Genomic DNA, 72,089 nt, shown 5'->3' with positions numbered 1-72,089 from the left:
CTGGGAACAATGTGCCTGGCGTTAAGTCTAGGAGTTCTTTGACATAAAGAAGTGTATTCTTGCTCTTATTTAAAATCATTCCTTGCACAAAACACTATTATTTAAACTAAAGGTGGTGCAAAAAATGGTTGTAGGAACCAATAAAATAGTCCTTAGTGCCCGGGGTGGCTTTGCTCCGGTGGAGCCTTGGCTGCGGGAGGGGAAGAGAGAGACAGAGAGGAAGGAGAGGGAGAGGGGTGGAGAAATAGATGGGCGCTTCTTCTGTGTGCTCTGACTGGGAATCGAACCTGGGAATCCTGCACATCAGGCCAATGCTCTACCACTGAGCCAACCGGCCAGGGCCTAGGAATGCCCTTGTTGATCAAGCTACCCAAAAGAAAATTATTTGGAGCAACCATGACAGACCGAGCAATTCAGTCTCATACTATTCATCACCAGAACGCTGCAGCCTGGTGTAAACAGTTTCAACTTTCTCGGGAAGCAGCACGGCAGATTGGGAAATCCTCTCCAAGGGGTCCTATACTGCCCCCTCATTTGGAGTTAACCCTCAGGGACCCCTACCAGGACAACTTTGGCAGATGGATGTTACTCATATACCTTCATTTGGCAAACAGTCGTATGTCCATGTTACAGTGGTTACATATTCCGGATTTATAGTAACCTCTGTCAGAACATGAGAGGCTGCTAAACATGTTATAGCTCATTGTCTGTATGCACTGTTCTATTATTGGATTTCCTAAACTGGCTAAACTGAAAATGCTCCTGTATATGGAGCAAAAGCATTTACTGTATTTTGTAATGCTTACAATCTTTAAAGTTAAGGTATTATTAAAGTGTACCCAGCAAATATTTTAAAGTCAATTTAAAAAAAAAATTTTTTTTAAAGGGGGTAGTCATATCCTGGAACTCCTACGGGTCTACCATATCATGCTTTTTACTTAAAAAAAAATTTACATTTTTTTTTTTTTTGTATTTTTCTGAAGCTGGAAACGGGGAGAGACAGTCAGACAGACTCCCGCATGCGCCCGACCGGGATCCACCCGGCACGCCCACCAGGGGCAATGCTCTGCCCACCAGGGGGCGATGCTCTGCCCTTCCGGGGCATCACTCTGTCATGACCAGAGCCACTCTAGTGCCTGGGGCAGAGGCCAAGGAGCCATCCTCAGCGCCCGGGCCATCTTTGCTCCAATGGAGCCTCGGCTGTGGGAGGGGAAGAGAGAGACAGAGAGGAAGGAGAGGGGGAGGGGTGGAGAAGCAGATGGGCACTTCTCCTTTGTGCCCTGGCTGGGAATCGAACCCGGGACCTCTGCACGCCAGGCCGACGCTCTACCACTGAGCCAACCGGCTAGGGCCTTTACATTTCTTTTGAATGCTGATGAACAGGAGACACCAAATCTTTTTGCCTGCAAACTACTACCTTCTTTATCAGACCCAGCTAATAACACTGTTTTGTCTCTTTCCAAATAGCTCCAGATATATGGAAAAGATTTATATAGGTGGATGGGGATCCTTAAACCCCTCAGTGAGATCTTCTGAGCATGGCTTTTAAGATACCTAGAGGCAGAAAAAGCCCAATAGAGATCAGGGGAACTACCAGCTTTTAGGATACACCCTTAAAGGCTCCAATGCCCCAAAGGGGTCTCATAGGATGCCATCTGGGTCCTGCTTCAATAGTGGAAAGGAAGGTCATTGAGCTAAAGCCTGCCAGACTTACATGCCTCTGCTGTGAGGAAACAGGGACACTGGAAGGTAGGCTTCCCCCTCGCTCCTCTAAGGGAAGGTTCAGTCTCTTCTAGCCCTGCTCCAGCCACCTATGACCTAACCTTGCCCAGAAAGCTGGGGTTTGCCACTGAAGGCTGAAGGTGCCCAGAGCCGTCGGCCCCATCTACGACACTGTGGACGAGCCTAGGGTATTTCCTCCAAGAAGCAGGTAAACTGATCTCATTTGCACAAGGACCACTTAACTATGTTTTGCCTGAATAGTCAGGTTTTTTATTCTTCCCTCAAAGATCTCTGTTGTGGGTGTTGATAGTCCTATTTTCTGCTGCTTCGTTTAATATATAGTGTTTCCTTTATTCCTCCTACCTCAATGCCCCACTCATATTTCAGGCTGGGACCTACTCCTAATTTAGAGCTCTCTTTCCCCCTTTTGCCAACTTCTATTATGAATCTGCCTTTGCCACTCAGCTTAGTGTATCCCAAGGTTCTCTTTACCATGCCACAGTCGCAGAGCTCCAGGGAAAAGCAACCTGGCCTCAACTCTCCAGGCAGAGGAGAACAGAAGCTCCATATCCACACATGCTGCAGATGGCTTTTCCAGTCTACCTGAATCATTACCAGCTAGAAGCAGCGGTCATTGGGACTTGGACATGAGCTGCAAAGTATAGAATGGTGACAACAATTCCAGTGCCATGCGGACTTTTCCTGGATGTGGACTTTTCCTGGATGCGGACTTTTCCTGGATGTGGACTTTTCCTGGACTCCTGCTCCCTGTGACAGCTCCTAACAGACTGAACTGTGGTTGGGTTGCATTTTTCAGGGATTTGGCATGGTGATGGGGCCAACTTGAACTTGGTGAACATGTTAAGGACACTACTCTTTTATGGATTCTTGCTGCATTGGCCAAGAGTTTGCTTAAAGGCTTTAATCACTGTAAAAAAAATAGAGGACTAGATAAAGAGGATGAGGCACATATACACCATGGTATACTATTCAGCTAGAAGAAATGATGACATCGGATCACTTACAACAAAATGGTGGAATCTTTATAGCATTATACGGAGTGAGATAAATAAATCAGAAAAAAACAAGAACTGCAGGATTCCATACATTGGTGGGACATAAAAACGAGACTAAGAGACATGGACAAGAGTGTGGGGTTACGGGGGCTGGGGGCAGGGAAGGAGGGAGAGGGGGAGAGGAAGGGGTACAAAGAAAACTAGATAGAAGGTGACAGAGGACAATCTCTCTTTGGGTGATGGGTATGCAACAGAACTAAATGACAAGATAACCTGGAAAAAAAATAGTCCTAAAGGGTAGCAAAATATGTCACCCCCAAATATGCCACTTTAGCGTGAGGATTATTTTGAGTTGAAAGCAATTGAAAAGAATCAGACACATGAAAGCTCTCTATCCCTCCCCCATTTGCCTAAAAGTAGGACATAAATTTGTAAAGGTGTCCGCCCCTCCCATCTCCACCAAGCAGGACATACATAAATTGCCAGGGACAACTCTAGACCCTTGTGGGGAAATCAGCCGTGTTAGGCTTGCTTGCTGGTTGTCCAGCTGCAAGCACTTTGCATGATTAGTGTGTGAGCATGTGTGTCTCCATGAAAAGCTATGGGTGCGCCCGTGGTGGTGCAGTGGATAAAGTGTCAACCTGGAATGCTGAGGTCGCCGGTTCGATGAAGCCTTGGGCTTTCCTTGTCAAGGCTTCTTGCTCACCCCCACTTCCCTCTCTTTCCTCTCTCTAAAATCAGTAAGTAAAAAATCTTTAAAAGGAAAGAAGGAAATAAAAGCTGTGAGTGCTTTGCCTCAGAGGCGATTCTCCCAGGTCACTCTTCCGCTACCACCAGGGACATTTTCCTGATTCCTTCAGCCACCACTTTGAGGGGCAGTTTTCCTGATCCCTTGCCCTTCACTGTGAAAAGCAGTTTTCTTTTGCTTATTTGCTCGCCCATCTCGGCGAGCCTCCCATAAACAGGAATGGCCCAATGCTTTCCGGCTCCGCAGTTCCTCTACCCTCTGCCCGAATTCCATGTGATCCTGCCTGACCTCGACCGCCGGCCTTACAATCCTCATCAGCCCAGAGGCAGCACTAGCAGAATCTACTCTGGTTAGCACTTATGACTCAGTAGTTTCTCCATATATTTGCCTTCCCATAATTGGCCACTCCTTAGAAGCACAAAGTCTTTTCCCCTTGTTTTGTTTCTTCTTTTAAAACGTAATGTTCCTTAGTTGAGATGCTATATAATCCTAATTTTTAACTACACCTTTGAGTTATTGATCTCTGAATACTCCATGTGTATGCACAATGTACATGTGAATAAACATATTTATTTTTTTCTTGTTAATGTATCTTTTGACAGTCGAATGTACAGGGCCCCAGCCAGAAAACCTAAAATGGTTAAGAGATTTCTTTCTTTTTACCTCCCCTGTGGTACCAGCCAATCTCTAAGACTTCATTTTGGCACTTTGATTTCCATCATTTGGTTCAACCGATTATTTACTGAGCACTGTGTGCTGTACCCAGTGCTGGCACTGAAGGCGCGGAATCCTGATCCCTTTGCAAAGGGTTGCAAGGCGGAGAACTCAGACAAGCAAGTGATTTTTCCAGAAAGTATTTGTTTGAGTCTTGTTGAAGATTTGACAGTGTTGTTAATAGGAGGATTCTGTGCCATCCAACTCCACTTAAGCCCTTAGCTAAACCATTAAACAGTCCTATTCATGCTGCAGCTGCAGGATTTCTGAGGTCATGCAGTGGGCGCTGGGAATGCAAACGAGGGCTCAGTCTTGGCTTCTGACACCCTGTGAGCTTTGAGGAAGAACAGAAGGCATTTGTTAGGAGACAGCCACAAAGACACCACAGGAGAAGGGATTGAATGCCCCCATGGGATTCCAGGCCAAATGCAAAAAAACTGGGGTAAGCTCTGCCACCACAGCTTGTATGACCTCAGTTGCTCACTGCCCGTGGAGGCAGCTGATGGCCCAGTGACAGAAGCAGGGTCCCAAGCAGAGTGGGGGTGGCAGTGGAGCTGGTACTCTATAACCTATACAGGTGAGGAGTGTTAGGCCCAGCCAGGTGAAGGAAGCAAAGGCTTTGTATAGGAAAGAGAGGTTAAAGGCATCTTTTGCTAGGTCCTTGGATCATTCCTCCCTAGATGTACCCAAGAGAAAAACAGAGAAGAAAGAACATGAGTAGAGGGGCAGAATTACCTTACAAAGCCCATAGAAAGTGGCAAACAAAGCAGATGCTTTCTAGATCATTTTTTCAGGATTTCAGTTCTCCCAGGACTTAGGTAGTGTTCATTTGCACCTGTAGTTTGATTCTGCTACCATTGCCAGTGATACTGCTTACGTTACTCAGACAACTCCCCCTTATACCCTGGAGATTAGCACTTTTACATAGTATAGGCTGACGTAGTCTAAGTATATTGTGCAAGATTATTCAGCCTCAGCACTATTTACATTTTGGACCACATAATGCTTTGTTGTGGGGTGGCTGTCCTGTGTGTTGTAATATGTTTAGTAACATCCTTGGCCTCTACCCACTAGAGACTAATAGCACCCTAGTCATGCTGCTGAAAATATCTTCAGGCATTGCACAGGTTACCTGAGGCAAAATTGCCTTCAGTTGAAGACCATGGGTATAAAGGATAGATGGAAGAAGGTAGTGATACAAAATCTTTAAAGGAAACAGAAAAGAGATTGACAATTTTTCTCACAATTAGCAGTTTCTATACAGGAAGGAAGCCTCAAATAACCATTGGCTTGGGTAGGATTTTAACCTTCAACATAAAATAAAAAATCTATGTAATGCTAAAAAAGCAAGCCATGTTTATAGTCAGTCAGTTCAGTCCCCCATTAACCTGTCTATTAAATTACATTCAGTAAACATCATCTCCGCTTTGACTACATTCTTAATCATGTCTATGTGCTCACACATTATCAGAATTATTGATTAAACAGTAATGCTCCAAGCTACTGCTTCTCGGGGAGAGTTAATAGTGTTACACAGGAGGTATCAAGGAGAAGAAACAGAATAGAGAAGTTAGTTTCAGTAAGACTCTGAGATGAAAATGACTTTTCCAATGTCCAAAAGGTTCAAATACTTCTTTTATTGTAACAGTGCGCCAAAGAATGGCTGATCCGTGGAAAAAACATAGCTGCCAAAGTGAACTCAGGAAGAACTCAGGAGATGAGAGGTCTATAGCAACAAGCAGCCATCTTAACAAGAAGAGAAGCAAACAGGTTGCATACCCTGAAAGAGCAGAAAGTAAAATTCTTACAGAAGAAGGAGATGAATGATTGGTCTTTTGAACAACCTGAAAATTTTCATAAGCAAAATATGAGCATAAAATGTAAACTCTATAAGGGCAGGGATGTTTTTTTCTCTTTTGTTTACATTTTTATCTAGGCCTATATCCCCAGGGCCCAGAACAGGGCTCAGAGCTGGTGGGTGCTCAATAAATATTTATTTAAATGAATTCTTTAATTATTAATAATGAACCTGATACAAGAAGCATAAATCCCATTGCTGTATAGACTACTGCATTCACAGAGAGGAATCCCATTGCTGTATAGACTACTGCATTCACAGAGAGATCTAGACTGGACTAGTATTAAGATTATTCTGTCAAAATGCTCCAAGACTAGTGTGCATATTCCAAATGACTCGGGAGATACCTTGAAGAGGCTCAAAATGACCAAATTTTAAAAACTGGGAAAAAATGATGATTCAGGATTATAATACACTGAATGAAAATTAATCCATAAATCCCTACTTATAATTTAATGATGATGATACTCAAGAGGGAAAAAAGGGATGGGAGTATGGGGGTTGGCAAGGTGCGAAGAAAGCATCTTTTCTTTATAGAAGAATGCCAGGTAACAAATGTAAAAGGAATGATTGAATAAGAAAAATATGCATTTTCATACATCAGTATAATCACTGGTTCAGATAGAAATCATAAATGTTTCTAAAACCACTGTGTGAGGCCCTGGCCGGTTGGCTCAGTGGTAGAGCGTCGGTCTGGCGTGCAAAAGTCCCGGGTTTGATTCCTGGCCAGGGCACACAGAAGAAGCGCCCATCTGCTTCTCCACCCCTCCCCCTCTCCTTCCTCTCTGTCTCTCTCTTCCCCTCCCGCAGCCGAGGCTCCATTGAAGCAAGGATGGCCCGGGCGCTGAGGATGGCTCCTTGGCCTCTGCCCCAGGCGCTAGAGTGGCTCTGGTCGCAACAGAGCGACACCACGGAGGGGCAGAGCGTCGCCCCCTGGTGGGCGTGCCGGGTGGATCCCAGTCGAGCGCATGCGGGAGTCTGTCTGACTGTGTCTCCCTGTTTCTAGCTTCAGAAAAGTACAAAAAATAAAAATAAAAAAAATAAAAAAATAAAACCACTGTGTGAAATGTTCTTAGGAATTAGCTTATTCAAACAGTCTTAAACATCACCCCACCTATTGCTTATTAGCCACAAAAGAGAAAGGTAACTTTACAATGGAGAGGTCTGTTGGATTCTTTCTTTTTTTTTTTAAATGTTTTTTAAATGTATAGAGAGCAAGGGAGATGGAGACAGAGAGAAAGGAACATCTGTTACTGTATATGCCCTGACCTGAGATAGAACCCGCAGCCTCTGTGCTGATTCAGGATGATTCTCTAACCAAGCAAGTTATCTGGCTAGGACATGGTGGACTCTAATCTAATGAAATGACCAAATTTAGTACAAGCAACAATGGAATGTGAGGCTTTAGGTCATGTAGCGTTACTATTGATATATGAGTTATCTAAGGTTGCATAATAAATATTCCAAAAACTTGATGGCTTGGAACAACAGTAACTATTCATTATTTCTCATATTTCTGTAAGGAATACAGAAAAGTTTTGGCTAGGAAGTCCTACCTCAGTGTCTCTCACGTGGTTGCAATAATATGTCAGCTGGAGATATGGCCATCTGAAGGCTTGATGGAATTATCATATTCCAAAATGCTACGTGGCTGGCCATTTGGTATTGAAGAGTTGGTTCTTCTCCACCTGGGCCTCTGCACAGGGCTGCTTGAGCATGCTCATGACATCACAGTTGGCTTCCCCTAGAGCTGGGGAATTCAAAGTTCAAGGTAGAAGCCACAATGCCTTTCTAACCAAGGTCAGGAAATCACATAGCATCAACCCACAGTATTCTATTGGTCACAGGGACCAGACCTGATTCAGTATGGGTGGTATTACACAAAGACATGTCCACCAGGAGGTAAGAATTACTGGGGGCTATTTAGAGGGTGGCTTTCATAATAATTTATCCTGTGTTTTTGCAAAAAGTTTTAAACTCAATCCAATCATGAGGAAATAAACAACAAATTCAAAATGTGGAACATGCTACAAGACCATTATCTCAAACATTTTTTAATGTCATAAAATATATTTTTATAGAATGGGAATGTTCTCAACCCTGGCAGGGTGGGTCAGTGTATAAAGCATCTTACTGGTGCACTGAGGTCATGGGTTTGATCCTCAGTCAGGGTATGTAGAAGAAACAACCAATGAGAACACAACTAAAAATGGAACAACTAAGTGAAACAATGAGTTGATACTCCTCTCATTCTCTCTCTCTCTTTCTTCTTTCCCTACTCTTTCCCTCCCCTCTTTCTTCCACTTTCTCTATCTCTCAAGTCAATGGAAAATTTGTTTATTAAAAATGAAAAAAAAGTGGGATTGTTCTCAATTAAAAGACACCAAAGAGAAAGGAAACCAAATTTAATATGTGATCTTTTATTTGATTCTGAAATGAGGGGGGGCTATAAAGGATATTTGGAGGACAATTGTGATAATATGAATATAGACTATTTTAGGCAATATTATTGTATAAATATGTTTACAGAACTTAGTACAACAATGTTTATAGTAAGCAAAAACTCAAAACAGCCCAAGCGATACAGATAAAAACCTGCTTGCTCTAGTTAGATAATATTGTATAATAGTAATAACCAATAAAAAGGAAAAAACTACTGATAAACTCTACAATAGGGAAGACTATTTTAGAAATTCTATGAGAGAAAAAAAGCTAAATGAAAATATCCATAACGTATGACTCAATTTATGTGAGGTTCTAGAAGAGGCAAAATGGCTCTGTGACAGAGTTCAGATCAGTGGCTGCTTTTGGGAGTGAAGAAGATTGGGAAGGAGCATGAGAGAATTCTCTGGGGTGATGGAAATGTCCTTTATCTTGATAGGAGCCTGTCTTGGTAGGGGCATGGATGTATGCATTTGTCAAAACCAGTTGAAATGTATGCTTATAATCTGAGTATTTCTCTCTATCTAAATGTTTCAATAAAATTTTATTTTAAAATTATATCAAGTCCTAGCCATATGCTCAGTTGGTTGGAGCATCATCTTGAAGTACGTACACAAGTTGCTGGTTCGATTGTCAGTCAGGGAATATACAGGAACAATTTGATGTTCCTGTCTCTCTGTCTCTCTCTCCCTGCTTCTCTCTTAAAAAAATTATATCAATGTTAAATTCTGTGTATATAATAATGATATTGTGGTTAGAAGAAATACTCTAAAATGTTTGTGGGTGAAGGATTATGATGCTTGCCACTTATTTTCAGTGGTTCTGGGGGAAATGAAATACATAGAAATCACACAGATGCATCAATATTTAACAAGTGCCAATACCAGTGAAGGATGTATAGCAGTTCATTGCACTCTTTTATAAACTTTTCTCTAGGCCTGATCATTTTCAAAATAAAAAGTCACAATAATACTAACAAATGGTTCACTTCGCTATCATTTCCTCAATAAAAGGAATGAAAACCGAAACTGACTACCATGGCAGATCCTTTCTAGTTTGCTGTGATTAGAAATATCCAGTCCTTCTATAAACTTTTAATCATGGAATGTTCTATTTATCCTTTTGAGGAGGCAAAAAATATATATTTAGAAATCATAGTCTGAGAAGAACTTTGGTTCAAGGTAGTAGGAGACATGGGATGCCTCCAAAAACTTTCTGGGCAACTACCTGAATTTCCCCAGTTCCCTAAAACATTTACTGGACATACAAATTGCTTTGACTTACCTAAACATTTCATATTCTTCAAATCCATTCAACTGCCTATAAATGCCTATTGCCCAAGACTTCTGCATAGATTGAGTTGGCAAGTCAAATGATCTGCCAAATGTTCAACACAGGATTTAATTTGTATTCTACGATTATCAAGCATAACCTGGGTCTGGAAGGATGCAAACATGACTAATGGATGGAACTCTTGCCATGAACATCACAGGTGAGAAAGGGCAGGTGCCTTCCCTGTGCTTTAATTCACTATTTATATTACACAGCACAGTCTTACAGGATGTCAGAGGGGTGAGAGAACAGAGATGTGAATATATAGGGTAAATGTGTGAAGCGAAAATGATATGCCAGGTTCAAGAAGAGAAGGTGCCAGATTCAAGAGAGATTTATTTCAAATATTTCTTTCAGAGAAAATTTGTTCAGGAAATGCAGGCACAAAATTTTCTTACCCTTGGCTCAAAATGTAATGAGAAAAAGACATTTTTATGTTGCAGAGTGCACATAGCAAGTAAAAAAGTGGGTATACCAGATGAAGTATTCTGTCAAGGAATTAGAAAGATAGTCAAGGAGGCCATAAGAGAGTTTTGAGGAACCAGACAAACATCTGGGAAAATACCATAAAAATGACCCACATGGTTGTCTGATAATGAAAAAAAAACTTGATTCTTTCCTGAACTACCTTTGCTTCTGGGTTAGTAGCAACAGTGGGACGAAGTTATCTGTATGATGTATTAAAGACAATGTAAAAAATGAATATCTTCATGAAGATATTCTTTTATAAAACCTAGAGGCACAGCTGATTCTATGGGAAGATTGAGTTACTAGGGCATGGACCGTAAGAATACTTGGGAGTTCTCCATACCTGGCTTCAGATCTCTACTACAGTGTCACTCATAGGAGCTACTAAAAATGCATTGAATTTACAGAGTGATTTTAAGTTTATCAAGCTCTTTCACATACCTCTCCACATTTGGACCTCACCACTCTGAAGCATGACAGTATGGATTTTAATCTGTGTTTTATAGATGAGGACATTGAAGCTCAAAGACACAGAGTCTTGCCCAAGGTCATATTGCTAAGACTCAAGTTCTGTCTTCTCATTCCTCTTTCCATTATGCTCCTGGATAGATAGGCAAGGCACAGTGACCTGGTAGGGAAGGATGGCTTTTGGAATGCCTTTTAGACCCCCTCAGCATGATGAATTGGACAGGTTTAATAGATTATATAGCTAGGGACTGGTTGGGCAAAAGATATATGGCCTTGAAGGACAAAATTTTAAAGATGTATGTTTCATTTGGAAGCAACTATTTGTTTTGATCAAAAGAAGAAAGAGATCAGGCATGAGTGAAGAACTCCAACAGGATTTTGTGTGTGTAAAACAGATGGACAAAGAGAAAATATCCTTGATCATAGACTATCTTAGAGCCATATCCAATAGGTCACACCAAAGGCTCAGGGTCCATTACATCATTTAGGCAAGGGTAATCTGAGGATAGCATTTTACTGTTTCTTCTCAGGAGAATTGCTTTCCTGAAAGTATTCATTTCAGCAAGCTAAGGGATTCCTGGGCATGCAACTGAACTGTTGTTTCTTTATGTGCCTTGCTTCTCCAGCTTGCTTTACTATGCTGTATGGAGGAAATTGGACCTCACTGGTAGTTAGGAGAAGTGGGTTCAAGCCACAGCCCTAACAGATCTGTGTCACAACACGTGTATGACATTCAGCCTCTCAGGATTTGCTTCAATTACTGGAAAACTTCTTAAAATAAGTCTCTCTTTGCTCTAACATCCATGATCCTTGGTAGAATGAAATAGAAAATGGCTCTCTTGGTCTTTCCTGTATCTGATCTTTTAAAGCCATCTAGTCTAGTCAATACATGTGCTCCCATTATGTCCAGCTAGGAGCACCTGGATATATGCAGAGAAAACTCTACTGCCTTGATGATCACAGTACTATTGATAAAATGCTTTGGTCTTCATTTCTACTTTTTAAAGAAGCTTTCCAATGCTACTTCTTTCCCTGCCCCTCAGCATCCCAGTGACAATAACTGCTACAAAGTTCATTATTCTTCAGATGGTCAGTGAAGTCTTTCAGGCTCCTTCTGGAATCTGACCCTAGACCTCATGAAGGCCATGACCTGTCATCAATAATATGGGATATGTCAGAGATTATTTACCACAGTTTTATGAATTGGTTTTGGGACAGTTCACTTTTTATATAAATCAGAGTAGATCAGTTGCATTTTTTGAGTAGGGAGTTTAATAAATGGACTGAGAATTGTACAGGGGAAGCCCATGGCTGTGTATGATATATGAGAATTTCTTTCTCATGTGTCCTTCAGTGAAAAACAGTCTCTTAACTGATGGTACCACCTATGATTATCTCTAAAGGTGGGAATTTCAGGTCAGGAGGAGAGAATAAGGGAGGGAAGGGAATTTTGATCCACCAATGGATCAGAGTAACCCTGAGCACTGTGGTTCTAGGAGAATGGGTTCTACCGGAAGCAATGATATCAAGCTACTGACAGGTCCTTATTTTTATCATCTCTAATATATTTTGCTGGTAGCATGACTGAGTTGATAAAATAAGTAGCCTCATGAATTTTATGTGTGATTATATATAAAACTATAATAATATGATTATATGTGGAACATAAATATTTATGAATACTAATAAAACTGTCCAAGACCCTGGGCTCACATACCTAAATAGATCCTCATTATATTTGTAGTAACCTACAATTAGATGTATGGTTAGATCAAGCAAGGAGACAGATGCAAACAAATGTTTGGCCACTACATTCTGCCAAACTGCAGCCAGGCCCTGAAAGTAAATAGCACTCAACTTTTTTTTGCTGAGTGGTCTAAAAATGTCACTACAAGCTAAATTAAAATTTGTCAGTAACCCCAAAACATCTCTGATTTCTAACACACAGAATTGCTTTATATTCATGTGCTTAACTCCACATGAAAGCAGTGAGAAAAAGAATCATTGACTTTGGACTTTGCATGCTTTAAAGTAAATGTCTAGGTACATTATAATCACTATTCTGGGCATTTAAAACAGAACTGAGGGAGACAGCAGTATATGGACTAGTCATATGAATTCAAAGATATACTTTTGCCTGCCTACAACATCATGGGCAGTCCAAGATTCATAGCACATCACAAACCTAACTTTTATTTTCTAATTAAGTGATGGCCTATCTTTATCCTATAATTCTTTAAAATATAATATCTGCCTTGGTGGTTTATGGCCAGAAAATCTATAATGGCATGCTATTTGTTCCCTCTATTATGTAGAAACACTCTAGAAGCTAATTCATAGTAATATTTGCTGAGTGGCCATATTATTGAAGAGCTGAAATTTCAAGAGAAAAACAATAGCTTAATTGATACAGAGTCATGAAGAGTGAAGGGCTCATAGGCATATCAGAGGTAGCATAGGCCTCTTCAGCCATGCTCTGTGGTTGCATGGTGTTGCAAATTCTTGCAGTGAAAGTGGCAGTTTCAGCGTCTGGCCCATAGGTAGCTGTGATTAGTGTTGAAGAGAATAAAGACAATTGTACACAGATGTGATAGACCGTTGCCTTAACAAGCTGGTTGCTGCCATATTAGATGCAACTAGCCATCAAGGGATAGAGTAATCAATCCTAGAAATGCAATGAGTGTTCTTTTGATTTAAACTGATCCAAGCCAGTTTTGATTTTCAGATATCCATGTTCCTCTTCTCCACTTCCCAGTCAAATAAGCCTGTGCTTTCTTTTACTATTGGACCAGACTTCTCTTCCTACCAAGATGCCAGCTAACTAGCCTAAATAATGTTGCCCTTGCCCATGAAGTCACAAAGAAATCAAGAATTTCTTGAAAACAGTTTTCTCCTTTTTATAGTCATAAGATCTAGTCCCCTCTTCATCTCATACTACCCTCTGCCTTATTCTGTGATAGTCACGCGAGCTTCTTTTAGTTCCTGGAATGCTCTTTACCCTCTATTGACTATGAATCTTTAAACATGCTCTTCCTCTGCCTGGACCTCTTCTTTTCCCCACTAATTTTCTGTTTGTTAAGCCAAACTTCACTCATTCTCAAATATTCCATATTTTACCAAAGAAGTTACTCTTGACAGCCCTTTCCCCCTTAGCACATTACATGATCTACTATGTACTTCTCTATGGACTCTTACCATAATGACCATTACTTGTCCAGTCACACATCTATCCCTCTGGAGGATGAGCTTCCTGAATACTAGGATCCTATCATTTTTGTTTGTGTCTGTATCCTTAGCACTTAGCTCAGAATCTGGTACAAATAGCTGTTGAACTAATTAATAAATGACAGTGACAAAAGAAAAGCATGGTTTGCTCCAGTATGTATATTGCCTTTCAAAATATAGTTTGAAAGGATGTCAATTATGCAAGTGTGGAGACCCAATCCAGTTTAATGAAAATAGAGAATCTTTGTATAGCAGTCCATGAACTGATCTGCTTGTTAAGAACAACATTTTTCTTAGTAGTCAATATTCTGTACCTATCTTGACAAGCTTCACCACCATTGGGACTACCAGTAGCATAGTGTGGTGTCAATTTCAGATTATAATGCATGTCTGCCATCTACTGGTAATATGGGGTAGTACTGTGAAATCTATGATGAGAGATTTTCATTTTCTCCAGAACCTTCTGGATTTGAAAGCTAGAAAGGGCTTAGATTCTAACACACCATACCATTGCATTTTACAAAAGGGAATGCCATTTCCCATGGAGATCACCAAGGGCCAGGTAGCTAGTCAGTGGAAAGGCTGGACCTGTCATCTAGTCTTCCTGACAAAATCAGGTGTTTTTCATTTGTTTTTTTTTTTTAATTATGATTCTGGATGCTAATAGAAGTCTATCTGGTCCACAATGCTGACATTTTCCAAAATGAAATGGAATAGTTGAGCCTTGTTCTACTTTACATGTCAGAAACCTTATACCCCCATGTATAAAGCTCCTCACATTCCAGAAAACACAAGATCTGATTTTCTGTACTCTGTCCAAGTATTTCTTGGATCTGAAGACAGCTATATGGGGTCATGTGGAAAAGACTAGACTTAAAAATCTTGAAATTTCACACCAAAAAGTTAGGCAAAGATTGGTGCAAGATATGTGTTGCATGCCATTGGGTTGACTGCCATCAGCGAGGCTCAGAGGGATTAAAAACACACCAGAAGTTTGTGTTTTGAGAAGCTGTGATCTTCAGTGGAAAAACTGACAAATCATAATTGAAAAAGCTAAGAACTACCATCTTAATCAGAATAGACAAAAGTGGCATAAAACCTTCCAAAAAGGCCTACTCTGTGAACCTGGCAAAATTGGCTATAGAAGCACTCTATTTTAAAATATATACATATCTTTTTTTTTTTTTTTTATCTACCCCTTGGGACTGGATTTAACCATAGTCATCTTTTTATTCATGTGTGGTTTGCATAAAAACATGCCTCTTAACATTCCTGAGATCAATGCTAAGTTAAAACAAACCAAACATCTTAGTACCTGCCAGGAAGACTTTTGTCTTTCCCTAATGATTCTCAGAATCACGCGCTTGAGGGACTGGGCTGCTGAACTGAAGGAAAGCCATGGCTGTCTGGAATCTCTCACTGAGTACTTTGGAAAGTTTTCCCTGGAATTTTCTGGCTCTTACTGTACTTACAATCTTTAATACTCAAGGTGGTACCACCAGTTAATGAACATGTTCAGGCTGGTCATTGTTTCCTAAGTTGGAAAAGTAACACCTCTGCTTCATATCCTTGAGGCAAACCTGATAAGGAAAATGGTACAGGGGATCCCCAATAAGTTAAAAGTCAGTTAAAATGCTATTTTAGTCCCTTCTGAGTTGGTACAAACAAAAATCTTTCCCTTGGGAAAATAAAAAAAGAAAATGTTCAGGGAAATGTCATATTAGTATTCACTCAATCCTTTCTCATTATACTCTCACCTCTGGTCTCAACTCCTAGTGTGGGGAGTGATGGTCACCATCACCCTATCCTCAGCTGTGCTCTGAAACATCCTTAGTTTGAACTTGAACCTTTGTACACTCTTTTCATCTTAACACACTGCCCATTTCTGAGGGCAATGGCGCCATCCTGCTGGCGAAATGATAAAGCACTGCAAAGAAGTATGCTCCTCGGGAAAGGAAAGAATGAGAATGTTTCTACAGAAATTCAGAATGGGGTTATATGAGGGCCAGGAGGACTAAATGAGTGCCCAAGACCAGGTGAAGTTTCTTGTGATTTGGTTATTATCACCACCCCCATTTCCCTCTTAGGAATGAACTCAGAGTTATTGGACTCTAAATTTATTTTGTTATACATAAGTTTTTATTAATTTTAATGGGGTGACATCAATAAATCAGGGTACATATATTCAAAGAAAACATGTCCAGGTTATCTTGTCATTCAATTATGTTGCATAGCCATCACCCAAAGTCAGATTGTCCTCTGTCACCTTCTATCTAGTTTTCTTTGTGCCCCTCCCCCTCCCCCTCTCCCTCCTCCCCCTGCCCCCCATAACCACCACACTCTTGTCCATGTCTCTCAGTCTTGTTTTTATGTCCCACCAATGTATGGAATCATGCAGTTCTAAATTTTAAAGCTCAGATGTCCCCAATAGCTTAGAGATAATGCTCAATGCGAGTGACAACTCTCCCTTTGCGAGACCCAAAACGGACATAACAGTATTCAACCCCTCCACTATCCTTTCTTGGATCTACAGGAGATGCAGGTAACTAGAGCCTTGTCTGCCCTTTCTAGCCCTCCCATAATTCCGTACCTGCCAACCTAAGTCCTTTTATTCCCACCTTTTCCTACTATTAGCTACATTAACTCCAAATTTATTTTCATCTCTTCCCTGACTCACCCTGTTATTTGATAGTTGTCAGTCAAGATCAAATAATCCAAAATAGCCTTACAGACTTGCCTTGAGACACCAGGCTCAAAAAATATATATTTACTGTCCTTAATTCCCCTCCCTGGTGCTACATGAAGGATATGGTGGTAGTGGGATTTTCATTCTATATATTGAGAATTTATACATTTATCAAAAGTTTAGCCTGACTTAATTTAAGTTTGCCTTAAATAATTTTAAAATATATCCATATCTTAAGTTCATTCACATGGACAATCTGATATTGTTTTCAAAACAAAAATAGTACTGTAGTGTTTAAAAGTGGCTGGCTTTATACTGCTTGGCTTCACATTTGCCATCTCTGAGCTGGTAGACCTGTGCAAGTAACTTAACCCCTCTAAAACCTAGCTTTTTATTTTATAAAAAGCAGATAATAATAGTACTTGTTTATCAGACTGTTAGGATTAAATGAGATAATGTACAAAATGCACTTACGTATATAGTATCTTATGCATTGTAAATTATATTTTTTAAATGTATAAAATCATCATTTTATATAATAGGCATTGAAACATACACTATCTCATTTAATCTTACTAACCCCAGAATGTAGGTATTTTGTCCCAATTTTGTAAAATGCTAGCTCTTTCCTAAAGATATAACTCCCCCTCAGCCTTCTTAAGGAGAATTTGCTGAACCACATACCCCAGCATCTGGAGGCGAAGCAATGCCCTGCTTGTTCCACACTGCTGTATCTACACTATTGTTGTTTCCCCCTCTTCTAAAAACTCCTGCTCCATCAAGACTCATGCTTTTGGGTCCACCACCCTCACTTCTTTGTCACTCCAAATCTTGGTCTCTACTCCTCTTGTCACTATCATCTACTAAACCCAGATTCTTTGTTTTAAGTGAGAGGAGGGGAGATAGACAGACTCCTGCATGCACCCCAACCAGGATCCACCTGGCAACCTCCAACTGGGGCTGATGCTCTAAACAACCAAGATATTTTTAGCATTTGAGGCCAATGCTCAGGCCAACCAAGCTATTCTCAGTGTCTAGTGTTGACACTCAAATCAATTGAGCCACTGGCTACAAGAGAGGAAGCAAGAGAGAAGGGGAAGAGATGGGTACGAGAAGCAGATGGCCAGTTTTCATGTGTGCCCTGATTGAAGATTGAACCTGATATGCCTGCACACCAAGCTGACGCTCTATCCACTGAACCAACTGGCCAGGGCCCAAACCCAGATTCTAATATAAGCATCCTGAATGACTTCAAAATCTATATTAATGCCAAACATCCTGGTGGCAGAGTTCCGTGAGCTCTTCATCTCCATTCACTTTCTCCTCCACTCCCAACTTTGCTCATGTATTTTCACTGCTGCTTTCTAGACCTTGTTATCACCCAGAACAGTCCTTCTACATTCAAAATCAAGATCTCAGATACCTTGCCTCACCAGGTGGCGGTGCAGTGGATAGAGCATTGGCCTAGGATGCTGAGGACCCAGGTTCAAAACCCCGAGGTTGCCTGTTTGAGCCTGGGATTATAGATATGACTCTTCATCGCTGGCTTAAGCCCAAAGGTCACTGGATTGAAACCCAAGACTTCAGGCTTAAGCCCAAGGTCACTGGCTTGAACAAGGGGTCACTGGCTTGGCTGGAGCCCCCAGGTCAAGGCACATATGAGAAAGCAATCAATGAACAATTAAGGTGCTGCAACTATGAGCTGATGCTTCTCATCTCCCTTCCTTCCTGTCTGTCTGTCCTTGTCTGTCCCTCTCTCCCTGCCCCCCACAAAAAAAGAAAATGAATAACTAAGATACCTCACAATTCTAATTCTTCCCAGTAGCCTCATTCTTTATTTCAGTTAATCAGCTTCTTGAATTCATCTGATCCCTCTCACAATTTCTCACTTACCAGTGTCCCCTTTCCTTCCCTGCCCTCCCTATCCTACTTATAGTCAATATTCTGTTACTTTGACCACTCTTCTCAACTTCCTCAATTCCCTTGCCCCACTTTCCTTTCATCACACCAAAGTGAGCTTTCTCAAGTGAATCTAGGTATTAATATTGATCAAGATTGCTGAGCATCACTGCAAAAAAACCCCACCAGGGCAGAGTGTTGTCGTTATGTGTTTATGGTCAGCATCCTCAACAGGACCTGAAAAACTACTGAATTTTATCAGTTCTCTCTCCTGTTCTCCACAGTAAGGATTGATAGTTTCTTCACTGTCCTCAATACTTCAAAATACTCACCATCTCTCAATACTCAAAGCAGGTGGCATCAACGCCTACTTCCCAGAAAAGATAAAGGCCCCTCAGAGGGGACATCCTTCAACTTTATACCACCACATTTACAGCCATTTTTCTATTTGACACATGCTACTATGGAATAGAAGCCCTTCTTCCTAACTAAGGCTTACCCTTCCACCAGTCTCCTACCCGCTTTACCAGCGAGGGACCTTGCTTTATATATTATCCTCTCTCTCTTCTACCTTAAATTCTTTTTTTTTGCTGTAAACTGGCTCTTTCCCAACATCATTTAAATGCACTCAAGATTTTTTTCACCTCTTAAATCTGGAATAAAGACTGAAATTTATATCTGCTTTTTTCTGTTTCACAGATGAGAAAATGGAGGCTCATGGAGATTAAGGAGAAAGGGATTGAAGGTCTAAACCCAGGGCGTTACAGGCATACACAATGCCTCTCATTATGATGCACGGTATGTTCAGTATCAGCTGGTTCTGCCTAACTATTAAGCTGTGGGCTGTGTAGATCTCTCTGTTTTTGGAATCTTTACTAGAGGAATGGATTGATTTCTTGGCAAGTTAACATACTGATCAATGTTCCAACATTCTGACTTCTCCTAAGGCCCCAAATGATAAGGGAAATAATTAGATAGACCTAACCTGTACATTGGTAGTTCCATCTGTAAAATGTAACTGATAGTATATCCTCTTTCTACCTCCTTCTCCTCCTACTTTCTGCCTCCATTTCTCATCAGCAATGTGATAAAAACGGCATAATTTTTCTTTATGGAAGATTTTCAATTGCTGAGGGGGAAAGTGCTACATAAATGCTTAATATAGCCATCTTTTTCGAAAAGCTAACTCCCTGCCTGTGCTGACAGAAACCTGTGATGTGGATGAAACTGGGTATATTTTATTTAGAAGGGAAAAAAATAGAGCAAAGAGGAGGAAATTTAGGTAAGCATCTGGAAGAAAAACTCAGAGAAGACCCAAGTAAAAATATGACCAAGCAATTAAATCAACATCCACTGCTGCAGCTATTTGTATCTGCCCTTTGTGAGTCTTGGATCCATATGGAAACAAGAAGGTGTGTAGAGTGTGGGTGGGATATTATTAAAAGAAAGAACCAGAAGTAGAGAGGAAGTAAGGGGAGTATGTCTTAAAAAGAAAATACCAAGAACAAGATAAAAGCAGAAAGATGAACCAACAAAGCTAATCTCTGCCAAAAAAAAAAAAAAAAGGATGATGTGGGCATAAAAAGAAATTGTACGTCAATGTTCGGCTCTTGAATGTTACTTTTCTGGTTAAAATAGTAAAGCCTCTAAAATATAGAATGAGGGATGAAAAAAACTAAGTGACTAAAATGCAAAAATGATTTTGCTTTTAACAAAGGAATAATTGGAATACTATTAGATTTGAAACTAAGCTGATATAGTCTAAAGCTTTAAAGTGTAGACAGAAGTGGTATTGGAGTAGCAAATCCTGAATTTTCAGCTAAAAAGCTACGTGATGTTGGTCAAGGTGCACTTAACCTGTTCAAGTATCAATTTTCTAGTTCATAAAATTATGGGGCTTGACTAGATCAACTATTCTCCATTGGGTCATGTTCCATTAAGAATCACTCGTTTTAATAAGAGATGTTACTGAGGAAGACTGACTGAGCATGGGAGCAGTATGAAAAGAGAAGAAAAGCTTGACAAATACTGGACTTTCTTAAATATTTCTTCTGTAAGATACATAATAAGATAATTTAAAGAATTGGTTTTTGGACCAATTTCATCTCTATAATTTATATAATTAGGGAGGATGAAGGAAATATATTTAGAACTTGGCACATCTTTTTTATGTGCACTTAACTGAAAATTGAATATAAAAAAAGGATAACAATAGCTGTCAGAAACAAAGGTTTGGTAGAATGTGTAGGAAGTCAAAGTCCCTTTTATCTTGGTGTGTGTCTTCAGGTAAACAGTGAAGAGGTGACAAATAACTTCTTAATTACTGTTGCACAGGGGTTAAAAGTTGCCTGGGATCAGGGGCACCATAGAGTGATGAACAGCCATCAGTCTTCAATCACTTTCTTTGTTAATGAGCCACAGACATCAGAGACTGGCACCAGCCCCCAGGTCGCAGAGCACTGGTACAGGAGTCAATCCAAACTAGGAAAGAGAAATAAGAACCTTGCTCCAATGCATAGCAGGCACACAGGATTTTCCGCCCATGATGTGGTCCTTGCCTTTCACATCAGAGTCATTCTGCCTGTGGTAGACAGAATAATGACTGCACCCCACAACACCCAAAGATGCCCCTACTCTAATCCTCAGAACCTATGAATATGTTATCTTGCATAGCAAAAGGGATTTTGTAGATGTGATTACAGATAGTGAAATAAGATTATTCTTCATTATCCGAGTAGGCCCATTCTAATCATATGAATCATTAAAAGTGGGGAGCCTTTCCCAGCTTTGGTCAGAGAATTAGATGTGCAAAAAAATCAGGGTCACAAGATACTACATTGCTTGCTTTGAAGATGTAAGAAGGGGGCCATGAGCCAAGGACTGTGGGCAGCCTCAGGAAGCTGTACAAAACAAGGAAATAGATTCTCCCCAAGAGACTCCAGAAATGAATGCAGCCCAGCCACACGTGATTTTAGCTCAGTGACACTCCTGCCATATTTCTGACCCTCAGAAATGTAAGATAATAAATTTGAGTTATTTTAAGCCACAAAATTTGTGGGGCATTGTTATGGTGGTATTAAGATACTCATGAACTGTTCTATGCATGGCATTATTTGACTGCTAGACTTCCTGCTTCTGTATTTGATCCATGTTGCTTCCTTTACCCAGAGTGCCTTTCCCAATCTCTTCTTTTCACCCCTGAAACCTAAACTACCCTTCTATTAAGACTTAGCTCAGGCATTATCTCCTCTAGAGAACCATTTCTAAGTGCCCAAAATATCTATTCGCCAAACCCAGGGTAGATTTCATCATTCCCATCTCTATGCTCCTGCCACACCATATGCAAATACCTATTACAGCACTGTATTGAATGTGTCTGTGTACAGTCCGCCCCCTCTTCTTGGAAAGTATTCCCTTCCAAGGCTGGGAACCCAGAAAAATGCCCATCAGTAGGTCCATAATGAAACCTAAATGACAGCCAAGCTTTGGGAAACAGGTATCTTTAATTATATCCTCAAACAAATGGGATAAGAGATGTTAAATACTCCCAATTTACTAGCAATACTACATTCTATTAAGTGAGGGGTAGGGGGGGGTTGTTTTGTTTTATTTTATGTTTCAAAACAGTTGTACAGTACAGTTGTTATGTGACTTTGAACATCTTAGAAGACAATATGTCACTATCCTCATGCTTGGAGGCCTCCAGACAGTCACAGAAAAAGCACGTTCTTATAAACAGATATTTCTCTAGAGTTTATATTTAAGTCCAAAGTTGAAAAAAAATTAAACTGAGACATTTTTTGTTTTCAGAGATATTTGTTCATGCTCTCACAATTATGAGAGCTACCAGTGTTTTCAGCTTAGACTTTCTTCTCCTTTCAACATATCCCATTCTCCCAGATGTGCTGTCCTACTCACCAGATGATTTGATTCACACCCCCTGGGATTTTAATAATCCCCTTGAAACTTGAAATAACTAACTTAATCCTGTGCCTGGGGCAATTCTCGAGTCTTCTACCTGCACTCAAGACATTTTTATAATTAAGGCACCCACCAACCACACCAGGCATTCTGTCTGCAAAATCATTTCCTTCATATTTGATAGCTTTTGATTTGATAAGGTGCATCATGAATGAGAAGGCAAAGCCAAACCTCTTTTTAACATAGGCTGTAGGTAGAGTATCAACAGCCATTTAAGAAACTGGAAGAAGGAAGCGTCGGCCTGGCGTGCGGGGGACCCGGGTTTGATTCCCAGCCAGGGCACACAGGAGAAGCGCCCATCTGCTTCTCCACCCCTCCCCCTCTCCTTCTTCTCTATCCCTCTCTTCTCCTCCCGCAGCGAGGCTCCATTGGAGCAAAGATGGCCCGGGCGCTGGGGATGGCTCCTTGGCCTCTGCCCCAGGCGCTAGAGTGGCTCTGGTCTGCCCTGAGGGGCAGAGCATCGCCCCCTGGTGGGCAGAGAGTCGCCCCCTGGTGGGCGTGCCGGGTGGATCCCGGTCGGGCGCATACGGGAGTCTGTCTGTCTATGCCCGTTTCCAGCTTCGGAAAAATACAAAAAAAAAAAAAAAAAAAAAAAGAAACTGGGAGAAGGAGCAGTATGACTGCCAGTAAGATGGCTCAGGATAAAGCCCCTCTGTGGCTAAGGCCTAAAAAGGTAACAGATTAAAACAAGGAGACAGAGAAAAAAAAATTTTGGCTAAATGATTATTACATGAATCTTTTTCTGCCATTAACACATTTTATTACAAGTTCTTTGTAACACTATTTTCTTTTGGGCACTTGTCTAATATGTGATGTATCATGAAAGGTCTTCAATTTCCATTCTCCAATAAATACAGCCATGGGGAGAGGAGGCAGAGAAGTCTAATTGAATCCCCTTTTCTCAGAATACCCTCATGTCCCATGAGATTTAATGGATGTTTTGAAATAAAAAGTTCCATGATCAGAAATAATTTAAGAAGAAAATAATAAGTTAATAAAATAAAATGAAGCTGGTTTCTTTGCTGTAAGGCTTATCTGAAACTTTACTATTCCAATATGCTCTATGACTCAAACAGGAAAGTTTATGTTGCAAACTCATTTAACCAAAAACTATTTTGTCAAAGGAACATCTATTAACTTCTTCTATGTTCATTTTGGAAAATACTTCCCTAAACATTCCTATATACCATATCATACTGAAATATAGGTTCTAGTAACCATTGGACCAGTGAATGAAAACCAAAATTTCCAAAATGACCAACTCAAATCTTTTACCACAGCGTTTCTCCATTGGAAAAATGTAACTTGGTTCCATGAACCTATTTTTTCTCAAGTCAACAAAATTTTCTCAGGTCAACAAAATGTTTTCAGGCAGTTAAACAGACCACTTTGGTCCAGAGTTTAGTGCCAACTAGTCAAAAAGAAGCCAAGCATTTCCTAATGTCAATTACACACAATATTCTTGACATTTCAGTTGGCTTATTGAGTTCATCTTTGGGAGGGAGAGAAAATGATGTCAAACAGAAGGTATTTGAGGAGATACTAGTAAGAATCCAGCAGCATCCCACTAGAAAGTCTTGATATGTGGCAAGTGAAATGTCATCCAACATGACCCCAGACAAAAACACAACAAAAGTCTGGCTGAAGCCAGTAAATCAAGGGAAAAATCACAGAGCATTCAAGGTCTTTGGCTTTACTTCTACCCTCCCTTCTGAGACTTTCAAACTATTTGTTTGAAACAAACCCTTTTGAATAGTTGTTAGATGTATCCCAATTTTCTAAAGACAAGAGATTTTTCAATGCTTTGTCAAACTTAGTCAAATAACAAAATTGATTAAGCAGCAAGCTTAATGTTTTCCTTTAACATTGCATCAGCCTCATTGATTGGTTGTTTTGGCTTTCTATCAGTATAGTTTAAGTGACGTGAATAGCCAATGTTTTCCCTCCCAGTATTTTCCCCATTGTGTTCTAATTTTGTTTGTGCTATGTTCTTTCCTGGGTGGTCATGATAAAAAAGTATCACCCATTTGAGGCTTTCCCTGAGTTCATAAGGTTTTATTGCTCTCCTTTGTGATATTTCTTCATCACATGACTGTAATCACATATCAACAATATAATAGCTTAATTATATGCTACCTTTTTTTACCCTCTAATGGTTATTGGTCTGGTTTTCCCAGCACAACTGATTATTTATTTCACTATGACTTAAAGACAAAGTGCAAATAAATACTGTGCTCCAATTTGATGACCTTGATGTTGTCGCCCCAGTGATCTATCAAATAACAGGTCAATTTCAGCCCAAACCTGGCAGATTGTGTCTTACTTCTCAGGAGACTGGGCATGAGAAGATCAAGAGTCAGTAGGAAGAAAAAACTGGCAGCTGAATTGCAGGAACTGCAACATGTAGGAGTGAGGATTCCTGGGACTTTGCATCAATACCAGAGTGCAATAGTCATCTCTGTGTAGCAGGATCCCATATCTGGGACAGAGGCAATTCTAGCTGTCTTCTCCCTACTTCTAAAAGTCCCTCCACTCTTATATCACACTCTTTCCTTTATTGCTACCTACATTCCTGCCTCCAGTCAAGAAGATTTAAATGCTGCTTGCTTCACCTCAAACTGACATAAAGAAAAAAGCAAATATAACAGTCTACAGAGTCCAAGTGAAGGAAATAAGACAGGGGGTGACTTCACAGATCACTTTTTCTTACTACCTCCTGCTTCATGAAACTATGTCTGTTACATCAAGCTACTCACCCTGATCTTAACACACCATGATCACTCAAGACAAGCCTTTTGCTGTTCTGATGTCCTCTTCCTAGAATGCCAGCTCTTCTTCCTTGTCTCTTTCTGACAGGTTCTGCCACCTAACATTAAAAACCCAGCTCAATTGTACTTTCTCTGCAAAGCTGTCCAGATTACTTCAAAACCAATTGATTGCATGCAGTCAAAACACTAATCTTATGCCTCTGCAGTGGTGCTCTATACATTCTAGTGTAATCATTTGTTTGCAAGTTTGTTACCCTATTTGAGTTTTGAAGGTATGGACCTTGTCTTATTCTTCTTTGTGTTTTAGCATTTAGCAGAGTACTGGGCATTAATAGAAGAGTTTGGGTAACAACAATGCAAATTTTCTTTAATGTTTGATAGAATTTGCCTATGAAAGCATCTGGCTCTGGAATTTTATTTTTTTTTAATTACAAGAAGGACTTTTCTACTTCTTTTTATCAAGAAATTTTCATATTTTGCCCATATTGTAAAATTTATCAGCACAACATTGTCATAGTATTTTTTATTGTTTTATGTCATTGGGATCTCTATTCAGTCTCCCTTTTTGTTTCTAATATTGACCATTTGTGTTGTCTTTTGATCAGTCTTGCTAGGACTTATTACTTTGATTAATATTTTATAGAACTGTTTTGTTTATTTTACTTCACTGACTTTTTCTATTGTGTATTTGTTTATTATGTCATTGATTTCTAGTCTTTTCCTTCTTATTTATTTTCTTTTTATTTATGGCTTTCACTTTCTTTAAGTTTTGTTTGTTCTTCTCTTTATTCCAGAGATGTTCACTTAGATGATTGATTTTCATCTGTTTTTCTTTCTAAGACAGACATTTAAGGCTATACATTTTTTTTTTTGCTTTGACTACACTTTTATGTCTTGGCATGCCATATTTTTAGCTACTTAGTTCAATATATTTTCTAACACATTGTAATTTCTTCTTTGACCCATGGATGTTTAGAAGTAAATTAATTAATTTCCTAAATTTGGGTGAAATTTTTTCAGGTTTTGATTTCAAGATTAATTCCACTCGTCAGAATATATAGTATTAAATTTTCATCATTTTGAAAATTAAGACTTTATAGCTGAACATGTGTCTATTTTGGTAAGTAGCTCATGTGTGCTTAAAAGAATACATTTTCTTTTTGTAGTTTGTAATACAGTATATTTTGTTCTACATAGGCCAGTTAGCTAGAGTTTGTTAATATGTTGTTCAGATTGTCTATATCCTCATTTTTTGTCTTTTGTTGGTGTGGTTGTTGTTTCTATGGGCTTGTTCTTGTTATCACTAAGACTGAGCTAAAATATTTAATTATAGTTTTGGATTTTTCAATTTCTTCTTTTATTTGTTAATTTTTGCTTTGTATAATGTGTGCCTCTCTTCTTATGGTACAATGCCTCTTTAGTATTGCTATTGCCTTAATTTTCCTTTGTCTTATAATGTAATCATTATATCAACCTTTAAAATTTTTTGATTAGTGTTGCAAAGAAGTATATAGTTGGATTTTGTTTTTCTTTATACACTCTAGCAGTCTTTGTTGTTTAATCAATGTTTTAGCTCATTGACATTTATTGTAATTACTGATACATTTGGGTTTAAATCTACTATCTGATTATTTATTTTATATTTATTGAATCCATTTTAGTACTGTTATTCTTTCTTATCTTCTTTTGAATCAATTAAATATCTTTAAAACTATTTTTTTATTTTCTCCCTTACCAGTGATTTTAGTGATTATCTTAGACATTTTCAGATGAATTTTTACTTTGATTCATTCTAACATTAGTTCTTTCACTGTTTCCCAGACAATGCATTCTATAGCATTTCAATTCTTTATTATCCCCTTCTATACTATTCTTTATCATATCCTTCTATTCTATTGTTCTCATGTATTATAACTATTTATATATTTTAGACCACAATATACTTTGTCATTATTTTTCTTAACAGTCAATAATATATTTGTTTAAATTTTCCCACTGTCTCCCCACCCACAGTGATCTTCATTTCTTTCCTGCATTATTTTGTTTTTCATATGAGATTATATCTTTATTTTTCTGCATAGTTTTATTTTTAGTGGTTCTGTTAGTGCAAATCTTAAGGAGACAAAGTATCTAATGTTTTTATTTGTTTAAATCTGTCTTTATATTTCTTTATTTTATGATGATAGTTTCACCATATATAGAACTTTAAATTGGCAGCTATTTTCTTTCAATTCTTTAAAAATATCAACCAACCTATTGAATTCTGGCAATCAACATTTCTATTAAAAAGTCAACTGTCAGTCTTGTTATGAAGGAGGGTATCTCTTTTAATTTTTAAATTTTCTTTTGTTTTATATCTTGTTTTTGTCAGTTTGAATATTATGTATCTAAATGTGGTTTCCTTTGTGTCAATCCTTCTTGAGTTTTATAGGTCTTCTTGTCTTATAAGCTTGATGTTTTCCAACTTATGGAAAATTCCTGGCTAGTATTCCTTCAAATGAATTGTTTCTGGGTTTTTTTATCTCTTCTTTTCCTTGAACTCCAATGACATATGGTAGTCATTTAAACCATCTGCCAGAAACTTCTTACACTCATTCTATATATCCAATCCTTTTATCCTCTGTATTTCTATATCTGGATATTTTCTACTAATTTTTATTAGTAATTTTAGTTTAATGATCCATTCTTATTCTATGTTTGATCTGCTGAATTTATAATGTCTGATACTGTATTTTTAAGTTTTAAGATTTCCATTTGACTCTATTATTTTTTATAGATACCAGTTTTCTGGCAAGACTCTCCATCTTTTAATATAAATTCTTAATCATGTTAGTCATAGTTATTTTAAATTTCCTAAATTATAACTCCAGCATCTGGACCTGTTTCTATTGTTTGCTTTTTGGTCTGGTTCTGTTTCTTGGCTTTCCTAATAATTTTTCATTGAATGTCAAACATTGTGTAAGAACAAATTTTAGGATCTCTGGATAAAGTACTCTTTCCCCTTAGAGGACTTAATTTTTTCTGACAGGCAGGTGAGATGTAAAGATAAACTTTACCCAGTCAGTGTCTGGCTTAATTTTATTATTAGAGTTAGTTTGTGGCATATTAGATAACCTTAAATTCTTTGCTACTCCTCCCATTGAGCTGAGGAAGTTAAGTTTTCTGCTCTAACAACTGGGTGGAATCTGAGGTTGCTTTGACAAATATAATATAGCAGAATTGACACAGTGCCATTTTGGAACCCACATCTTAAAAGACTTCCAGCTCTATATAACTTTTTTTTTAAATGCTCAGTCTATAAGAAGCTACCATATAAGAAGTCCAACTACAGTGAGACTTCTTTGTGTGAAGAAGTCCAAACTAGTCACCTGGTGAGGACTCCTATAGAAATAAATGCTCAACTCAGCCAGTCCCCAGCTATTCCAGACCTCCCAGCCCAGGCTCCAGACACTTGAGAGAAGAAGCATTCAAATGAGTTCAGCCTCAAATACAGACTGACTACACATAAAGAAACAAAACAAGAACCACTCATCTAAATGTGTCAACTTCTAGAACTGTGAGAGATAATAAATCATTGTCTTAAGCCTCTAGGCTTTGATATGATTTGCAAAACAGTAATAGATAATGGAAACATGTCTGTTTCAGGATTGCCTATAATGAATGCTATGGCTTAGCTTAAATGTGCACTTAGTGCATTCCTCTTCTGGAGTCTCAGATAAAAGCATGAGGGTAGATCGCAGAATTTTTCTACCTTGTAGATTCTTGAACCCCAACTTCCGTCTACTCAGTGTTAGATGACTGCCAAAAATTTCTGCTCAGCTATTTAGCTTCCTAGCTTCTGCTGTCCACTATTCTCTTCAGAGAGTTGTCATGTTTATCTTATGTAGTACAGCTAGGAGTTGGAGAATGCCTCAGGAGAAATTTCACACAGAATTTTAGACTTGTTTCTCCAATATTCTCTTCTTTCCAAGACTTTGGGTGAAGACTTTTTTCAATTCTTTGTTACTTTGGCAGCCTCAAGCTCCAACATCTGTTTCCTTACTTAATTAGAAATGGCAAGCCTGACCAGGTGGTGGTGCAGTGGATAGAGCATCATACTGGGATGCAGGAGACCCAAGTTAGAAACTCTGATGTTACTAACTTGATCACAGACTCATTTGGCTTGAGCATAGGGTTGCTGGCTTGAGCGTGAGATCATAAACATGACCCCATGGTCGCTGGCTTGAGCCCAAGGTCATTTTCTTGAGCCCAAGGTCACTGGCTTGAAGAAGGGTTCATTCACTCTGATGTAGCCCCCTTGTCAAGGCACATATGAGAAAGCAATCAATGAACAACTAAGGTGCTGCAAAAAAGAATTGATGCTTCTCATCTTTCTCCTTCCTGTCTGTCTGTCCCTATCTGTCCCTTGCTCTGTCTCTCTCACTAAAAAGAAAAAAAACATAGTCAAAACCTAAACTGCCTCTAACCTCTGAGATTTTATTCCCTGACATATAAATTGGCAAATGATCCAAGGGAATATATGGAAGTAAATGTGAACTCTCCCCAGTGCACCTCACTTCTCTCAGAGTTCCTGGGTGACTTGGTTGCTCCTCAATGCTTTCAAACTATATTTTTAATCCAGCTTTATAGTTTGTCTTGGCAAGAGAGTTATACACAAGTCTTTCCATCATGCCAGAAACAGAAGTCCTAATGGTCAAGAACTCTTCCTTCCCTGGTGCTTGAACAGACACTAAAATATTCTTAGTAGTCTTAGGTACTTTTGCATCCTTTCTTAAAACCCTATAAACTCAAGTTCTGACTGTGTCTGCTTGTGTCTACATCTCTCCAACTATTCACAACTTCCGAAGCACAGAGACTCGAGACAGGGTGGTAGTTTGGGTGAATTTTCAGTCATGATGGGGATGAAAGGAGAAACAAGCTCATCATTTCTCACTGTTCCTCTTATGATGCTTTCTGACTTGCAAGCCACCATACCACAGTGGTATACTATTGAGCCCAAATGTCATATCTTTGATCATTTTGTACAGGAAGAAACTGTTATCATCCTGAACATCAGCATCAGCTGTAGCATTACCATCATCTGCTCACTGAAAATATATGGAAACTGCAAGCAACTTTTTCTGGAAGTGACTCTGAAGAAAATCTCCATTTGACCTCATCTGACCAGGAAAGAGCTGAGCCTGCTCTGGCAGTGGGAACAGAATATTGCAACATGGGATTTTTCTTTTTTTTGGTTCTGGCCTTTTCAAGTTTGGCAAACACGAACATCCCCACCCTGTGACTTGTAGAAAGCAGAAGCTCAAAACACTAGTCTTCAATCTATACCCAATTCTATCAGTGGTTAAAATAGAAAAAAAAAGTACTGTAAAATTCTTTACCTACCAAAATCTCAAGAAATCCACAATATTGCATTTTAAGGGACTTTCAGTTACATATAGGACCTGATCAATTGTTTTGTCTTTAGCTTCCAATTTAAAAAGAGTTTTCCCACCACAATAATATATTTGAGTGTTAAGTTATACTTTCTTCCTTAAATACATAAATTTATTTAATGACACAAATTACCAGGTATTCAATGATCATAATTATGATGAGAGCTCATGCAGAATGCGTTACATAAAAAGGATGGTTTAAGAAATGTCACAAAGGACATTATATTTATACTTCTATGTTACTCCCACCATTGGGATATAAGAAATGAATAAGCAAAAAGAGTTAGAGCAAATGAGAGAGAAGGAAAAAGGTTGACAGTTACAGAATAAAAGGGCGAAAAGCAGTTGGCAGGTTTAGAATAATGCATGTTCAAATTTTTAAAGCTACCTCAGGGCTTCCTAGATTCCTTGCATATTACTTTCTCACTACTAACCAATTATGGCTTTTTTAGTTGGTCAAAATGTATTTACCTGGATTCTATAAATACCTCCCTGTTTCCATGTCAATATTTACCCCAAGGCCATGTCTTTCTGGAACACCCCATATTTGATCTTTTACTGGCTTGAGAGGTTGGAAATAAAAAACATCTTATTTTTCCAACTTCAATTTGCAATCTGACCAGTTCTTTTTTTACTTCGTCTTCTTTCTCTACCTTGTCATATTCATCATGCAACAACCACTTAATATTTTCAACATTGTGCCTAGAGATCATAGCCAAATCCAAAAGTTCATTAGGGATGTTTTCCATCCTCCAAGGTACTACAAGCAATTTACTACTAACTTCACTACTATATTACATAGGCTGCTATTTTCCCAGTAATTTTTCTAGCCTTAGCTTAGTTTTCCCATAATTTTTTAGCCTCATCTTACCACTCAGACACAAAGCTAATGCCATATACTTTAAGATTTTATTATGGGTATCAATTTCTGTATCCATCAGTAATCATTGTCCAATATATCATCCCAAAACTTACCAGCTTAAAACAATAACTGCTTGTTTTTTCTCATTATTTTCCGGGTTGACTAAGCAGTTTTGCTGATCTGAGCCTGACTTGACAGATCTCTTCTGTATTTCCTCATTCAATTACATTCAGTTGGCCAGCTGGCCAAGGGCTCTGTTTTCAGGGAGTTGGCTCAGCTCTCCTCCATATACTTTCTCACCCTCTAGTAGGGCACCCCAGCCTATTCTCATGGGAGAAGTAGAACTCCATGAAACCAGAGGTCATAAAAATCTCTGGAGATACAGGCTGAAACCAGGCACACCATCACTGAAAACACTGTCTTTTAACCAGAGAAAGTCACAAGATCAGCCTATGCTCAACACACAGGGGAAATAGATACCATCCCAGATGGGACTGAAAAGTTATATGGCAAAGCAGGTTGATACAGAGAGAAGTGGAAAATTGGAACCTTATTTATTTATTTTATTTATTTATTTTTTAGTGAGAATGAGACACAGACAGAGAGAGACAGACAGACAAGAAAGGAGAGAGGTGAGAAGTATCAACTCGTAGCTGCAGCATTTTAGTTGTTCATTGATCGTTTCTCATAAATGCCTTGATTGGGGGCTCCATAGTAACTCCTAGATGATGGGGTCCAGAGATCTTTCATGTTGATGAACACACTGAAGCATAGGGGGAGGTGGTGTATCCCTACTCCATGAGGACAGAAACTCCTGCACTTAAGAACCTTTTGGACCTAATTCTATGTACCTCTTCATCTAGCTATTTATTTTTATCCTTTAAAATAAACTACAATAGTTAAATGCAGAATTTCTCTAAGTTCTGTGAGTCATTAGAAAGTGGTTTGAGTCATTCCAGCAAATGACTCAACTCTGAAGAGGAGTTGTGGGAATCCATGAATTTGTAGCTAAATTGGACAAAAGTGCAGATAGCCTGGGTACTTCATTACAACTGGGGTCTAAAATGGGAATGGGGGACAATCTTATAAGACCGAATTCTTAACTGTTGGGTCTGAATTGAGATGTTGGACACTCGATTTGTATCAGAGAATTGGAGAATAAGAGGTATTCATTCATTCATTTATTCATGATGCTCAACCCTTAATCAGATTTGTAGTTGAGTGCTCCTTTTCACTCCAAAACTAGCATCTAACATGACCAGTCAAAATCTGTATTGTCAGAAGATCTCAAATTTTTGTATGGTAAAAATGTTGATTTAAATACTTTTCTCCTCAAAGCATCTCTACATCAAGCCCTAGCCACTTCACCAACTTCCATGTTTTCACCATAGAAAATTGCTCTTTTTTCCTACCTAATAGAAGTTTACTGAGACCAGAATGCTTCAAAACCCAGTTCAGACTTCACAATGAACTTCCACAACTTTGCAGACTTGGAGCTATAAACCTATCCCTTTTCCCCTGCCCTCCATCCTGCCGTTGGGGCAGAAAAGACTGAACTCTGCTTTAATCCACTACCTCCAACATCCAGGTAACTCTGGAAACAATCAACCCTGAATGTAACACAGACATTCCCCAAATACCTAGTTCTCAAAGCTTGCAATCCTACTCAACATTTTAAATTTTGTCAAGAAGTGAGTTAGTTACTATAAATAGAGATCCAGAATCCACCATCTGCCATTTAATTTACTTGTGGAAATATGGGAGATTCTACAACAAGTTTAGGATTTCTATGATGGATCAGGATTATTAGAATATTATACGTAAACTTAATGTCCAATTATAAAAGAATGGTTAATTAAGTTACAGCGCATAAATAAAGGTAGCATTGTACAAATATTACCATTAAATTTATGTTTGTGAAAATCTCAGGGCACTGGAATTTATCTCCCAAGTTTCCTAGGATTCCATTGCACACAGCAAATCTTGGATGCTGCCAGGAGCTCATGGTCAGCTCTGTCTGGGATGAGCCATTAACTATCATATAGCCATTCCATTGGCTTTGGCTCTGCTCCCAGATTACTTGGGCTATGAACTTTCATGTCTCAAATTCCAATAATAAATTTCATACCACAAAACTCCACAATATCACCACCAAAGGAAAGGGAACTATATTGCTTTCATTAATGATTACCTTTTGTTTTCTCATTTTCTTTTTTCCTTTTCTTTCTGGCCATAGCGTCAATTTCCCCTCCTATAGGTTCTTCAATGGCCCTTCACCCTTCTCAGGCAGCCCTTTGTGGTTAACTCTCTTTATATCCTTTCCCCACATCCCAGCCTTACCATGCTTGTATTCTCCAAAGAGTATAGAAATTCCCACGTACACAACTGAACAGCAGATGCAGCTATGTTTATATAGTCATGCGCTGCTTAACAACAGAAATGCATTCTGAGAAATGTGTTGTTTGGCAATTTTGTCATTGTGTCAACATCAAAAAAATTTATGTTTGTGAAAAAATTTTCATAGCATCAAAAATATTTATAATCCAAGAGTAGGTTTAAAAAAAAGGTCAGTATACAAAGCAATGTATATAATATACCAACAACCTACACATGCACACACAGATAGCAGGCTGGAAGTACATGCATTGAAATGTTAATATCACTAATTTTCTTTTATAATTTTGTCTTTTCCACAGTTTTCTACATCAACATTTGCTTACTTCCTAACATGAGTTAATTTTTTTCTTTAGGAACCACCAAGCAAAATGCAAATGCCAAGTGATGGGCTTCAACAGTGCATAAGTTTGCTTGTTAGATTGCTTTCTATCAGAATAATTGCAAGTAGTCCATTCTTTTCATGAGTTATTTCTTTTTTTCTTTGAGATGGGCATAACAGAAATTTATCGTCATCAATTTCCTCAAATTGAGCCGGAGCAAGGCCTACTTTCCTCTGGCTTCTTACAAGTGTTATCTCTAATGAGAAATACAATTTAACAGATGCAAAGGATGGGATGCCCGAGCATTGGCAACTGTTTCGGCTGGCTGGCTTGAGCTCCCAAAACTCATAATAGGATTTTCTAGAATCACACTCCTGTGACTTCCTTCAGAAGTCAGCCAATACACTCATGCATGACAATGAGCCTCACCCTTCTGGAAAAGGCACCAGAGAGCTTTTCAACACACATTTAATTTTTCTTCTATTATCTGAGACTGTAATGCCATTCCCACTTGTACTTAGAAAAAGCTAAATGACAAATGAAGGAAAGAAAATGCATTTGATGGAGCAAGTCTTTAGGGGTGAATATAATGACAGTGTGTCCACAATTTGTCACTAAAGAAAAGGCTAAGATCTGAGGAAAAGGCAGAAGTAAACACAATAGTGTGCTGATAACCAAATTACCTTCACATTACCCCTTGCTGGTTTTATAATAATTGCTACAAATCTGTGAGAAATTAAATTTTTTTTTTTTTTGCATTTTTCTGAAGCTGGAAACGGGGAGAGACAGTCAGACAGACTCCCGCATGCGCCCGACCGGGATCCACCCGGCACACCCACCATGGGGCGACGCTCTGCCCACCAGGGGGCGATGCTCTGCCCATCCTGGGCGTCGCCATGTTGCGACCAGAGCCACTCTAGTGCCTGAGGCAGAGGCCACAGAGCCATCCCCAGCGCCCGGGCCATCTTTGCTCCAATGGAGCCTTGGCTGCAGGAGGGGAAGAGAGAGACAGAGAGGAAGGCGCAGCGGAGGGGTGGAGAAGCAAATGGGCGCTTCTCCTGTGTGCCCTGCCTGGGAATCGAACCCGGGTCCTCTGCACGCTAGGCCGATGCTCTACTGCTGAGCCAACCGACCAGGGCCGAAATTAAATATTTTTTACACTATCATTCTAAATAGCCAGAATATTTTCGCATTCAATTAGGATCATAAGATGAAAAGACATAAAAACTATTCTTTCTTCTTTGATTCTGAATATAACTTGGCAGTTTAAGGGATGGAGTTAGGGGGATGGGAGCAAGAATGGGAACTAAAATAGCTCCACTTCGGGGCCACACGTTGAGGTTTTTATCCAGTGGTTCCAGGGAGAGATCCATGTGACCACCCAGGGGTCCACTGTACTGCCTAGCTGCAGAATGCAATGATGTTAGGTGCTTCATGCTTCAAAGTGTCTGGCATTACCAAATGAATTGCATTTGTGGCCAGAATATTAATGACTATTATCATACTGGGTGCATAATAACTCTCCAAAATGAGTCATTTCACAGAAGTCATTCACCAAAAAAAAAAAAAAAAGAAGAAGAAAAGAAGGCAGTGAAAGGTAGGCTCATTTTTTTTTAACCATGAATATTAGTTTTATTAGATCAATTTATTGGCAGCTAGTTAGTAGGAAGTAGCAAATCTAGTTTTTTTTCTTTTAAATCTGAATGGACGCCTGTCCTCGTTTATCTCTGACGCCTATTGCTTAAATTTATGGAAATCCTTTGATGTCTTGACTTCAGTCTTTGTATTCTTGCTTTTAGAGCATCCTGGAGTTTACTGTTCTACTTTATTTCTCTGATAGTAGTTGGTCTGCTGGGGATAATGATGAGTAAATCTCCATGTCTCCCCTTTTCACCCATTATTTTTAAATTTTTTAATTTATTGTGTTTACATGGATTCAAGTGTCCCACTGAATATAACTCCTTCACCCCCCACCCCTGTGTCCCTTTTAATACCCACTTTGCCCCTCCCTTTAACTCCATCCCACCTTCCGTCTAGGATTTTTTTTTTTTTTTTTTTTTTTTTCTGAAGCTGGAAACGGGGAGAGACAGTCAGACAGACTCCCGCATGCGCCCGACCGGGATCCACCCGGCACGCCCCCACCAGGGGGCGATGCTCTGCCCACCAGGGGGCGATGCTCTGCCCACCAGGGGGCGATGCTCTGCCCATCCTGGGCATCGCCATGTTGCGACCAGAGCCATTCTAGCGCCTGAGGCAGAGGCCACAGAGCCATCCCCAGCGCCTGGGCCATTTTTGCTCCAATGGAGCCTTGGCTGCGGGAGGGGAAGAGAGAGACAGAGAGGAAAGCACGGCGGAGGGGTGGAGAAGCAAATGGGCGCTTCTCCTGTGTGCCCTGGCCGGGAATCGAACCCGGGTCCTCCGCCCGCTAGGCCGACGCTCTACCGCTGAGCCAACCGGCCAGGGCCCGTCTAGGATTTGCTGTCCTATTTTCTGTATCTCTGTGTTATGTATATACTAGAAAGCCCGGCGGTCATACAAAATGACCACTGTTCTAGATATTATAAATTGTAATTAAAATGATTTGTGCAAAGGTGTCTGCTAATTCAAACTGAATTACCCAGGGCAGGTGGCGAGGACGCCCCTTTGCTTAGTGCCCCACGGGGTTCCCCCTTCTACTTGCTTAATTGCTTAAAGTAGAGTGCAATGAAGGAAACCACTGGTGGTACATTTCTTAAGAGCCACCGCTAGCTCAATAAATAAAGGTGATTTAAATAATAAAATGTTAATTCACATGTCAAAGATCTCTTTGTACACAACATTTCTTGTGTAGATCTTTCTATCATTTTTAAGCTCGCCTTGCAGAGGACCATCAATTATTTTTAATTTTACGTCTGTCGGAAGCAATAAAGTCCTGGTCCAGGCAAGTCAATTGGTTTGTTTCCCATGGACGCAAAAGCAAATGAACTATTAATGGATCGAATGCTATCCATGTACTGTTTGCTATTTGGATGCTGATTAGTCAATAATTTATTCAAGAGTGGTGGATAATTCTCAATTAGTGGAACTACAATGTTTCCGTACTTGCAACATTGAGAAAATCGTTTCTTGCCACGGTCAAATCGATTAGTTTCTAACTTGAAGTTTAAGGACTGACAGTGTTCACATTTAATATTCATGTCACCAGAGGAATGCTCAAAAATTAAAGTTTCTCCATTTGAAACTGTTTTAATCCTTTTTGCGTTTCGGTCAGCATTACTCTGTCATGTTTTTGCATTTCTCTCCTGCCTTTGTTCAAGGGACTCATTTTGTCGAGACAGGCTTTTTTGTCTTGCATCTGAGGCAAGCCTTGTTTCTCTATGCTCATCAGTCTCATTTTGCCAAGAAAGACGCATTTGCTCTGCGACTGAAGCAAGCCTTGTCTTTCTCTGCTCAGTGGTTTCTTTTTGTCGAGAAAGCCGGTTTTGTGCAGCTTTAGCTCCTTTTCTCTCCTCTTCAGTGCTGTATTTTCTAGGAGGCATTCTTAAAAGAAATTACATTAAGACGTAGTTTTTATGTAAAACAGATGATTGCCAATGCAAACAAATGTTCACCTTCCCCCTGACCCACTCAATTTGCGTTCAGCCATGGCAACTTCACCCCATTGGCTAGTAGAGTTACGCAAGCAATCAATAAGCTATCGGTGACAAACAGACACTTAAGCCACATATAATAAAGATAGTTTCACTAATCCCTTTACCTTCTCTGATCCCATCTCCTCATCCCCCTTCCTTCTGAATGTTGTCCCTCTGGTCCCTGTGACCCCAACTCTGCCTCTATTCTGTTCCCGTTTATTTTGTTCATTAGATTCCACATATAAGTAAGATCATATGATATTTTTCTTTCTCTACCTGGCTTATTTCACTTAGCATAATAATCTCCAGGTCCATCCATGCTGTCGTAAAGGTAAGATTTTCTTCTTTTTCACGGCCATGTAGTATTCCATTGTGTATATGTACCATGGCTTTTTAATCCACTCATCCACTGATGGACACTTGAGCTGTTTCCAGATCTTGGCTATTATAAACAATGATGCAATAAACATGGGGGGTACATATCTTCTTTTGAATCAGTGATTTTATATTCTTAGGATATATTCCTAAAAGTGGGACAACTGGGTCAAAAGGCAGTTCCATTTTTAATTTTTTGAGGAAATCCCATACAGTTCTCCACAGTGGCTGCACCAGTCTGCATTCCCACTAGCAGTGCAGGAGGGTTCCCTTTTCTCCACATCCCTGCCAGAACTTATTGTGATTGTTTTGTTAATGAGCGCCATTCTGACAGGTGTGAGGTGGTATCTCATTGTTGTTTTCATTTGCATTTCTCTGATGATTAGTGACATTGAATATTTTTCATATGCCTAGTGACCATTTGCATGTCCTCTTTGGAGAAGTGTTTATTTAGATCTTCTGCCCTTTTTTTAATTGGATTGTTTACCTTACTGGTGTTGAGTTTTAGAAGTTCTGTATAAATTTTGGTTATTAACCCCTTACAGATGTATTGGCAAATATGTTATCCCATTGTGTGAGTTGTCTTTTTATTTTGTTCATGGTGTCTTTTGCTGTGCAAAACCTTTTTAGTTTGATATAGTCCCATTTGTTCATCCTGCCCTTTATTTCACTTGCCCATAGAAATAAATCAGCAAAAATATTGCTACGAGAGATATCAAAGAGTTTACTTCCTATGTTTTCTCCCAAGATGTTTATGGTTTCACAACTTACATTTAAGTCTTTTATCCATTCTGAGTTTATTTTTGTGAATGGTATAAGTTGGTGGTCTAGTTTCATATTTTTGCAGGTAGCTGTCCAATTTTCCCAATACCATTTAATAAGGAGGCGGTCTTTACTCCATTGGATGCTCTTACCTCCTTTGTCAAATATCAATTGTCCATAAAGGTGTGGGTTTATTTCTGGGTTCTCTGTTCTGTTCCATTGATCTGTATGCTTATTCTTATGCCAGCACCAACCTGTTTTGAGTACAATGGCCTTGTAGTATAACTTGATATCAAGAAGTGTAATACCTCCCACTTTATTCTTCATTTTCTAGATTGCTGAGGCTATTCGTGTTCTTTTTTTTGGTTCCATATAAATTTTTGGAATATTTGTTCTATATTTTTGAAGTATGTAATTGGTATTTTAATAGAAATTGCATTGAATTTATGGATTGCTTTGGGTAATATAGACATTTTAATTATGTTTATTATTTCTATCCATGAACACAGTATATGCTTCCACTTGTTTGTATCTTTCTTCTTTATTTTATCAATGTTTTATAATTTTCTGAGTACAAGTTCTTTACTTCTTTGGTTAAATTTACTCCCAGGTACTTTATCTTTTTTGTTGCAATAGTGAAGGAAAATTTTTCCTTAATTTCTCTTTTAGACAGTTTGTTGTTGGTGTATAAAAATGCCACTGATTTCTGAATATTAATTTTATATCCTGGGAGGCTCATTTTTTAAAGTTTTTTATTTTTTTATTAAGTGAGAGGAAAGGAGGCTGACAGACAGGTTCCCACATACGTCCTGACCAGGATTCACCCTGCCAAGCCTGCTACTGGGCAATGCTCTGCCCATCTGAGTTTGTTGCTCCTGAGCAACTGAGCTATTTTTAGCATCAAAGGTGGAGGCCACAGCGCCATCCTCAGTGCATGGGGCCAACTTGATTGAACAAATTGAGCTATGGCTGTAGGAGGGGAAGAGGGAGAGAGATAAAGGGTGTGGTGGAGAAGCAGATGGTCACTTCTCCTTTGCGCCCTGACTGGAAATCAAATCCAGGACTTGCACACGCCGGCCGACTCTACCGCTCAGCCGACCAGCCAGGGCCAGAAGGTTCATTTTCAAAACTGGATTTTTTTGTCTTATATTTTACCCAGCTTTTTTTTTTCCTCAGCATATCTGTATTGATGAAGTTCAATGTCTGTGATACTTTTCAGTTATAGGATACACATAAAGATATAAACTATCAGAGATGATATTCTTACCCAAGAGTTTTAAGGGGTGTTCTATGGTCCCAGCTGCATTGGAATCACAGACAAGTATTTATTTAAAAATATATGTTTGAGGGGCTCTGGCTGAGTGGCTCAGTTGGTTAGAATGTGATCTCAATACACCAAGTTTGCAGGTTCAATCCTGGGTCAGGGTACATATCAGAATTAACCAATGAATACATAAATAAGTGGAACAACATATCAGTGTTTATCTTTTCTCTCTCCTCTCTCTCTCTCTCTCTCTCTCTCTCTCTCCATCCCTTCCTCTCTCTCTAAAAAAAGTAATAAAAAACTTGATGAAAATATAGGTTTGAAAGATTTATTCTAACATTAACTACACACAATCTCTGTGGGTAGAATGTTAAGAATCTACATTTTTTAAAAACTTCTTCCCTAGATGATTTTCATGCCTACTAAAAAGGGATTATCACCACCATAATAGAAAAATTTTCTTAGAAACAACCTGGAGGGCAAATCATAAAAGTCAATATTAGAAGAATTAACTTACTGCAACTTAGACACCTTCAGTGGATTTGCCTGAAGGTCTATCCTGAATGAAAAAGGCAAGCCCCAGTTGCTCCTACAGAAATGCTCAAAGGTGTATTAACTTTATTAATTTATAAGTTACACATACATGTTGAGATCAATTTTTATATAATGATCTTTTTAGGTAAATATCAATGTTATATATTGTATGTTTAGCCTTTCATGAGATATGCCAGCCTGCTATCTAAAGCCATATTTAAATCTATAGGTACCAAGAAAGTATAGAATAAATAGAACTGAAAGAAAGAAATAGGAAGTAAAATATCAAGTCCAATTGCCTGTAGGCCACCAATGCACACACCAGAATGCCACCTACATTTGGATAATGAGTGATTGAAATTGGAGTTTACATGTGTGCTTCGTAGCCAACTCTAATCTAAGATGGGAGAGTTATGCTTCTCGAAAAGTGAAATAAGATATCATAGAAAAGTAGTTTCCCAATTTGGCTGTATGTTTGAATCACCTGGAGAACTAAAAAGAAAAAAAAAGACCTTTGTCAGAAATGTGATTTGAAAATATATTCTCCTCATCTCAAGTTTATCTTTTCATGCATTTAACAGTTTCTTAATGGATGGAAAGTTTTTAAATTGGGTAATATCCATCTTATACATTTTTTCTTTTATTTATCATGTTTTTGGTATAATAGTTAAAATATTCTTTGTTTAACCTGAGGTCACAAATATTTTTTTCTGTTTTCTTTTAGAATTTTTACAGTTTTATGTTTTACATTTATAACTATAAAACATTTTGAGTTAGTTTTTACATAAGATATGAGATATGGTGTGGGGAAAAAAGCTATGTTAGCCTTGTTCGCTGGATTACTGGCTGCAAGCACTTTGCCTGATTAGTGCATGAATACATGGCAGTGCTATGTGTATAGTCTATGTAAGGCTTTGTTTGCTCTTCCTTGGGGATGATTCTCCCAGATTGCTCTCCCACCACTGTGAGGTGCGGTTTTGCTAATCTCTTGCCCTCCATTGTGGACAGGTTTTCCTTTGTTTATTCACTTGGCTATCTTTGTGAGCTTCCAATAAACAGGTATGGCCCGACAATTTCTGGCTCTGCAGTTCCTCTACCACCTGCTCAAATTCAATGCAAACCTGCCTGGCCTCAACTATCAGCATTACATTTGGCATAGTGGGCAGGATATTGATCAGATTGTTGCCACCAACACCCTTGAAGGGTGGAGTATAGGAATGGTCATTGTTCTCCAGCATATGGTTCCCCATATGCTGTCCTTTTAGAAGGTGTAGGCTGGGTGCTCTTTACATCCCTGACAGAAGAAACAGAGCTCTGTATGAAAGGTTGCCTGAGGTCAAAAGCTCCAGGATGAGCTGCAGACCAAGTGCTAACAATGGCATGAGCTGGAATGGTCACTGGAGAAAGAGTTACAGATTCAAGAACTGCAAGTCAGGCTTCAGAGTGAGAATCAGCAACAGCATTAATTGGAACAAACACTGAAGAAGGAGGCCAATGGCTCTTGAGAGCTACAGTATGAGATACACACTGAGCACCAATGGTGCCTGGAACTGGAACAGTCTCTGGAGAAGGAATAGCACATTTGTGATTTTCAATTTGTCCTGTAAGCTGAATGTTGGCAGCAACAGTTGTTAAAGAGATAATTGTGGGTTCAAGAGCTCAAGTTCCAACTTTAGGCCAAAAGCTGGCAGCTGCAAGAGCCAAATCAATCACTGAAGAAGAAGCCACATCTCTGCTGGTGGTGTGGTTCTGAGTAGTAGAAGCAGACGTGTCCAACTCCTCCTCTTCTAAGGAGGAGGTTTGGGCTGAAACTTTTGTCTATAGCCTCAGAGCCCAGACAGTGGTAACACAGAAGGTAAAAACTCAGCAGCTGCCCTGGTGTTAGCCCAGCATGTGGAAGTCCCTGGTTTGATTCCCAGCCAGGGTACACAGGAGAAGTGCCCATCTGCTTCTCCACCCTTCTCCCCTCTCCTTCCTCTCTGTCTCTCTCTTCCCCTTCCACAGCCAAGGCTCCATTGGAGCAAAGCTGGCCCAGGTGCTGAGGATGGCACCATGGCCTTTACCTCACGTGCTAGAATGGTTCCAGTTGAAACAAAGCAATGCCTCAGATGGGCAAAGAATTGCCCCCTGTGGGATTTCCAGGTGGATCCCAGTTGAGTGTATGCAGGAGTCTGTCTCTCTGCCTCCCCACTTCTCACTTCAGAAAAATTAAATAATTTAAAAATTAAAAAAAAACCCAGCAGCCAAAAGTACCTCAGAGGCAGATACAACACTTTCTGCAGGTAGTGGAGCACTCTGTGATCCATCCCTACATCTAGGCAGAGCTGTTGGAGTTGGCACAATTTATGCAGGAACCCACTGAGCCCCTGGCAGTGTGGTGGCTGCAGTTGTGGGACATAGGATTGAATGGCATCATCCTCTCTAGAACAGAGATGGAGAAATTAGCCGCCATTATGAGACACTCCTCCTTGAGGCAGTGTCTTCAGAACTGCCATGACAACCTAGGAAACCATACCCTATTAGAGTGGATAATGGCTGCCATTCACACAGTCTGGCAGGAGGCTGGAGACTGACTGGGGGTGATGAGTTGGTGGCAGTCCTATAGTGAGCTGCCCCAGATCCTTCAGGAACTAGGTATGAAGAATGCTGCTTTCAATCTGAGATCCCGTAAACCAGATGAAGAAGTGTTTACAACAGGGATGAGAGACCTTATTCCTGGTAGTGGCCCATCAGCCCTTTTTGGGTCAGTAGTGGCTATCTTGAGCCCTTATGTAGGGCAGCCCATCAACACAGTTACACAAATGTTAGCAGATTTTGGGGAGCTGGAGGCAGCACAGAATCATAAAGCTGTAAGGGCTGCTGCTAGTGCTGCCTCCCCCTGACTAATAAGACAAATGGGCCTATAAAGGTACTCAAACAGCAGATGTGGGTAGATTTGATGTTGCTAGGGCAGATAGGGAGAAATTAGATGACAAGTCTAATAAAGTTCTTTTGGAGCTTTGGCGGTAGCTTAAACCAGAACAGAGGTTCCAGCTGCTGAGAAGAATGGTCCCAGAGGCAACCAATAAAATGGTTTGTGCACCAGTGTCATGACTTCAAGATTACATGATGGAGACAGCTGAGGAAGAGGAGGATCCCCAAGACCTGTTGTTCCAGTTTTATTATGGGGGAAGGCTGAGGCACTTGTCTAATAGGGATGGTCTGGGACCAGAAGCCCCATGTAGAACTGGCACTCCACTGCTCCCCTTTTAATGTACAATGGGTATTGGCCTTGGTGGAAACAGGTGCAGAATGTTCTCTCCTCTATGGGAACCCAGACAGGTTTACTGGGACCCCAGTGGCCATTGTTGTTAATGGGGGCAAAACTGTTAGAATTAAGACAATAACTATTTCATTGGGGATAGGAAAACTGCCTCCTAAGCCATGCAAGATACATGTATCTCTTATCCCTGAATATATTTTGGGGGTAGATGTCTTACAGGGACTGTGGATAAAAACCACAGCAGGGAAGTTCTGCCTGTGGGTCTGGGTCATGAAGGTAGTGTTGCTGTGACTCAAAGCACATTCTTCCTTTCAATTACCCATTCCCTGGCATGAGAGGAGCACAAAGCAATACCACCTGCCAGGTGGTTATGAAGAAATCACAGGGATGATCCTCAAACTAGAAAAGGTAGGGATCATCCAGCTAGTGCACAGCCTTTACAACTCCCTGGTATAGCCTGTGTGCAAACCAGACAGAACCTGGTGAATGACAGTAGATTACAGAGAACTTAATAAAGTTGTTCCCCCTTTGCATGCTGTTATACCCTCAATAGCTAACCTGATGGGTCAGCTAAGCCTTGAGTTGGGAACATACCGTTTTGTGGCAGACTTGGATAATTCCTTTTTCTCTATTGATATAGCTACAGAGAGTCAAGACCAATTTGCTTTCACTTGGGAAGGGCAGCAATGAACCTTTATAGTATTACCCTAGGGCTATTTGCATAATCCCACCTTGTGTTATGGGCTGGTGGCTGCTGACCTGTCTAAATGGAAACAGCCAGAGGCAGTTTGTATGTATCATTATATCGATAATATTATGCTAACTAGTGACTCTGTTCCAGAATTGGAGCAAGCAGTCCTACCCTGAATTATCCCATTTTAAAGTGAGTGGTTGGGCTGTCAACAAGGACAAATTATAAGGACCTGTATTATCTGTTAAGTTCTTGAGGGTTGTCTGGTTGGGTAAGACAAAAGTTATCCCTGACACAGTAATAGGTAAGATCCAAGCCTTCCCTGTGCCCACTATGGTAAGAAAGTTACAGGAATTCCTAGGTCTTTTGGAGTATTGGCGAACATTCATACATGATTTGGCTCAGTTACTATGCCCCTTATATAACCTTATTCAGAAGGGGGTTCGCTGGGATTGGAATGAGCAGGCACAAGGTGCATTTGCAGCAGCTAAGAGAGCTGTAAAGGCACCATATGCTTTGAATGTGTTTGATCCTGCCAGGCCCTGTGAGATTGATGTCCGTGAAACCTCTGAGGGGTCTGGATTGGGTTTGTGGCAACGGACAGAGCATTCACAGCAACCTATTGGGTTTTGGTCCCAATTATAGAAAGGCACTAAAGTTTATTACTCATTAGTGGAGAAACAGTTGGAAGCTGTGTATGCTGCCCTCTTAGCCACTGAGAGTATTACAACCACTACTCTAATTACATCAAGACCACATACCCTATTGCAGGATGAATGAAAGATTGCACAACCAAACCACATAGTGGTATGGCCCAAACATCCATCCTGGCCAAGTGGGGTTTATACTTGCAAAAACACTCTGCTCTTAGCACCAGCTCACTGAGGGCAAAACTGCAGAAAGTATTGGGTCAAGTCAACAATACGATCTTAGAGTTGGGTGTAGCTGGGGCTCAGGTGGCAGAGCCTGAAGTCAGTCCCTACCAGGAGGGGGAGATGGCCACCTCAGATGATGCTGGGTATACTGATGGTTCTAGCAGGGGCCAACTTGCCAAGTGGATGAACATAGCCTTTCATCTGACCACTGAGACTATTTGCATGGACACAGGTACAGGCCAAAGCAGCCAATTGGTGGAATTAAGAGCCATATGGCTAGTTGCTCATAATAAACCATCACCTCTGTTGATTTGCACTGACAGCTGGGTTGTCTATTGTGGACTGACCCTTTGGATTGGCACTTGGCACATTAACCAGTGGATGGTAATGCACCATCCACTATGAGATCTGGCTGTGTGGCAGGACTTATGGGAAATAGGACACTAGAAGTAGGTGACAGTATATCATGTTATAGGGCATGTCCCTCTAGCCCATCCTGGGAATAATGAGGCAGACACCTTGGCAAGAGTGCAGTGGTTGGAAACTGACCCCTCAAGTGATGTGGCACAGTGATTCCACCAGCATCTGCTTCATGCAGGACAGAAAACAATGTGGGCTATGGTTACGGTGTGGAACTTGCCTGTGTCCTATGCAGAGGACCTGAAACCCAGACGTGAGAGCAGTCAGACAGGCTCTGGACTGCCAGAGTGCTGTGTATAAGAGGCCACTGGTCCTTGAAAGTGATTTTGGTACCCATTTCACTGGTTCTATGGTGAAGCAATGGGCTCAAGACCTGGAGGTGGACTGGAAGTACCATGTTCCCTACCACCCACAGGCTGCTGGTATCATTGAGTGGCATAATGGACTCGTAAAGCAGGAACTGTGATAGGAGGGAGGCACCATGTTCTTTTCTGGATGAACACACCACTTGTGGGTGGTACTCTGGGTTTTCACTGAGAGACCTTGATGGGGGGCGGGGGCAGAGAAGGCAGCTCTGATGGAGGCTCTCCTGCACCAGGCAGCTGCTCCCATTCAGTTGCAGATACACACCAAGGACACTATACTAAAGCCAGGCTTTGGATGGCAGGGCAATGTGCTCCTGCCTGCCCGAACAGCCCTCCTTAAAGGAAAACGACTTCAATTGACATGGCCCCAGACTGTACAGACCCTGCACCTATGGTGGGTGCTCTTGTTGACATTATGAGGTAAGGGGCTAGAGGTGGACCTCCAGTTAACTCCCTGGGCAACCAACACCTGGCCACCAAGATAGAAGTGTATTATCCCTTGAATGACTCAAGGAGACAGCATTGTGAAAGGCACCTTTGTAAATTTTTTATGGCCAATAATGAGTTCTCCCATTCTATTACACATAGAACTAGCAGATCTTGGTATACCCACCTGGGGCAGCATCTGGTACCAGCTGCTGTGCTGTCTGCAGACAAAACTCTGGCCTGTATTCTGCCCTAAGGGAAAGATTTGCCTCTTTTTTTTTTTTTTTTTACAGAGACAGAGTGTCAGAGTGAGGGACAGACAGACAGGAACTGAGAGATGAAAAGCATCAATCATTAGTTTTTCGTTGTGCATTGCGACACCTTAGTTGTTCATTGATTGCCCTCTCATATGTGCCTTGACCGTGGGCCTTCAGCAGACCGAGTAACCCCTTGCTTAAGCCAGCAACCTTGAGTCCAAGCTGGTAAATTTTTGCTCAAACCAGATGAGCCCACACTCAAGCTGGCGACCTCGGGCTCTCGAACCTGGGTCTTCCACATCCCAGTCCGACGCTCCATCCACTGCGCCACCGCCTGGTCAGGCAAGATTTGCCTCTTTAGGCGCCATTGACCACTCTCATTTTGCCCATAGCTTATACTTTTGTAATTCTGTTGTTTGTACTGTTTATGGTTATGTCATGTACCTCAACCCTAGCACAGGGACCATCACGGGAGATACCTGTCATATAGATTGTGAGGCGAGCAACTCTGACGGTGTGTAATGTTGGGAAAACAGCTGTTAGGCTTGCTCACTGATATACTGACTGCAAGCACTTTGCCTGATTAGTATGTCAGAATAAGCATGTGGCAGTGCCACATGTGTATAGTCTATGTAAGCTATGGGTACTTTCCCTCAGGGGCAATTCTTCCAGATTGCTCTCCCGCCATCGTGAGGTGCAGTTCTTCTAATCCCTTGCCCTCCGCTGTGAAAAGCAGGTTTTCCTTTGTTTATTTGCTGCCTGTCATTGTGAGCCTCCAAAGAACAGGAATGGCCAAATGCTCTCGGATCTGCAGTTCCTCTGCCATCTGCCCGAATTCAATGCAAACCTGCCTGGCCTCAACCACCAGCATTACATTGTGGAATTGAGTTGTCATTTTTTTATTTTTGTTTTTTGCCTATCAAAATACAATCATATGTAATACATTTCTATTAACTTTAAATATTTTTGTTTTCTGTTTTTGACTGTTTTGTTATAATATGAGTAGGTTATGTGCTGTTGTTTGATTGACTTATTGGTATTTATCCTTCTGGGTGTTCTCCAAACTTATGGAATCTGTGGTCTGGTGTTAAATTTGAAAAGTTGTGAACTATTATTTCTTCAAATTTTTCTTTTTTCTTTTTTAGATTTTTAAGATTAATTTTAAGGGGGGAAGAGAGAAAAAGAAGGGGGAAGAGGAGCAGAAATCATCAACTCTCATGTGTCTTGACCAGGTAAATCTGGGGTTTCAAACTGGCAACCTCAGTATTCCAGGTCGACACTTTATTCACTGTGCCAAACACAGTTCAGGCAATTTTCTTCAAATATTTCTTCTGCCTATTTTCCTCTTTCTTCCTTCTGGCATCCCAATAATGCATATAAATAATTTGAAGTTATCCCATAGTTCTTATATGTTCTAGTTTTATTTTTCTTTTTGTACTTTTTCTCTTTTTTTGTTTCCCAAATGGAAACAAAAAATAAAAAAGGTACAAAAAGAAGAAAAGTGGGTAATTTTTACTGACATTCTTAAAGTTTATTTTTTCCTTAGCTGTTTCCAATCTACTGTGTCTCCATATTGGTTAGTTTTTATTTCTACTACTGTGTTTTTTATTTCTATCATTTTTATTTTGATTCTTTCTTATAGTTCCCACATCTTGATTGAAATTACCCATATAATCTTATTCATTGTCCAACCTTTTCACTGGTTTTTCCATATTAATCGCTGTCTTTTGAAATTCTCTGTTAGACAATTCCAACATTTCTATCATATAATAGCCACATCTGATTCTGTTGATTTTTTTGTGTCTTGGGGAAGAGAGAGAGAGAGACAATTTGACTTGTGTAAAACAGTAGAGCCTGATAACAGTAGGTTTTGAGCCCAGAAATGAACATTCCTTTTCTTCTGCTAGACATTTATATGGGGATATGTTGGGATATGTGCTAATCAAAGAGTCAGCTTGGGTTTGGGGTTTGGTTTCCTTTGTTTTCTCTTTTTTATTTTTCTTTTTTTTTTTTAAAGATTTTATTTATTCAATTTCAGAGAGGAGAGAGAGAGAGAGAGAGAGAGAAAGGGGAGGAGCAGGAAGCATCAACTCCCATATGTGCCTTGACCAGGCAAGCCCAGGGTATCGAACAGGCGACCTCAGTGTTCCAGGTCGATGCTTTATCCCACTGCGCCACCACAGGTCAGGCCTTTTATTTACTCTTAGTGCATGCCAGACTTCAAATTTCCCTAATGATAATTTGTCTTAAGATTGGGGGCTGGTTGACCAGTGTGTTTCCAATTATCTGCTCCACCCTTAGCTTTAGATATTCCCTTTAACTGTACTAGAGAAAGTAGTACAGAAATAGTATAGAGAGCCGAATATCGCAGCTTTTCCACCGGTGGCCCACTGTTTCTTTTACTCAACGTTTATTAGCGTTATGGAAAGAGTGGGGCAGGAGTGGCATTCTCTGATGTTCTTTCTCTTTAGTATATGTGCTGCCAAAGTGAGCACTCTAATGTTCTGTTAAAACTTCAGTCTTAGGCCCTGGCCGGTTGGCTCAGTGGTAGAGCGTCGGCCTGGCGTGTAGAAGTCCCGGGTTCGATTCCCTGCCAGGGCACACAGGAGAAGCGCCCATCTGCTTCTCCACCCCTCCCCCTCTCCTTCCTCTCTGTCTCTCTCTTCCCCTCCCGCAGCCGAGGCTCCATTGGAGCAAAGATGGCCCGGGCGCTGGATATGGCTCCTTGGCCTCTGCCCCAGGCGCTAGAGTGGCTCTGGTCGCAGAAGAGCGACGCCCAGGAGGGGCAGAGCATCGCCTCCTGGTGGGCAGACCGTTGCCCCCAGGTGGGCATGCCGGGTGGATCCCGGTCGGGCACATGCGGGAGTCTGTCTGACTATCTCTCCCGGTTTCTAGCTTCAGAAAAATACAAAAAGCAAACAAACAAACAAAAAAAAAAACCTTCAGTCTTAGGTACTATTTCCCTGGGTTTGGGGAATGTAGCCTTGAAAATCTTCTTATTCTCCAGCTCTAGCTCTGGGCCCAGCACATACAGTAGAATCAGTATCCATAGGAGATAGGTCTCAGGAACACCTGTGGACACCAAAATCTGAGGATGGTCAAATCCCTTGCATAAAATGTCCTACTACAAAGTATAGTATTCCTGTTTGTCCCTCAGGAATAGAAGGTATTTTTCTGTTTCTTTCCTCCAACTGAAAGGAGTTTTTATCATTACCCTAGAGACAACAATTTGTGTTGCCCTCCTTCCACTCCATATAGTAAGGCTTTGTTCCATAAAGGAGATAGGGAGACCAAAGAGAAAGATCTAGGCAGAGTTTTGTGCCATTTGCACAGCACCGTCTCCTCTTCCCTAGTCTAACATAAAGAAATCTTTCTCAGGATTCTCCCTAGCTTTCCTAGTCAGTGCCTTATGATTTGTACAGATGTATAGGACAAAACTTGCAAGAGTGTAAACTCTTCGCTTCTTCCATATATCTAGGACCTCCGGGTCTTCCAGCTCTCCCTCTAGCTCACACTTGCCTTTGCCAACTCAACTATTCTAGCTGAATTCTTCTTCTTGTTGTCTGGATGCATCTACTCAGGTGAGCAGGCTCTCCTCACACTCCACCTCTGTATATATTCTGACCCTGCAACCTTACAACTCTGAGGAGTTCAAGCAAAGTTGTGAACTTGCAAATTGTCCAGCTTTTCTTATTCTTGTTCTTATTTTATGTATGTGGGGTAACACTCTTTGTAGTTTCTATATCCCAGTGCCCATTCTTTCATTTATTTCTGTAATGTTATTTTAAATAGACTTTCACTCATAAAAAGCATATAGTTGGGTTTTGTGTTTTTAATCAATTGATCTTCATTATTTAAAGTATTAATCCACTTACATTTAATACACTGATATAGTTGATTTTATAGCTATAATTTTCCCATTTGTTTCTGTTTCTCATGTATCTTTTTTCTTTTTTTTCTTCCTTTTCTTGCCCTTTTGGATCAATTTCTTATTATTTCAGCTTTTCTCTTTTAAATAGTAGATATGGACTAAAACATTATTTTGTTACTTTTAAGTGATTATCTTAGAGATTATAGTATGCATTCTAGCTATTTATTATGGATAACTCAAATAATTATCACTTTTAGAAAATTTTTACTCCGTTATCCTCCTTTATGTCTTTCATTATTGTTGTCATGCATTTAGTTATAATTATATTTTAAAATATATAAACATTACAATTACTTCGTAAAAGCTAATGTTTATATTTCTTGCAAATTTACTCTTTTTGGTATTCTCCATTTTCTCCTGCATTTCCATGTTTTTGTCTACGTTCATTTTACTCCTATTGGAAAAACCCTCTTTTGTTATTTTAGGAATTTGACTGTGATATGTATAGGTTTCTTTTTTCAAATCTTGCTGGACATTTGCTAAGCTTCTTAAACCTGTGAGTTGATTTTTATCAATTTAGGGAAGTTCTTGGATAAAATACCTAAGAATATTACTACCTTTTCACTCTGCTTTTCTCTATTCTGGACCCTTTTTGATGTGTCTCACCTACTTTTATGTCATATCTGAGTTACTTTCCTTTTCTCTTTTTGATTCCGTTTGGACATTTCTACTGACCTATTTTATTCATTAATCCTTGGTTCTTCTTTGTTTAGCTTTGGTTAAATCTATTCATTCAGTTCTTAATTGCAGTAATTATACTTTATAGTTGTAATACTCAAATATATATTAGGTTTCACCTTTTAAAATTAAAATACTCTGGTGAAAGTCTCCATCTTTTCATTTATTTTATCTCTCTATTCTCTCATTTTTCTTGAACATATTGCTCATAGTTAATTTATATTCTCATCTGCTAACTCCGGTGTCTAATCTTCTATTATCTGCGGATTTTTTTAGGTTATCTATTACATGATATTACCTCTTCACAGGTCTCATACTTTTACTTGCATTCCACAAAATGTGTATAAAGGTACCATAGAGTCCCCAGATGATGTTATATTCTTCCACAGGGTAGTTTTTTTTTTCTTTTGTTAAATAAGGTAAGTTACTACTCACCTGAATCCATTCAGGAATTGACATAGGTCCTCATTGGACTTCAGTTTTGCTAAAGATTTCATGAGTTCTTCAGAAGTTTTTAGTTTTGCTCCTTGACCTCTTAGCATAGCTTCAACCTTGTCAAAGGTTTGAGGGTGACACCAGCAGTGTGTTTGAAGTAGCTTGATTCAGGAATCCTGCAAGAATAACAAAATCTTTGATGTTCTCCCCCAACAGCTGCCTTTTGCCAGTTCCAAACCAGGTTAGATAAATAGATACTTAGATAGATAAAAGATAGATAGGTGATAGATGATAGATAGATAGATAGATAGATAGATAGATAGATAGATAGATAGATAGATAGATAGATGGATAGATAGATAGATAGATAGATAGATAGATAGATAGATAGATAGATAGATAATAGGTAGATAGATGATAGATAGATGACACTTGGACTGTTTCCAGAACTTGGCTATTGTAAACAATGCTACAATAAATATGGAGATGCATATCTTCTTTTGAATTAGTGTTTTGGGATTCTTAGGATATATTCCTAGAGATAGAATAGCTGGGTAATACGCAGTTCCATTTTTAATTTTTTGAGGAAACACCATACTGTTTTCCATAGTGGCTGCAGGAATCTGCATTCCCACAAGCAGTGCAGGAAGGTTCCTTTTTCTCCACATCCTTGACAGCACTTATGTGTTGATTTGTTAATGAAAGCCATTCTGGCAGGTGTGAGGTGATATCTCATTGTGGTTTTAATTTGCATTTCTCAGATGATTAGTGATGGTGAGCATTTATTTTTATGCCTATTGGCCTTTGGTATGTCCTCTTTGGAGAAGTGTCTATTGAGGTCCTTTGCCCATTTTTTTAATTGGATTGTTTACCTTCATGATGTTGAGTTTTAAAAGTTCTTTATATATTTTTATTATTAACCTCTTATCAGACATATTGGTGAGTATGTTCTCCCCTTGAGTGGGTTGTCTTTTTATTTTGTTAATGGTTTCTCTTTTTTTTAATTAATTTTTTTAGAGAGAGAAACATTGATTTATTGTTCCAGTTATTTATGCATTCATTGGTTGATTCCAGTATGTACCCTAACCAGGGATCAAACCTATGTCAGGACAACACTAACTACCTGAGCTACATCCACAGCGTCTTATTTCTTTTTTATAGCACCTGCTTTGGGCTGACTTCCAATAACATCTCTTCCTGTGGATAGGGGTGACTTAAGGGCAGGTGCTGAGTGGTCATAATTTCCAGGTCCCTGAAAAGTCTCCCACAAACCCACTATGGACAGCATGTCAAAATGAATAGGTTCCAATGCCTTCCATTCTTTTCCAGTCTTTTCCTCTTCCAGCTGGGATTGGCCCCTCAGATACATGATCTGTATGGGAAAGTGAAATTCACAAGTAAGCCCATTTCCTTCCCTAACCACTACAGTTCTAGGGAGTCTTCTGGGGGTTCTGGGACTGATGAAGGGCACCTGTGGTATCATTGCAGCCACGGAACTCAGCAACATGACCTCTGAACTAGCTAAATATGGCCTTCAGCTGCCTGCCTTCAGCAAAATTGGGGGTATCCTGGCCAATGAGCTCTCAGTTGATGAGGCTGCAGGTAGGGACTGGGCTCTACTCTGCTAGGGGTAGGCTCAGTGAGACTGTGGGGCTCTGAGCCTCATAGCCCTCAGGTGGCTTCTGGATACTTCGCATCGACAGGCAGGGCCATCACGCTACCTGGTTTGCCTGGCCCTTGTGGATGGAAAAGCGGTGATGTCAGAGTGCCTTGCAGCTGTTCTGGCCTCCTGACCTTGTTCCCATGTCCTCTCCCAGTCCATGCAGCTATTCTTGCCATCAGTGAGGCAGTGGAGCGAGGGGTGGTTGAGGACACCCTGGCTGCCTTGCAGAATGCCAGTGCTCTGCTGGGGAATCTTCGAGAACCTCTGGCAGCCATCTACTAGGAGCTTGCTGGCCAAGGCCAAGATGGGGAAAGCTGCTAATGCCAGGAACTGCGTAAGAAGGAATTTTGGAGTGCAGGTGTTGAAAAACTGGGTGTCTTGGAAAACTTTGAGTGAAACCATAACTCCTACCTATTATGTTTCCTTTTTTTATTTTTTTTAATTTAATTAATTGTTTACATAGATTCTAGGGTAACCCCAAATGCATCACCCCTTCCCCATATTCCCTTTAACATCTCCCAAAAGTGCCCTCCCCCCTTCCCTTCAGGTTTATCCCATCCTATCATCCCCTTTCCCTCTGTCCTCTTTTCCTCTGGTCCCTTTGATCCCTCCTCTGTCTCAATTCTGTTCTTCAGTTCTCATTATTCCTTGGATTCCTCAAATGAGTGAGGTCATATGATATTTTTCTTTCCCTGCCTGGATTATTTTATTCAACATAATAGTTTCCAGGTCCATCCATATTGTTGCAAAAGGTAATATCTCCTTCTTTTTCATAGCCCTATAGTATTCCATTGTATATATGTACCACTATTTTTTAATCCACTCGTCCACTGACGGACACTGGGGCTGTTTCCAGATCTTTGCTATTGTGAACAATGCTGCCATAAACATGGGGGTGAATTTCTTTTTTTCAGTCAGTGATACGGTGTCCTTGGGATATATTCCTATAAGTGGGATGGCTGGGTCAAAGGGCAGCTCCATTTTTAATTTTTTGAGGAATCTCCATACTGTTTTCCACAGTGGCTGCACCAGTCTGCATTCCCACCAGCAGTGCAGGAGGGTTCCCCTTTCTCCACATCCTCGCCAGCACCTATCGTGTGTTGTTTTGTTAATGAGTGCCATTCTGACTGGTGTGAGGTGGTATCTCATTGTGGTTTTAATTTGCATTTTTCTAATGATTAGTGATGTTAAACATTTTTTTCATCTGTCTATTGGCAATTTCTATGTCCTTTTTGGAGAAGTGTCTATTCATTTCTTGTGCCCATTTTTTGATTGGATTGTTTGTCTTCCTGGTGTTGAGTTTTACAAGTTCTTTATAAATTTTGGTTATTAACCCCTTATCAGATGTATTATTGAATATGTTCTCCCATTGTGTGGTTTGTCTTTTTATTCTGTTCATATTGTCTTTAGCGGTGGAATAGCTTTTTAGTTTGATGTAGTCCCATTTGTTTATCCTATCTTTTATTTCATTTGCCTGTGGAGATAAATCAGCAAATATATTGCTGTGATAGATGTCGGTGAGCTTACTGCTTATATTTTCTTCTAGGATGCTTATGGTTTCACAATTTACATTTAAGTCCTTTTTCCATTTTGAGTTTATTTTTGTGCATGGTGTAAGTTGGTGGTCTAGTTTCATTTTTTTTGCAGGTAGCTGTCCAGTTTTCCCAACATCATTTGTTCAACAGACTGTCTTTACTCCACTGTATGCTCTTACCTCCTTTGTCAAATATCAATTGTCCATAAAGATGTGGGTTTATTTCTGAGTTCTCTGTTCTGTTCCATTGATCTATATGCCTGTTCTTATGCCAGTACCAGGCTGTTTTGAGTACAATGGCCTTGTAGTATAACTTGATAGCAAGAAGTGTGATACCTCCCACTTTATTCTTCTTTTTCAAGATTGCTGAGGCTATTTGTGTTCTTTTTTGGTTCCATATAAATTTTTGAAATATGTTTTCTATATCTTTGAAATATAGCATTGGTATTTTAATTGGTATTGCATTGAATTTATAAATTGCTTTGTGTAATATAGACATTTTAATGATATTTATTCTTCCTAACCATGAGCATGGTATATACTTCCACTTGTTTTTATCTTCCTTAATTTCTTTTAAAATGTTTTATAATTTTCTGAGTACAAGTCTTTAACTTCCTTGGTTAAATTTACTCCTACGTACTTTATTTTTGTTGTTGCAATAGTGAAGGGGATTTTTCCTTAATTTCTCTTTCTGACAGTTCATTGTTCGTGTATAAAAATGTCTCTGATTTCTGTGTGTTAATTTTATATCCTGCCTCCTTACTGAATTCATTTATTAGGTCCAGTAGCTTTTTACTGAGACTTTAGGGTTTTCTATACACAATATCATATCATCTGCAAATAATAATAGTTTTACTTCTTCTTTTCCAATTTGGATGCCTTTTATTTCTTTTTCTTGTCTGATTGCTGTAGCTAGGACTTCCAGTACTATATTGAATAAGAGTGGTGAAAGGGGGCACCGCTGCCATGTTCCTGATTTTAGGGGAATTGCTTTTAATTTTTGTTCATTAATTATGATGTTGGCTGTGGGTTTGTCATAGATGGCCTTTATCATGTTTAGGTATGTTCTCTGTATTCCACTTTGCTAAGAGTTTTGATCATAAATTTGTGCTGGATATTATCAAATGCTTTTTCTGCATCTATTAAAATTATCCTGTGGTTTTTCTTCTTCCTTTTGTTTATGTGATGAATTATATTAATTGATTTATGAATTTTGTACCATCCTTGCCTCCCCAGAATAAATCCCACTTGATCATGATGTATAATTTTTTTCATGTATTGCTGGATCCAGTTTGCTAATATTTTGTTGAGGATTTTAGCATCTAAATTCATCAGGGATATTGGGCTATAATTTTCTTTAGTTGTGTTGTCTTTGTCTGGTTTTGGAATCAGAATTATGCTCGCCTCATAAAAGGAACTTGGAAGTGTTCCTTCGTCTTGAATTTTTTAAAATAGCTTGAGAAGAATAAGAGTTAGTTCTTCTCTGAATATTTGGTAGAATTCACCAGTGAAACCATCGGGCTCAGGGGTTTTGTTTTTGGGAGCTTTTTGATAACTGTTTTAATTCCTTTTGTTGTAATCGGTCTGTTTAGGTTTTCTGATTCTTCCAGATTGATTATTGGAAGATTATATGTTTCTAGGAATTTGTCCATTTCACCTAGGTTGTTTAATTTTTTGGCACACAGTTCTTCATAGTATTTTCTTACAATATTTTGTATTTCTGTTGTGTTAGTTGTTATTTCTCCACTCTCATTTCTAATTTTATTTATTTGAGTCCTCTCTCTTCTTTTCTTGGTGAGTCTCATTAAAGGTTCATCAATCTTGTTTACCCTTTCAAAAAACCAGATCTTGATTTTATTGATCCTCTGTGTTTCTTTAGCCTCTATGTCATTTATTTTCACTCTGATCTTTATTATTTCCTTCCTTCTACTATGTCTGGGCCTTACTTACTGTTCTTTTTCTAGTTCTTCTTTAATTGAAGGGTTAGGTTGTTTATTTGTGCTTTTTCAAGCTTCTTAAGAAATGCCTGTAGTGCTATGAACTTTCTCTCAGGACCGCTTTTGCTGTGTCCCATAGATTTTGAGTTGTTGTATGCTCATTATCATTCATTTCTAGAAATTTTTTATTTCTTCTTTGATTTAATTGTTAACCCATTTTTTATTTAATAACATGCTATTTAGTTTTCAAGTGTTTGAGTATTTTTTAGTTTTTCTGTTGTGGTTGATTTCTAGTTTCATGCCATTGTTATCAAAGAAAATGCTTGATATGATTTCAATATTCTTAAATTTGTTGAGACTGCCTTTGTATCCTAACATGTGGTCTATCCTAGAGAATGTACACTGAGCACTTGAAAAGAATATATTCTGCTACCTTAAAGTGAAAGTTTCTAAAGATATCTATTAAATAGAGTTGATCTAGTGTGACCTTTAATTCTGCTATTTCTTCGTTAATTTTCTTTCTTGAGGATCTATCTAGTGATGTTAGTGAGGTATTGAAATCACCTACTATTATAGTATTGCTGTTGATCCACTCTTTATATCCATCAAAGTCTGTTTTATATTAATATATTTAGATGTTCTTATATTAGGTGCATAGATATTTATAATGGTTATATCTTCCTGTTGGATTGCTCCCATTATCATTATTTAGTGACCTTCTATATCTCTTCTTTATCCCTTTGTTTTAAAGTCCATTTTGTCTGATATAAGTATTGCTACCCCAGCTTTTTTTTCATTTCCATTTGCATGAAATTTTTTTTTTCATCCTTTTACCTTCAGTCTATGTGAATCTTTTGTTTGAAGGTATATCTCTTGTAGACAGCATATGTATGGGTCCTGTATTCTTATCCAAGCAGCTACCCTATGTCTTTTGATTGGATCATTTAATCTATTTACATTTAAGGTTATTACTGATATGTAGTTGCTTAATGCCATTTTATTCTTTAAAGCTATATTCCTCTTTTGCTATATTCTTTTCCCACTTTGATCTGTTTACAACAGGTCCCTTAACATTTCCTGCAGCATTGGTTTGGTTGTAATCAAATTCTTGAGTTTTGTTTTTTTGTCTCAAAGCTTTTTATTTCTCCTTCAATTTTAAATGATAGTCTTGCTAGATAAAGTAGTCTTGGTTGTAGGCTCTTGTTCTGCATTACTTTGATTATTTCTTTTTTTTTAATTTTTATTTATTTATTTTACAGAGACAGAGAGTGAGTCAGAGAGAGGGATAGACAGGGACAGACAGACAGGAACGGAGAGAGATGAGAAGCATCAATCATTAGTTTTTCATTGCGCATTGTAACACCTTAGTTGTTCATTGATTGCTTTCTCACATGTGCCTTGACCGCGGGCCTTCAGCAGACCGAGCAACCCCCTGCTGGAGCCAGCGACCTTGGGTCCAAACTGGTGAGCCTCGCTCAAACCAGATGAGCCCGCACTCAAGCTGGCGACCTCGAGGTCTCGAACCTGGGTCCTTCCGCATCCCAGTCCGACGCTCTATCCACTGCGCCACCACCAGGTCAGGCTTTGATTATTTCTTGCCATTCCCTTCTGGCCTCAACTGTTTCTGTTGAGAAGTCGAATGTCATCCTTATGGAGGCTCCTTTGTAGGTGATAGCCTTCTTTTCTCTAGCAGCTTTTAATATTTTCTCTTTATTGCTTAGCTTTGGTATTTTAATTATGATGTGTCTTGGTGTAGGTCTTTTGGGGTTTCTCTTTACTGGAGTTCTCTGTGCTTCTTGAACTTGTGAGACCCTTCCTTGCATCAATTTAGGAAAGTTTTCAGCTATGATTTGATTGAATAAAGTTTCTATCCCTTGTTCTTTCTCTTCTTCTTCAGGAACCCCAATGATGCAGATGTTATTTCTCTTCATGTTGTCACAGAGCTCTCTTAGAGTTTTCTCAGACTTTTTGAGTCTCTTTTCTTTTTTCTGCTGTGCTTCCTTGCCTTCATTCATCTTGTCCTTCAACTCGCTGATTCGATCCTCAGCTTCATCCATCCCACTTTTAATTCCTTCCATTGTGGTCTTCATTTCTGATATTGTATTTGTCACCTCCGGCTGATTCTTTTTTAATATTTCAATGTTCTTTTTTATACTTGCTATCTCTTTATTTAGGTGTTCATAATGACCATCCATTGTTGTTCTAAGATCCCTTAGCATCCTAACAATCATTATTTTAAACTCTGCATCTGGTAGTTTGGTTAATTCCATATCACTCAGTTCCTTTTCTGGAAGTTTCTCTTGTGGTTTCATTTGGACTGCACTTCTCTGTCTTCTCATTATGTCTGTGTGTTTGGGTGTGTTGTTTGTAGAGCTGGTTGAGTCTAGGCTTGGTGTTGTTTGCCTCCAATTTTCAGTTGTGTTATTTGTAAGTCTTCTTAGGTTGGCATCAGCTGTTGTTTGTAATCTACTGTCAGGTTTGGCTTTTCTACTTAATGGTCTCTTTTGTTGTGCAAAAGCTTTTTAGTTTGATATAGTCCCATTTGTTTATTTTGTCCCTTATTTTACTTGCCTGCAGAGATATATAGGCAAAAATATTGCTATGAAATATATCTGAGTCTACTGTTTTCTTTCAAGATTTTTATGGTTTCACAACTTACATTTAAGTCTTTAATCCATTTTGAGTTTCTTTTTGTGAACAGTATGGGTTGGTAGTCTAGTTTTAAGGTTTTTAGCATGTATCTATTCAGTTTTCCCAACACCATTTATTAAAAAGACTGTATTTGCCCCATTGTATACTTTGCCTTCTTTGTCAAATATTAATTGATCATAAAGGCATTGGTTTATTTCTGGGTACTCTGATCTGTTCCATTGATCTGTATGCCTGTTCTTCTACCAGTATCAAGCTGTTTTGATTACAGTGGCTTTGTAGTGTTGCTCAATATCAGGAAGTGTGATACATCCCACTTTATTCATCATTTTTAAGATTGCTGAGGCTGCCTGAATAGGTGGTGGCACAATGGATAAAGTGCTGGCCTAGGAAACTGAGGACCCAGGTTTAAAACCACAAGGTTGCCAGTTTGAGTGTGGGCTCACCAGTTTGAGCACAGGGTCACCAGTTTGAATGTGGGATCATGGAGATGACCCCATGGTCACAGGCTTGAGCACAAAGGTCAATGACTGGAAACCTAAAGTCACTGTCTTGGGCCCAAGGTCACTGGCTTGAGCAAGGGGTCACTGGCTCAGCTGGAGCCTCCCAGTTAAAGCACATATGAGAAAGCAATCAATGAGCAACAAAGGAATCTAAACAATGAGTTGATGCATTTCATCTCTCTCTTTTTCTGTCTGTCTCTGTCTATCTGTCTGTCAGTCTCATTCACTCAGAAAAAAAAAAAAAAAAAGATTGCTGAGGCTATTCAGGTTCTTTTTTGGTTCCAGATAAATTTTTGGAATATTTTTTCTAGATCTGTGAAGTATGCCATTGGTATTTTAATAGGAATTGCATTGAATCTATAAATTGCTTTGGGTAGTATGGCTATTTTAATGATGTTAATTCTTCCTTTCTATGAACTCAGTATATTCTCCCACTTGTTTGTATATTCCTAGATTTCTTTTTTTAATATCTTATAATTTTTCAAGTACAAGTCTTTTACCTCCTCAGTTAAATTTTTTTCCTAAGTAGTTAATTTTTTGTTGTTGCAGTAATGAAAGGGACTGTCCCTTAATTTCTCTTTCTGACTATTTATTATTGGTGTATAAAAACACCACTGATTTATGAATATTATTTTTATATCCTGCTACTTTTCTAAATTCATTTATCAGTTCTAGTAGTTTTTTGGCTGAGGCTTTAGGATTTTCTATGAAGTGTATTAGGTTGTCAGCAAATAATAACAGTTATACTTCTTTTTTTCTAACTTGGATGACCTTTATTTCTTCTTGTTGTCTGATTACTGTGGCTAAGACTTCCAGTATTATGCTGAATAAGAGTGGTGAAAGGGGTCACCCCTGCCTTGTTCCTGATCTTGAAAGGATTGCTGTTACTTTTTGCACAAGTATGATGTTAGCTCTCAGTTGGTCCTAGATGGCTTATATTATGTGGAGGTATATTCCCTATATTCCCACTTTGCTGGGAGTTTTGACAATAAATGGGTGCTGGATTTTTTATCGTATACATTTTCAGCATCTATTGATATAATCATGTGGTTTTATCCTTTATTTTGTTTATGTGATGAATTACGTTTATTGACTGGAAAATATTATACCAAACTGAGATAAATCCTACTTAATCATGATGTATGATCTTTTCAATGTATTCCTGGATCCAGTTTGCTAATATTTTGTTGATAATTTTAGCATCTATGTTCATCAGGGATATTGGCCTATAGTTTTCTTTTTCTGTAGTGTCTTTACCTGGTTTTGAAATGAGGATAACGTTTGCCTTGTAAAATAAGCTTGGAAGTTTTTCCCCCCTCTGAGTTTTTTGGAATAACTTGAGAAGGCTGTTAGTTCTTCTCTGAATGTTTGGTATTATGTGCCTAAAAAGCCATCAGTTCAGAGCTTCTGTGTGCTGAAAGTTTTCTGATAACTGATTCAATTTCATTTGTTGTAATTGGTCTGCTCAGTTTTTCTGATTTTTTCAGATTCATTTTTGGAAGATAGTATGTTTCTAGATTTTTCCACTTTGCCCATGTTGTTCACCTTTTTAGTGTGTAGTTCTTCATAGTATTTTCTTACCATCCTGTGTATTTCTTGATGTCAGTTGTTACTTCTCCACTTTCTTTTCTAATTTTATTATTTGGGTCCTCTCTCTTTTTTTCTTGATGAGTCTGGTTAAAGGTTCATTGATCTTTTTTACCTTCTCAAAAAAACAGCTCTTGGTTTCATTGATCATTTGTTTGTTTGTTTTTTAGCTTTTATGTCACTATTTCACTCTGATCTTTATTATTTCCTCCCTTGTACTTTCTCTGAGTCTTATTTGTTGTTCTTTTTCTAATTCTTTTAAGGGCAAGCTTAGGTCGTTTATTTGAGCTTTTTCTTGCTCTTAAGGTACATCTGTAATGGTATGAACTTCTTTCTCAGGACTACTTTCACTATGTCCAATAGCTTTTGGGTTGTTGTATGTTCATTTTTATTTTTCAAAAATTTTGTTTTATTTCATCCTTGATCTCATTATTAACCCATTTGTTATTTAATAACATGCTATTTAGCTTCCAAGTGTTGAATTTTTTTCTGTTTTTCTATTGTAGTTCAGTTACAGTTTCATGTCATTATGGTCAGATGATGCTTGATATGATTTTAACCTTTGTAAGTTCATAAAGACATTTTTGTGTCCTAACATGTGGTCTATTATAAAAAATGTACCATAAGCACTTGAAAAAATGTATATTCTGCTGCTTTGGGGTAAAATATTCTGAAGATATGAAGTAAATCCAGTTGATATAGTATGTCATTTAAGACTGCTGTTTCTTTTGTTGATTTTCTGTCTGCAGGATCTATTGATTAATGTTAGTGGGGCATTACAACCCTTTGCTATTATTGTATTGCTTTTGATCTTGACTTTTATGTCCATCAAGGTATGCTTTATATATTTAGGTGCTCCTGTATTGGATGCATAAATATTTACAATGGTTATATACTCTTATTAGATTGCTTCCTTTATCATTATATAGTGACATTCTTTGTCCCTTATTATAATGTTTATTTTAAATGCTATTTTGTCCAATGTAAGTATTGCTACCTCAGCATTGTTGTTGTTGTTTTCATTTGCATGAAATATTTTTTCCATCCCTTCACTTTCTGTCTATATGTATCTTTTGTTCAGGGGTGGGTCTTTCTCTTTTTTTATCAAAAGAGAGAGAGAAAGAGAGAGAGAGATACAGGAATAGACAGAAAAGGAGTGAGATGAGAAGCATCAACTCATAGTTGCAGAACCTTAATTGTTTATTCATTGCTTTCTCATATGTGCCTTAACCAGGGTGCTGCAGCTGAGCTAGTGGCTCCTTGCTGAAGCCAGTAAGCTTGGGCTCAAGCTGTGACCTTGGCTTCAAGCCAGCAACCTTTGGCTCAATCCAGCAACCTTTGGGCTCAAGTCAGCAACCATGTGGTCATGTCTATGATCTCATGCTCAAATAGTGACCCTATATATAAGGTCATGAGCCTGCTCTCAAGCTGATGACCTTGAGGTTCAAACTTGGGTTCACCACATCCCAAGCTAATGCTCTATCCACTGTGCCACCACCTGGTCAGGCCTGAGGTGGGTCTCTTATAGAAAGGATATATATGTGTCTTGATTTCTTATCCATGCAGCTACCTTATACCTTTTGACTGGAGCATTTAATATATTTACATTAATGTTATTATTGGTATGTGCATACTTATTGCCATTTCATTTTTTGTGTGTGTGTGAGAGGCAGGGAGATAGAGAGACACACTCCAACATGTGCCCTGACTGTGATTCACCTGGCAACCCCATCTGAGGATGATGCTTGAATCAACCAAACTATTTTTAGCACCTGAGGCTGACATGCTCAAACCAATTAAGCTATCCTCAGTGCCAAGGCTGATGCTTGAACCAATCAAGCCACTGGCTGTGAGACTGGAGGAAAGAGAGAAGCAGGTGGTCACTTCTCTTGTGTTCCCTGGTTGGGAAACAAACCCAGGATGTCCATACACCAGGCTGGCAACTACCCACTGAACCAGCCAGCCAAGGCCACCATTTTATTCTTTAAACCTATAATCTTCTTTTTTTTTCTTTTCTATCCTCTTCTTATAGCAGGCTCATAACACTTTCTTGCAGTACTGGTTTAACGGAAATGAATTTTTTTAGCCTTTTTCTTGTCTGGGAAGTTTTTTATTTCTCCTTCAATTTTAAATGATAACTTTCCTGGGTAGAGTAGTCTTGGTTGTAGGTTCTTGTTTTGTATCACTATGAGTACTTTTTGCCAATCTCTTCTGGCCTGAAATGTTTCTGTTGAGAAGTCAGATGTTAGCCTTAGGGTACCCCTTCATAAGTAATTAATTGCTTCTGTATTGCAGCTTTTAGTGTTCTTTCTTTGTCTCTTAACTTTGGCATTTTAATTATGATGTGTCTTGATGTAAGCCTTCTTGAGTTCATCTTTAATGGAACTCTCTGTGCTTCTTGAACTTGTGTGACTTTTTCCTCCATCAATTTAAGAAAGTTTTCAGCTACGATTTCTTTAAACAAGTTCTCTATGTCTTCTTTATTCTCTTCCCCTTCAGGAAGCCCTATGATATGGATGTTGTTTCTCTTCATGTTGTCACTCTTAAGAGTTTTATCAGTCTTTTTGAGCCTCTTTTCTTTCTGCTGCTCTTCTTCTGTGCTTACATTTATCTTGTCCTCTATATTGCTGATTCAATCCTCAACTTCATCCAGCCTGATATTGATACATTCCAGTTGTCTTCATTTCTAATATTTTATTTGCCATTTCTGACTCTTTTTTTTATAGCTTCAATGTCCTTTTTAATACTTACTAAGTTCTTACACTGATCATCTATTCTTACTCTAAGATTCTTGAACATCCTAATAACCACTATATTAAACTCTGTGTCTGGTAGTTTGGTTCTTCAATTTTATTTTATTCTTTTTCTGGAGATTCTCTGTTAATCATTTGAATCATATTTCTTTTTCTGCTCATTTTGTATCTGTATTAAGTAGCTCTGCTCTGACTTCCAAATTTGTTGTGGCATCTTTATGTGGAAGATAGGGTCATGATACTATCCTCCAGGCCACCTTAGCTCCTTGCTCTAGGAATATTTCTTGAGGGTTATATTTACCCTCCTGTTTTATGTGAGTCTTGAATTCTATTGGCCCTTTTATGGGTGTAGTTATCCCTTCAAGTTGATTGGCTCTAAGGGTCAAGCTAGATCACATGTATTAGATGCTATGCAGTGTCTCTCCTATGGGGTTAGTTGTCTGTTGGATTCTTCATTTGGGTGTGTCACTTGTGTGGTTAGCTGAGTCCAGCACCTGTATAGTTTACCACCCATTACTGGTTTTGTTGGTCTGAGCCCTCTTAAACAGGGTATGGGTATGGGTTAATGTTATACATTGTTTATAACCCATCATGTACTATCTGTCTGGAGCTACTGTTATGTTCGCTGTTTGTGCTTCCATCTCCTGTCCTGGGTGTGTGTCGAAAGGGCCAACTTATGTATAGGGATCAGCTTCCTCCTGTTTAGAATTGACAGAAGCTCTGTAAAAGGGCCCAAGTTCCATAATATTTGCTTCCATTTTCAACTGCTCCACCTCCTCTTGCCTGGTCTTTCCACACATCTTCTGTAGAAACACTGTAGTGTGGGCTCAGGCTATCCTCGTCCCACCAACCCCTTACAAGTTGCAAGTTTTATGTGTTAGGGCAACTTAGGTTGGGATGACAACATTAGTGGGACCACCTCCTTCAGGGGTCTTTTGGTAAGGAGCTCAGTATGGGGAATGTGGCCCCTGCTCCAGAGCCTAATCTCTTAGATACTGTTAGATACTCTACTTCTATTTCTCCCCAGCAAGATGAGCAAGAAACTTGTATTTTGAGTGCCTGTGCTCTAATCCTCTCTCTCTTCCCACTGTGGAATCTAGCCCAGTGGGGCAGGATATCAAGGACTTGGACCAGCTCACTCTAAAGCTCTACCTCATCCAGTGTGTGCAAGCTGTTGTGCAGGTGTTGGCCACAGCAAGCAGAATTTGCCTCAGCTGGGTTTGGGACCCAGTGAGCTCTTCCTTTGGATATGCTTCTCTGATGTAGTCTGTAGCTGGCCATGGGTTATGTTTTTTTTTGGGGTCAATTAGGAGGGAACCTGGTGCAGACCAGGACAGTACACTACCCATGACTGGCCCTCAGCAACCGTTTTGGAGCTATAAGCAAACCAGACTTTGTGACTGCTTCTGTTGGGCTTAAGTACACATACAAATACCAAGCTGCACACCTAAGCTGACTTTTACTCATACTGGGCCTGGGGCAAGTCAGCAAAAGTCCAAGGTACCCTGAGATCCATCTCTTGCTTCTTCTGTCCACTGGCTGCTTGTTGGGCTCAGCCACTAAAAAATACTCTGGTAGAGCCTAGAGCCTGTGGCAATTCAGGGATTAGAAAGGGTGGTGGATGTGGCTCTGCCCCTTGGTCCCAGGTATCAATCTGTCCTGACATTTTTCATAGACCTCTGTAAAATGTGGCCACTTGGAGTCCAGTGTGGACTTCAAGGTGTGGCTTCTGATTCTACTGAATCTCCTGTAAGGCACAATCACCAGTCATATTCTTGGGAGAGTGTGGGGAAAAGCTCTAGCCTCAATGATGAACTATTCTGCCACCCCCACCCCCCAGCCCCAACTTTCTGGCCAAGGCTCCTTACTTCTCAGCAGGACCCAATCTCCATAGGGTGAGGCAAGAGGATTCCCAAGGGTTGGGCAGTTGCTTTCTCCTGAGCTGATGCTGCAGAGAGGGGATTGCTCCACCCAAGAAAGATAGAAACTGGTGTTGAAGAATGACTAGCACAGGGCTTCTGGTGGCCATCCTCCATCACATCTTTTCCCAGGCCACCAATTTCAGACTCTTCTCACATGACTCTAGGCCTCTCAATTCTCCCTCCACCAGAGTCCAGAGTAAATAGCTGAGAATGAAATTTTCTGCATTTGCCCTTTAATAGGGTGCCTGTGTCTCTAAGAACTCTTATCTCATCTTTGCATACAGAAACCTTGCTTCTTTTCACTGACAAATGCTATGTGGCACATCTTATAGGCCCTGGTGCTCTAGGCTGGGGCACCTGGCCTGGGGTTTAGGACCCACACATCTCTGGGGAAATCTTCCCACAGCTGAGAGTCACTCAAAACCCTTAGCTGCCACTCACTCCTGAAAGCAAGGACTGCCCTTTTTGCATCTTTGCCCTTCTTACCAGTCTTGGTGTGGCTCCTTGGTTATAGATTTCTCTTTGTTTAGTCTGAAGTTTATTTTTAAGAATGATTGTTCTTAAATTTAGTTATAATTCCAGTTTGGTCCTGGGAGATAAGAGTTGGAACATTCATCTACTTCATTGCCATCTTGGAATCCCTGAAAATTCATTTTTTACAAGATGTTTATTTCAGTTAAGAAATTAACATCATGCAAATTCTCTTCCAAATTGCAATTAATTCTCCCTTCTTCATGCCGCATAGTTAAAATGTGATCATTTCCATAATCATCTCTTATTTTCTCATTTTATAGATCAAGAATAACTTTTTGAGTCAATATTATAAAAGATTATTTTATTGTTATGATAAATGAATATATAGAAGTTGTGAGCATTAGCCATTACATTATTCCTTTTTCTCAGAGCACCAACAGCAACAATAACCAATAGTGGTATATGTAGTGCTCAGAGTGCTTTATTTATATATAGCCTCAAAATCTTCCTCTAATACAGCTAATCAGGGTCCAAATAATTCAATGTGACAGAGAAGCATTATTAAATGCTTACTGATAGCTGGCTAGAAATTCCCTGGGACAATTATAATCCATCGTTGTTTTTGCTATGGCTTGATGGCATCTGGGAGCAATGATTCTGGATCCTGCAAGTTTGTCTGAGGCTTCCAGGACAGATTCCAGGAATCTCCCAATTAGGTGACACACATTTCTTCATCCCAATTTTGGGGTATGTGGCCAGTAGAATTCTGGGAACATGGGCTATACTAAGAGTATGAAAGTGAATCAGTCAGGTTATGTGTAAATATTTATTATTATGGGAAGCAATATTCCAGAAATTGTTTTCTGTGTTAACTCACTAAATCCTAAGGTAAATACTATTATTATTATCATCCCCATTTTTCAGATTGGAAAACTGAGGCATTGAAGGTTGATTTGCTCACATAACTAGTAAATGGAGGAGCTGAGATTCTAACCCAAGCAGTCTAGCTCTATTTTACTGCCCTTTTTATGTTTCTCTACCATATGACACCCAAGGACAAACCATGTATTTACCTCATGAATTGTTATCCAGGACCCACCCACCAGTGTTTTTCAAATGTTTTTTCTTTTCTTTCTTTTTTTTTTTTTTTTTTTTTTGGTCTTTCTTTCTTTCTTTCTGTTTGATAATAGCAGAGGGATTTAATATTGATTTAGGCAACTAAAGAATATGATTACATCTGTATCTCTAAGAAAACAAAGAGAAGAGGGAGAAACAGTCACTTCCCTTAATAATACTACCTGAGCTGGCACTGATGAGGTCTAATTCAGGAAGTCTGTAAAAGCCAACCTGCAGTTTATCAAGAGTCATGATCCTGTTACTGGTTAGACCAAAGTCCCTACAGTCAGTCCCATCAATAGCCCTGAAGCATGACAAACCCAGAATGCTAACTAGGTGATTATTACTGTACCAGGGCTACTTCGATCTTTCTTTGCCTGAAAAACATAAATGAAAGTACACTGACATTCCTTTTATTCTTTGTGTCTTCTTACTGTTAGGTTCTGTCTTTTTAGTCTTTCCCTGCTGTTAGCAAGATGAAAAGGGCTGTGTATTCTAGGGCTTTCTATTGACCTTTGAGACTTAAAAGTCTCTCTACAAGGGAATGAAAGCATCTCTGCTATAAATGTGGATTCAAGAAATACCTTAGGCTTGTGGAGGAAATATATGACTGGGTTCCTTTCAACTCACAGCACACAGCAGGCAGAAAAGAAGCAATTTGAGATTTCAGTGAATCTGAGAGTCTCACAAAGGTAATGCTGAGGGTTGGAAGTCAAAGGTACTGTGAAGTATTAGTTCTATTTAAAATGTTCATACTTCCCAGGGTTTGCAAACATAAGGCAGCCATATGCTTATTAAATTCAGGCTATCAAGGAATTTCTTTTTAATTTATCAATTTGGGGGGATTTCCTTTGTTTTTCTTATTTTAACTGAACAAAGAGACACCATCAATTCATAAAGAGTTCTAGAGAAATGAAAATGTTATGCTGTTCAGGAAAGGCAGCATAACAGTGCAAAAAGATCATCAGACTGGAAGGAAGACAGATTTATGTTTGAAGAGTGGACTGAATAATCAGTAATTCTGTTTTCTTGGGAGAGCCATTTAATATCATCACTGTTCCTGAATTAGTGCAATGGACTCCCGATGTGTTTTCCTTCTCCTCGTATCTGTCACACTCATGATTAAATCCAAAGTCTTCGGTATGGTCTACAAGGATCTGTATCTCTCATCTTATTCCTGATTATCTCCCTTCATCCCCACTCTGCCCTAGCCACACTGACATCCTTGTTCTTTACACAAAGCAAGCACCAATGCACTTTGGAGCGGTGGACTTGCTGCTTCCTCTGCCTGGAATTGTTCACTCAGCTGCTGCCTTCCCTGTGTTCGACTCTCTTCTCAATTTTATCTCTTAAGAGAAGAGCAGGCTTCCCAAAACTAGTACCCTAAAAAGGTTCTCCTTGTCATTCTCAGTTCCCTTACTTGGCTTTATTTTTCTTCTCAGCCCTTATCTGTGTCTGAAGCCTGCCAGTCTGCCCTAACACAATATAAACTCCCCATGGGCACATATCTAGTCTGTTTTATTCACCACTCTATCCCAAGTGTCTAGAATAGTGCCTAGTACACAAAAAGACACACAATAATTATTTATCAGATGGGTCTTGGTTTCTCTCTCTTTAAAGTAAAGATGGAAGAAAAAAGCAACTCCTCTTGCAGTGTTTGTAAAGATTATAAATAATGTATCAAATGCAATTGCAAAGATCCCCTAGTTCATTGCAGCAGAATCTGTGTTTCTTCCTTTTTCCCCAGACTTTACCAATTGTGTGCACTCTGGTGAACTTCTAACAATATATGCTTTCTTTGCCTGAGGGCTATTTCTGAAGTCTCAGAAGTACACAAGGGCCTGGGAAATAACACTCTCACTCCAGAAGTCCTCAAATTGTGACTCTCGTGTTGGTGCAGAACACTTCAGTTCCCTACCCCCTCAGGAGAATTCTGAGGCTTTATTTTGCATCCTTGCCAGGGTTTCTTCATAGCATCAAGCTCTAGCCAATCACAGTGGTCACTAGCTCAATAATACATTTATTGGCTGCCTTTCCTTTTCTTTATCACTTCACTACTCCCCTACTGTACTTTCTCAATGAAGTAACTACACTGAGTTATTGTCTCGAGATCTGCTTCCAGGGGAACTCAACCTGAGATATTTAAAAAACAGTAGTTATTAATATGTAATGGCTTGTTGCCTACCATGTAGAAGTCAGACATTTTAATATCAAACACCCATGTCTGTGTAAATGTGTGCCATTCTATTAATAATTCTTAATAATAATTAAAAATAACAGTGTATTTCTCTGATACTTGTTCATTCCCAAATATCCTATATTGTAGTCCTGACTTCTGCATTGCATATTTATTTTCTTATGCTCCTTCCACAATGATTAAACATGTTAATTATTTATATTTGGAATATCCATTTATTTGTTATGTGCTTCTCAAACCTAGTCCTGTTCCAAATTTAGCCATATCTTTGTGGTTGTGGATCAGTTATTGGTACTTTTTAAAAAATTTACCCTGCCTGACCTGTGGTGGCGCAGTGGATAAAGCGTTGACCTGGAAATGCTGAGGTCGCCGGTTCGAAACCCTGGGCTTGCCTGGTCAAGGCACATATGGGAGTTGATGCTTCCGGCTCCTCCCCCCTTCTCTCTCTCTGTCTCTCTCTCCTCTCTAAAAATGAATAAGTAAAATAAAAAAATAAAAATAAATAAATAAATAAAAAATTTACCAATTTCTCCTGCACCACTAATGTAGCCAACTCTGATATGTCTTTCATAATTCTCCCCCTTGTCACAATTTCAATAACTTTCTCTTTTTCTTCAGACTCTCTGTAGTTCTGTATGATCATAGAGATAATTTTTTTTTTCTCTTAAAATCCTCTTTTCTATATTTGGTAGCATTTGTTTACAAGTTATCAGAGTTTTACATTTAACAATTTTTAAAATGGTAGTTTAATCATTTAGATTTTTAAGTCTTAAGATTTTGTAGCTCAATTAACTAATGATTTCAAAGTCTGTGAAATGTGATGACAAGATGACAATGGAGTAGCTGGATCTTCCAACTTTGGCCTCCCAGGACCAAATTGGAGTTATAACTAAATTTAAGAACAATCTTTCCAAAAAACCAACTTCAGACTAAATGAAGAGGATTCTATAATCAAGAAGTCAAAGAAGAAGCTACATCGAGACTGGTAGGAAAGGCAGAGATGCAAAAAAAAGGTTGCCCTGTTACCAGAAGTGAGTGGCAGCTGAGAGTCCAGAGAAACTCTCACTGTGGGGAGGTTTTCCCTGAGATGTGAGGGTCCTAAACGCCAGACCAGGCACCACACCCTGGATCCCCAGAGCCTAGAAGAGGCACCCATGTAGCATTTGGCTGTGAAAAGAGGTGAAATTTCTATCTGCAAGAAAGAGATAGGAGTTCTCAGAGATGCAGGCCCATCTTAAAGGGCCCATGCAGAAAATCTGTGCACAGCTACTTACCTGGGGCTCCAACAGAGGGAGGGCTGAGAAGACTAGAATTGAAATAGGAAAGTGTGAAGTTGGTGGCCCAGGGAGAGACACTGTGGCAGACAGCCCCTGGAACATATACGCTGAATCATTTTCTAATACTGCAGTTGCCACCTTTCTTGGGTGGATTAGTCCCCTCCCTGGGAAAACAAGTTCCTCACCATTGGGAATATCTCTTGTTCCACCCTATGGAGATTGAGCCATCTGAGAAGTAAGCCTAGAGATAGAC

The sequence above is a fragment of the Saccopteryx leptura genome, chromosome 9 (assembly GCF_036850995.1).
Source record: "Saccopteryx leptura isolate mSacLep1 chromosome 9, mSacLep1_pri_phased_curated, whole genome shotgun sequence".
Classification (NCBI taxonomy): domain Eukaryota; kingdom Metazoa; phylum Chordata; class Mammalia; order Chiroptera; family Emballonuridae; genus Saccopteryx; species Saccopteryx leptura.
This window is presented reverse-complemented; position numbering follows the sequence as displayed.